Source organism: Phragmites australis, chromosome 8 (genome assembly GCF_958298935.1).
Source record: "Phragmites australis chromosome 8, lpPhrAust1.1, whole genome shotgun sequence".
Taxonomy (NCBI): Eukaryota; Viridiplantae; Streptophyta; class Magnoliopsida; order Poales; family Poaceae; genus Phragmites; species Phragmites australis.
In genome coordinates, this window is record NC_084928.1 from 31,167,255 (window position 1) to 31,239,343 (window position 72,089).

Below are 72,089 nucleotides of genomic sequence, written 5' to 3' on the forward strand. Positions count from 1 at the left end.
GGGAGTATATTGATCTTCTACAACTATAGAAGTAGGTGGTGAGTCTTTGTTTTGATATTCTAGTGTTTCAAATTATCCTGCAGTAACTAAATTTTCAACCTTCTTATTTGTTGCATCTTTCTTAAAAATGTTCTATTCATTCCAAACTATGATGGTATAAGATATCAGTTCCATTTATTTGTTGTTCGGATGTCAATACCACCATTCCCAAGACACAGAATGGCCATTATTTTACTTAGCAAAATTATTTATAAGATTAACTATATTGAAATGACTTTTAATTAGTGAAAAAATATTGATACAGTTCCAAATGATAAATCTAAATAATTATGTATATAAATGGATAATGTTTTAAAAGATCAACTGCATGCCTTAACGTTTTAAGATGACATTTATTCTTAGACTTGGTATTATTCAATATGGCAATACCCAAATGATACGAGACGTGGTAAACTAGAAAAAAAAGATGGAGCAGATACGTTCATTTTTCACAATTTACAAATATGGAAGTACATGAAAATTATTGTGTGTTTCGTGATCGTTAGCCCCTTATGCACTCTATGCCAAACTCTTATATGCAGTCTATGCCGAAGTGCCAAACCAAAATGAATATGAACATTACATGTCACGTATAATTTGAACCCATTTTTTATTACATGGACAGTACACGTATAACATGGTACGTACCCAAATCTGAAACACGGTTCACTACCTGTGTATTTGAACTCTGTGCCGGCCATATGTATAGTTTTTTTATCGTTCTTGAAGTCACGGTACTCCTTCTGTATTTTTTTAAGGATGTATTAGGATTTAAAAGAGTCAAACTTAATACGTTTTGATAAACAATTAGTCAAATTATATGTATATTTAGTGTACAAAAGTTGAACCAATATATTTGTATTCCACAGATCTTTTAATTATACAATATTGATTTTGCAGCAATTGATAATATATTGTAAGAGAAATTAATGGTCAAAATATACTAAAGACTTTTTTAAATCATAATACACTCTATGAAAAGAAATGAAGGGAGTACTTTTTAATCATTGCATGAAGCAGAATAAGACAAAAAATATTTGAAAACTAAACCAATGACAAAAACTGAGAGAGAGAGAGAGAGAGAGAGAGAGAGAGAGAGAGAGAGAGAGAGAGAGAGAGAGAGAGAGAGAGACCATACTTGTGGTGACATCCATTGCATCTATATATAGAGTTATAAGACAATATGAACGGGAGATAGAGAATCGTAAGAGATACAATGTGAATACGAAATGGAATGCTAAGGGATAGTGTGAACAAGGGATAATGCTTATCCCCTAAGTAATCTAGATTATGTCCTAAGCATACACATTATCATCCCCACAATCGTAGCGGGAGAATCGCGGACGCTCGGACTGGAGTGGAAGCTGACGGGTACTCTATAGTAGATGGTAGCCCTTGTTGCCAATGATGAGGTAGCCGAGGATGAGGTAGTTGTAGCCATATCCGTGTAAAGGTTGTCAATGTCGAGGTAGCCATGGTTGTTGCCGTGGAGATAGTAAATGTGGTCGGGGTAGCCGATGTCAAGGTATCCACACAGGGAGCTGTGGGAGCAAAGGTGTGCCAAGAAGAAGATGGTGATGCAATTGGGCAGTCATCGAGGAAGAGACCGATGTTGATGACAATGCAATCAAAGCCGTCGTAGATGAGGTGTCATCCGATGGTGCCAAAACCGAGTGCGCAATGGGGAAGAAAGGGCACATCGGTTTTGCTAGAACTGGGTGCACCAAGAAAAGGGACCAACACAAGTAGTCTGCCAGTGTCTAGAGGGGTGTAGAAGCAGTAGCAAAGGACTCAACGATGGTGGCGGTGCATGGCAACTGCCGCAGAGTAGACAAAAGGGGGAGGAGAACACATTGCATGGGAGCATGCAAATAAAAAGTAGAATGAGGCACCAACGACATAGTTGTGTTGGACTAGACAAAAAGCACGGGACGGAGACTAGAGAGGTAGTGGCTATGCTCGGAGTAAGCTAAGGAGGACCCCGTTCAGCATGGACGAAGACCATTTGTGTGCAACAACATGGGTGGTGGTTATGTGGCGGTGATGCTGCAACAAGCAGAGGGTGATGCAATAGCTTCCCATGCTTGCTTGGGAGGGGTAGAGCCAAGAGAAGGGATGCTAGTGTGGAGTGGGGTTGCACAGCCCCCGGGATCATCTCCCAGGGGTGGCATAGCGGAAGCTTTTGTGGACGAGGAGGCCCAAGAACGACAGCAATCTGATACCACGAAAATGAATAGAGAGAGAGAGGGAGGGAGAGAGAGAGAGATTTGGTGAAGCTCGACACACTTATGGTGCCATCCATTGCATCTATATGTCATTGTAATATCCTTAGAGAGACAGAGAGAGAGAGCCGGTTGTGAGACCGACCCGGCCTCGAGGTTGTGCCTCATAAAGGGCAGGTGGGTCGGCCGGCTAACCCTAGCCATTGCCCACTGCCACCACCGCCGTCGCTTGCCTGCACCGCCGTCCACCCGAGCCGTCATCCGCTGCTCACTTGTTTCGCCACATGTGATGCCACCACCGCTTATAGCATGGCCACGCGCCAACCCCAGCCTCGGCTGCTACTGCTGTGCGGCAAGGAGGAAGCAGCATCAAGGAGCAAGGTCAAAACAGAAAAGAAAGAAGCAAGGGAGACAAAAAAGGAAGAAAGAAAAGGAAAAGAAAAAGGAAAGAGGAGAAAAAGAAAGGAAGAAAAGGAGAAAAGGAGAAAAGAGGAGGAAGGGGGGTTTTCGGGGATTTTGTCAATTTCGTCACCAAATCGTGATCCTCACATTAAGGGTAATTCCTACGTAATCCCTAGTTGTTCATAGATAGAATTTGATGGTCGGAATCGTTGCCAAAGTTTGAGAGATGGTTATGGACGATCTGTTTTTGAGTTAAGAATTACATGTGAGTAAACAACACCCATGAACAATTGTGTCTATGCATGTTGCATACAATTAGAAATTAAATGTGTAATTAAAATGTTGGTCAATTAAACGTTTTCTTGGTTGATTTGGTTGTGTGTATCGGGTCTAGAGTTGTATCGAGTTATGAAGTTGTATCGGATCCAAGGCTTGGGCTGTGATGTTCACTTTCCACTTATAAATATAATGCCTGTGAAAAATGTGAGATTTTGTTTGTCCAGGAAAGCAGTAGTTACAGGGAAAGCTCTGCTAAAATTTCTAATAATTTTCAGATTTAGTGGGATTTTAGATGAGGGGTGATAGCATCCGGGTTTGTAGAAATCTGAGGTGTTTCAGTTACATGACAATGTGAACGAGAGATAAAATCATAAGAGATACGATGTGAATAGGAAATGGAATGCTAAGGCATAGTATGAACAAGGGATAGAATGCTGGGAGACAATATATGTTTATCTCTGACGTAATCGAGACTTAGTCCTAAGAGCATGTACAATAGGGTGTTTAGAGAAGGTGCTTATGAAAAAAATTGGGTTTTTCTAACTGCAGTAGCACATGTGCTTAGACAGAAGGCGAGGTGCTTACTTAAGCATCGCTACTTATATTAGTGTTAACAAGATAGTTAACTATATTTAAACACTTGTAGTCTTTGTTAGCATTGAAAACTATAATTTTTATATAGGTGTTTAACATTCTCTTTCCTTAAACACCTAGTTACAAGGTGCTTAGCATTGTTCATGCCCTAAGCATACAAGTGTGAACAAAAGCAATGACTTAACAAAATATCTAGTCAACTTACAAATATGCAACCCCTCTCTCCCTATAATATGTGAACCGATCGAGCAGGAAAGAACCTATGCAGCAGTTATGGAGCCACTGCTTCCCTTTGTACTCTACCTGGCTCCCATCCTTCTCATATTACTAGAGCAGCCTCGTTTGTTCATGAGCGCTGCTGCCCAAACCAACAAGCTCACTGTTGGATCCAGCATAACACCCATTGGTCCCACTCGATACTTGACCAGCTCCTCAGGCATCTTTGCATTTGGCTTCTGCAACGTTGATCCTAGTCTCCATCCAACCCAGCTCCTCCTCGCCATATGGTTCGATTTCGGTGCATCTGATTGCACGAACAAGACGGTGGTGTGGTTCGCGAGAGATCCGGCCTCGAACCAAGCGGTGATTGCCACGAAGCAATCTGTTCTTAGCCTTGATCACAGCAACCGGCTATCCCTCGTTGAGGGCCAGACGACGCTATGGAGTCCTGGCCAACATCTCGGATCCACTCTCGTGCTGCTTGACTCCGGAAGCCTCCAGCTCCTTGCTGTCGGAGTTGGAGGCGGTGGTGTATCGTGGCAAAGCTTTGATTATCCAACCCACACTCTCCTCCCAGGCCAAAACATGACCAATACCTCCAGAACATATCTTCTGTCGAAGAACACAGACACAGACTTCTCCCCTGGGCGTTTCACTCTGATAGTTCAAGATGATGACAATATCGTCTTGTACATGAGGGACCCAGACCACACCAGTTCCCCTGCCGGTAATACAGGTGATCCCTACTGGGATTCCGGGACCTGGCATAGTGGCAAGGTTCCAACTATTGTCTTCGACAACTCCGGGAACCTCTTCTACAATGACAGCATGAACGGTTACAAGAATCTGACAACCAAGCGGCCGTCCAACTCCGCCGAGAGTTACTACCATTACGCCGCACTGGATCCAGACGGCACCATCCGTGTCTATGCCCACCAGAAGAACAACACGGATAGCACCGCGTGGGATGTTGTCAGTGTGTTCCCAGGTGATGGTTGTAGCAGGAAGACCAAATACGGTATACAAGCCATGTGTGGCCCAAATGCGTACTGCAAGGTATCCTCCTTGAAAGAGCAGCGCCTAAACTGTGAGTGCCCAGATGGCTATGTGTTCGTGGATGAACAACATAAATACAGAGGCTGCTGGCCAAACTTTGTTCCCCACAGCTGCGATGGGAAAGACCACTCCGGGGAATTCACGACAGTGAAGATGGATAACACTGCCTGGAGTAATCAATCAGCATACAATAAGTATCCCACAACTGCATTACAGCAATGCAATACCTCCTGCTTGAACAACTGCTTCTGCGTAGCCGTATTGATCGACGGAAGTAGTTGCATGGAGGTGGAGAAGCTCACAGACGGGAAGCAGGGAAGCGGCACCGAAATGACAGCACTGATCAAAGTAGCAGCAATCAGCTCTTCTGTTGCGGTCCAAGGTCCAACGTCACCGAGAAGCATATGGCTTTACATAATCATTGGTATTTTGGCAATTTCATTTGTGGCCTCTATCACCTATTCCCTTTGGCAATGCTACGCCAGTAAGAAGGCCGCAAGGAGGAGGTTATCAGTGGGACTCAGAACTTTCACTCACAAGGAGCTTTACCGAGCAACCAATGGCTTTAAAGAGCTGCTGGGCAAAGGCGGCTTTGGCGAAGTATGGAAAGGGGAAGTGAGTTCTCTACATCCACCTCATGTCGCAGTGAAGAAACTCATCAAATTGAACGAGCACAATGAAAGGGATTTCGAAAATGAGGTACAATCTCTCGGTCGGATCCACCACAAGAACCTGGTCCGTATGATTGGATACTGCAAAGAAGGGGTGCACCGGATGCTGGTGTTTGAGTACATGCAAGGAGGCACCCTTGCCGATTTCATCTTCCGATTGGATAGGCCATGCTGGAGCTGCCTCGCTGAGGCTGCAATAGGCATTGCCAAAGGGCTGGAGTACCTACACGAAGGGTGCAAATCCCAAATTATCCACTGCGACATCAAGCCCGAGAACATATTATTCGATGACAAGCATACTCCAAGGATAACAGATTTTGGGATCGCAAAGCTCCTTGGAGACCAAAAGACGCAGCACACGGTCACCACGATTGCAGGTACGAGGCCATATGTCGCACCCGAATGGTTCGATGGTGGGGGTAAGGTGGACAACAAGGTGGACGTGTACAGCTTCGGTGTCGTTCTACTGGAGATGATATGCTGCAAGAGGGCTGCAGGACAGCAGCTGGATAACGTCCAGGGTCACGGCACAGTACCTGCCCTGAGAGCCTGGGCAGAGCGCTTGATCAGGAGTGGGAGGGCCGAGCTGTTGATGCAAGGAGAGAGCGAGGCGCTGGTGGACATGGAGAGCGTGGAGAGGTTCGCGCGCGTGGCGATCTGGTGCCTACAAAAGGACCCATCAACCAGGCCGACGATGCGCAAGGTGGTGCAGATGCTAGAAGGCGCCGTGGAAATCAACCCTCTCCCTGACCCTCCAAGGCCTCCGAGCTTCTCTGCAATACTCCCTACCGGCAGTGAGACCAATCACTCCAGCAGCACGGCTAATGCCCTCCAGATCGAATGATCCTACGCTCTGCTCAGCTAAGTAAACCACGTTTTGCAAATTGATAATATTTACAGTGAAATTGTCAGTTACTGTGTACTTGGATGTAAATTTACTTCTTGTTTTCATGGGACATTCATGGAGCTAGTGTAATTGAGTCTAGCAGTTGTCTTTGTTGCGTGTTTGCTTAATCCTGTTGTATTGTATTCCGGGGGGTGGCAGTCCCGGAGTTTCAGTGTGACTATATTTGTGTCTAGGTGTTGTCATGTAATAATGCTTGTGATACTAGACTATGGATATTATTGGATAATGACTCAAAACGAATTTCTAGTCTAATACCACTACATAAGGCACCTATAAATATAAGTCACCCCTTGTAACTATATACCATCAATAATAAAATGTCTTCCGTGATTTTTTACCTTCTCATTGGAGGGGTTTAACATGTTATCGAAGATTAGTTCTTGACAATAAATCCATAATTGAACTGGGGTACCTTCGAGATCAGGGATCGAGCAGGAAATAAGACGCGCGATGTATATAGGTTCGGACCCCCGAAGAGGAGTAATACCCTATGTCATGTGGGATGATATTGTATATAGATTGTCCCGAGTACAAGCAAGATGGCTAAACATATTACAATGGAGTAGATCGGATCTAAACTAATCTAGGGTTGAAGTTGTCGAGTATCTCCAAAACTAAGGTCTTGGTGCTTACGTCGAGTTGTGTAGGCGTGGTTTGTTATGAGTTGTCCTTGGAGGTCAGGGTCCTCACCTTATAAAGAGGTTCTGGTGCCGCCTTAATCCCGACCGTAGTCAATAGGGAGTCCTTCATCTTGTTGATCAAGGTAAGACAGTCGAATCCAGCTTAGATACCAGTCATGCTCAAGTCGGTAACCCGATCGAGACCTTCCTAGTATAGACTTTCATGATCTACGGGTATACCGGGCTCCACAAATTCGGATCCAAAATATTCGGAGGTGTCCATCAGGTATATGGTGTACCCTATTCATGTATAGTATACTCCTTATGTGCATATATCCTATAGTTAGATATTCGACAGTAGCCCCCTAACTCTATTCAACAGGTAGGATTTCCACAAGCGTCTACTCGAGTACTGCCAAGTCTAAGCCTAGTTGAGCAAGGTAGATCAAGCTTGCAGTCGAAAGAATCAAGCAAAGGATTTCCTGTTCCGAGTATCAAGTGGAAACGCTATTGGGTCGAGCGCCCTACCGTTGTCCGCACTCGAAGCTAAAGAAAGGCTTGAAAACTCAACTTCTTGACATCCGTCTCTAAGTAGAGTTAAAAAGAATTCTTCAAAATTTAAACCATTGGGTATAGACACATTTAATGCACTCGAATGGGTGTGCAAAAAATTTGCACGATGCCATCATCCCATCTTTCACGCTGAATGAGGCGTCATAGTAACAAGAGTAGTTACCAAAGAAAATGTTAAGTACCAGGCTTTATATTCGTACGAACCTGGATTGTAGCTATTCTTCATCCTCTCACCACAGTCTCATGCTTCAAGCTTTCACCTTTTTTTTGCCCAAGCACGCGTCACCGCATAGCAATCTTGCTCCATGACTTCTAGCCCTTCTGCGAACACCATTGCTCCTTCCTCTCCTGAGAAAGAAACCAATTTGAAGGCCACTGACACCTCCTCTGAGCAGTTGGATGAGATGAGGTTTTTGACTGATGTTTGGGCGATCTTGACAATGCAAGAATCGAAGCTTCAAGAACTTGAGGGTGAAGGAATCGTTCCTCCTCCCGAGCTGGCCAACTAGAGGCCAGCGTCTGGTGAGGAATTCCCATCCTGCCAGTTCAATCATGAACTCGTGGTGTTTGAATCATTTTTTTGTTGCGGTTTCAATGTTCCCCCTTCTAGATTTCTTCTCAACATTCTTGACCATTACCAAATCGAGCTCCACCACCTAAATCCGAACTCAATAACCATGCTTAGCGTATTTGTATGTGTGCGAAGCCTTTCTCGGTATCGCACCGAGCTTAAGCTTGTTCCAGTATTTCTATCATCTGGAAAGTAATACTAAAAATAAATGTGTTGGAGGTTATGGTTTCCAACTGCGTAACGGAATGAAGAATTCCTATACTCCGGTTGTGCTAATCTCCTCCTGGCAAAAAGATTGGAAGAAGAACTGGTTTTATGTCTCCAACCCTGACCCGGTCACCTCTCCCTTAGTCTATAAGGGCCTTCAACCTCACCCAAATCCATCCTAGTCGAAGAAGCACCGCGAGCTTAACCACACTGCATACTACGTCAAGAAGATTGACGAACTTAGATAGAGTGGTTTGACTGGGTGGCATCTGGCCAAAGACTTCATTAGTCGAAGGTCGAGTTCCCTAAAAGCGCGGGATCACTTCGCGTGGGACTATACCGGAGACAATGATATCTCCCGGGATGCGGCCGGATGTAAGATTTAATTAGAATTTTACTGCTTATGTAACTGCAGTCGAACTCTTTTGAGTGACTCCTTCTTTCCTTTAGCCCTGTTCCTGTAGGACACTGCTGCTCGATTGAGAAAATTATTCGCTGAAGAGGTGCCACCATGCACTATTCAGCCCAACTCCCTCAAGAATCATCGACCATCGGTGAGAATTTGCTCGAATTGAGAAAATAGCATTGTTTGCTTCTTTCGATCTGATCTGTCTTTGTGACTTCAGGTTCCAGCCTTCCGCCAAGAGGATAGCGTCCCCATGACCGGAGTTCCTGTTCCTAAGGATTCCTCCCGCTTCGGCGCTAATGACAAGGCTAAGGGAAAAACACCAACTGATCAAGAGGCTGAAGGGTCTCTTCTATCCAAGAGATCGACTTTACTCTATGATCCGCAGCCCCTCAAGCGAACGTGGATAAAAAAATCTACTGGTTTTGAAATCGAGTCCTTAGATGATCATTTATTTGACTGCTATCCTGGTTATCGAACATATCCCAACTGACACCGGGTCTGTATGGGGGCCTTATTATAGGGATCGACTGTTGCATCCCCACAAACACCTCCTCGAGAAACCACCGCGCATGATGACTCGGTAAGAGAGGTAACTCATAGCAAATTAGCCTATTTACATTGGTCAATTCTCTGAGGATTAACTCGATAAGTTTAGAATGATGACGAGCCATTGTGGGCTAATTTTCTGCGGGTAATGGCTTCCTTAACTTCTTCAGACTCCCAAGTCATCCCTTCAACACAACCAGCCCCAGCTGCTGGTATGATGAAGAAGAAAGTCACCATCAAGAGGCAGAAGTCAACATTATTTCACGTATCCCAATCGCCAAAAGGTTTTGCTCGAACAATTATCTTGTCTTGTAGCCTTCCTTTTCCTTCCTCACACTGTTAATCGTAGATCGTTCTCCCTGAAGAAGCTAAAAGAACAGACGATGAGCGATCCAACCGACCAGCTAATTCAGTCCTCTCCAGTGACGTTGCCTTCACTTCCTCAAGTAGAGAAAACTCCTGCAGACGCACCTGATACAAGCCTACAAACCAACAAAGCTGAGACCCCAACTAATGATCCTTGGACAAAAATAGAGGATCTCTTCAAGACTGTAGGTGTCAAGATTGCCGCCGCTCAAGACGCTATGGCTATCGAGCAGGACACCATTGCAGCCGCATGAGACGCTATGGCCGCCGAGCGGGACACCGCAGTCATCGCGCTCCAAAAGCTAAAGGATCAGACTTTAGACCGCATGAGCCAATTCGACCTCCATAAGTGCCGAGACAATGCTTGGGCTCCTCAAAAGCTACAACCCCAACCTCGACATATCAGTAGTGACAAGGGATTCGATTGTTCAGCAGAGGAGACATCAAATGTCATCCAAAGTGTCAATCCTCTGATCCCTACCTTCGTTGAGTCCCTAGAGCTCAGCCTGCCTGATGAAGAAAGTGAGGGCAGTCTTTCTGGCTAATTGTTCACAGTGATTGACTCGAAACACTTGAAACTTATCTGTAAACATTACTATTATTTTGCTTATCCAGTATGCTCTTACCATTATTCCCTTGTTGATGAAATAGAGTTAGCATAAGTAGATGCAAAAACCGAATAGCACATGCTAAAACCATCCTCGAAACCTACTTATCAAATATTCGCCGATACCTAAAAGCTCAATTAAAAATTTTATTAAATGCATTAGACCTCGAGTGACCACTCAAAGTATCCTCAATAACAAGAAAAAGACTAGTATAAAACTAGAAAGAGAAGAAATAACACGATGATTTTTGCAAACTTTTAGCCGACTCGCGTATTTGACCTGTGGACGAACATGAACTCGATGGAGAACACATATGAGACCGACTAGAACTACAGAACCATTTTGGCCGTTAGCATGGGATGTCTGACAATCTCTTGTGCTGTTATGCTTTATGAGGTATAGTTGTTCGTCATCGACCCAACACATGACTCTATTGGTTCTATCCAATGCAGTTGACGCAAAGCCAGATAAACTTTTGCAAAAAATGTGTATTTACAGAACATGGTATTACTATGTAGCCCCCGACTCTCTGGTCGAGAAGAAGATTTCTTGATCGGAGAGTAAGAAAGAACATACATGTACCATCGAAAGTATATGATGTAGCCCCCGACTCTCTACTCGATGACTGGATTGAGTGGAGAGTAAATCCGCAGCATTAAAAGTACACGATGTAGCCCCCGACTCTCTGCTTGATGTGATAATCAAGATAGAGAGTAGAGCTGTAGCATCACAAAATACCCGATGTGGCCTCTGACTCTTCGCTCGATAATTGAATTCGAGTAAAAAGTAGAGCATCAGTGCTAACATAAAAAAATGTAGCTCCGAGCTCTCTGGTTAGCGTGATACTTAATCAGAGAGTGAAGCATAAGCATCAAAATTATGCGATGTAGCCGCCGACTCTCTGCTCGATGACTGGATCAAGTGGAGAGTAGAGCGTAAACATCAACTCATTATGCTCAAAGGCGTAAACCTTCGAGTGTATGGCAGTGATTATGTTCTAGTCATCTAGTGAATTCGAACAATCAGGTAGGTGAAAATTAAAACCCACTCCCGTTCATGCTCGTTTTCACCGCAACCTCTGATTTAACGTGTCATAATGACACGACATCCTTCTGCACAGAGATTGGACACGCCATAATGCCTTTGTGATGTTTCGGCTTCCGCCCAACGTGTCAGCCTTGAATTACCGTGCACCCGAGGCGGCCTTGGAAATTCAACCGTCGTTATCGGATCTTGACGACTCCAAACCTTTCCGTTCGACCCGTTTCCATGACTATAAATAGGGGGAACCCGAAGCCGTTCATTTCCCAATCTACTTTCGCTCTTCCCTGCACATTACTCAGTATCATTTATACAACTTGAAACCATGGCCTCCACTCCACCGTCGTCTCCCGAGCAATATCCAGAAATCGAAGAAGTGGGATCTCTCACCCCAAAGCCTCTCACCATTGTTCTGCCAGAAGTCATCATGGTTTCCTCCGATGAGGAGGAATCGAGTGAGAGGCATGGGAGGAGAGGGAACAAAAAGTCCGTCGGAGGTCCTCGACCCTTCACCTGGCACCTCCGGCGCTTTCTCGACGCCGACGCCACGGAGCGAACAGCGCAGGAGTCAGTGACGTGGACTGCATAAGGAGGAGATGAAGATGATGGTGATCTTGACGAGATCATCGACCAGGTCGTCCCCCGAGGTCTTCGATTTGAATGTTGAATTCTAACCCACATACACTGTATAGGCACTAAAACATGAATTCTAAACCTAATTTATCCACTCCACAAACACGATTCGAAGGCCATCTCATCCATTCTCCTCCTACCATCTCCATTTCATCAAGGGCAAGAGAGGCGTTGCAATACTCGATTTGCAGCCCCTAAACTCGAATTCATCCATCCTAAAACGTACATTCCCACTAAAGAAACCTAGGAGAACTCACCTAAGGTTCTTGTTGTATTCGGAGACCTTCGGGTGGAGAAGAAATTGATGGAAGAAGCTCGGAGAAGGGATGAACTACCTGCTGAAATTGCAGAAAAGAGAGGTGACGAATTTGATTTGCAAAACCTCCAAACCTTCATGCATGTGAGCAAGGATTAGATGGATGGAAAGCTAGAGAGGTGGGGAACATCATGGAGTGACATTCATACCTTACTTCTTGCTCCTTGAGTGTGATTTTGGGTGGGGAATGAGAGAGGGAGAGGGGAGAGAGCAGCAGCCTTGCTGCCGTTCGGTTTGGAGGGGGAGTGAGGGCGTGGGAGGGTGAGAGAGTGAGGGAGAGGGACTGCTGTGGTGGCAGCCGAGTGGGAGAACAGAGGAGGGGTGAGGCCAGCCCAAGGTGGGTCCCATGAGCTAGAGAGAGAAGCTAATTTCAGCTGCGCAACTATTATAAAAACAAGCGCAGAGATTATAACTTCTAAGCGAGACTTAAACTAATGAAAATCCTCGCGTCGGTTATGTTTAAAACACCAAGCCATTATCAAACCACCAAACGAGATAACAAGAAAATCATAATGCTTAACATTTAAACAAGATGCTTATGATGCTAAATTATGCTTAATGACGTGACTACAAAATTTGGGATGTGACAGGACCCTTGCGCTTGTCACCAGGTTTGTTCTTCTTCCCCCTATTCTTTGAGGACTCGGGCTTGTCCTTGCTAGACTGAGGATTTTTGGTGTGTGTCTGGGATTTAGCACGCTTTGTGTACTTGTCGGCCAGCTCAAGAGTTCTTTCACCATATTGATCTTCCGAGTAGCAAGCTTCTCGGCCAGATCTTTGTCCTTGACGCCTCGCTTGAAGGTGATGATGACTGAGCTGTCGGAGATGTTCGGGATCGTATTGCACCTATCACTGAACCTATGAATGAAGTTCTGAAGAGACTCGCCCTTACCTTGGTTCAGCTAATGGATATCTTCTTTCGTTCCTGGGCGCTCGAACGTTCCATGAAAGTTGGCCATGAACTAAGCCTTCAGCTCAGCCCACAATCAGATTGAGTTGGGCAGCAAGTTCAGCAGCTAGGACCTTGTAGGTCCATCAAGGGTGGTTAGTAGGTAATTGGCCATTACCCTGTTGTCAGCACCGGCTGCTCGAATAACAGTGGTGTAGATCTGTAACCACTCATTGGGGTTGAGCTTCCGTCGTACTTCTGGATCGGACCCACCTTGAACTTCTCGGGCCATCGTATCGACCAGAGCTCGAGTGCGAAGGCTACATAGCCTCCATCGAATTCTTCAGGAGGAGATGGAGGGTGATTGTTACACCTATTGTTTCGAACAGGGGAGTCACGTCGACTGTCTCATCCTGGAGGTCTGTAATCGTTATAACGACGGTCGTCATCACCGCGTTCCTCACGGTGGTTATCTATCACTCTCCGTAGGTCAAGCCTATCGTGAGGGATGCGGTTCCTTCGGTCTTCCTGGTTCATGCGCCTATGGATGGGGTAGTTACAGTCTGGCACGTAGGATTGTGCTTGAGCTCGACCACCCGAGCTTCCTATTTGGGATCCCTTGAGTTGGGGATATCTGTATCCGTGACTCCTCAAATCAGCGCCTTGCTGGATGGGGTGCCTAGAGGCATTGTGGTTATTCACTAGAGCCGCCTGGATCTGAGTCGCATTAAGCAGAGTCTTGAGCTAATTGACCATCAGGGTTAGGGCATTCATCAGATCCAACTCAGGGAAGGACCTTAGAATCATATGAGCACCTTGGACGTTAGCTTCTGGGGTACTGAAAACAACGCTGCCTAGACTTGGATGTGGTCGAGATGATGTGGCTCCGCGTTCTCTATGTTGAGGGAGTTCATTCCTTGATCTTGGAATAATTGCGGGTGGGGGCACCACCTGAATAGCATGCCTTCCCAGGCCAAGTCGACGTCGAATATCAGGGTTCCCCTGATTTTCCTTCGCCCGTCGATGATGGGCGCTATCGGGGGCCTGCAGAGCCCCAGCTATTGCTGCTAGGTTCTCGGGGATTTTTTCACCATCATTCATCACAGTGTTTGAATCCTCCAAGTTTTGCTCGATGGATGTACCATCAGCTCTGGCCATAAACACAAATCAATATGTTCGGTTGTTCTGGTCATTGATGGAGCTGTCGCCACCGCTATCCTGACTCCCACCTTTGCTATCGGTGTCCATGAACTAAAGAACATTAGGCTCCTTGGGATCCCACTCGAGGTGTCCCATCTTGCGGTATGTGTCCAATGGGCTGGACTCAATGATACCGGTATGGATCAGTTCACCTTGATCGTCCCAGCGGTATACCATCGTTCCGAAGGTGATCTCTAAACCAGCAGGAGGTGATGTGAAGATGACCGCCGCCGACTTGAAGTGGTCGTAGAAGCTGGTGTCGAAGAATCCAACACGAATGTGCACTTGAGACATGATCGATCCTGAAAAATAGATGAAGCCCCTTACCTGGCGTGCCAACTATCAAAGACTAGTTCTTGACAATATGTCCGTAATTGAACTGGGGTACCTTCGAGATCAGGAATCGAGCAGAAACAAGACACGCGATGTATACAGGTTCGGGCCCCCGAAGAGGAGTAATACCCTACGTCTTGTGTGGATGATGCTGTATATAGATTGTCTCGAGTACAAGAAAGGTGGCTAAACCTGTTACAATAGAGTAGATCGGATCTAAACTAATCTAGGGTTGAAGTCGTCGAGTATCTCCAAAACTAAGGTCTTGGTGCTTGCGTCGAGTTATGTAGACGTGGATCTGTTATGAGTTGTCCTTTGAGGTAAAGGTCCCCGCCTTATAAAGGGATCCTGGCATCGCCTTAGTCCCAGCCGTAGTCGATAGAGAGTCCTTCATCTTGTCGGTCAAAACAAGTCAGTCAAATCCAGCTTAGATACCAGTTGTGTTCAAGTTGGTTAACCCGATCAAGACCTTCCTAGTATAGACTTTCGTGATCTCTGGATATACTGGGCTTTACAAATTTGGATCCGCAATATCCAGAGGTGTCCATCAGGTATATGGTGTACCCTATTCATATATAGTATACTTCTTATGCGTATATATCCTATAATTAGATATTTAACACATGAAAAATGGTATTAGAGCCATCCATTCCTCTACACGATCGATCGATTCCCTACCGCTTACACCACACACCAGGGTTCAACGTTGTGCGTGCTCCTAACTGGGATCGCACGACCTGGCCTCATCTGTCACGTCACATCGCGCTTCTTCCCGGGACCGCATCGCCCGATCCATCGCACGCGCCATCTCCCAATCATTGGTGGCCTGCCGTCGTCATAAGTTCATCACAAAGGTGCAACTATGCCTGCCAGACAGGTCTCTTGTGAGGCTCTGCACCTCTCGCTCCTGGGACGCCGAGATCTCATCACCTCGCAGCATTACCGTCCACTGTGTTGCCTCCGCACGTTCTTCCAGGGGCGAAGCCCAGTGGACCATACAGGGTGCGGATGCACCCAGGCCAAATCAAAAAATTAGTTGTAATCATCAAAATTTCACCGTACACGCACCCCCTTGGCCCAAATTGGTGCACCCGTAGCCAAATTGGTGCGCTTGCTTCGGCCCAGCTCCTGTTCGACGAAACGGTGAGCCCCCAACTCCAAGGCCTTCTCTCCCGACGCCCGACTTTGTCGCCCACTCGCCCTAGGCCCTAGCTGCCGCGGCGCCTCCACGAGCCCACCGGCGAGCCGTGCTCCTGCTCGGCTGCTCCGCGCCTCCGCCGGCCATCGACTCGCCGTGTGACTACGTGAGTGGCGAGTATGTGACGCAGGGACCCGTGCTCCAGCAGTCCTACTCGAGCAGCTCAGTTGCTCGCCTAGTCGCCTACAGCCTGCTCTGCACGATCGCACCTCCGCCTGTCTGCCGGCCGTCAGGCCTGCAGTTTGCTCCCGTGTCTCATTCTGCTCCCGCACCCGCGACTCCCACGAGGCTACAAGCCTACCGGTGAGCCCACCCGTGTCTTTGCTTTCGTTTTTCCTTCACTTGCTTTCAGTTGACCAATGATACAACTCAGAATTCAGAAAGCTCTTTGACATTGGAAAACATAGACCAAAACTGAACAGCTTATGTGTTACTTTACAAATTGAATTATCTCTTTACTTAAAAAATGTTGTTAGGGTTAGAATTGGGGATTTCTTGATATTTATGATAGTGTGTAAGTGTAAGTAACTAATATTTAAATAATTTACAAATGATAGGTAATTTCATGGAACAGTTTTATAAAAGGAAAGCACCAGAGTCAGATAGTGCCAACAATGCAAGGAATTTATGTCCAAATGATATCAATCGGGAAGAGGAGATTAAATATGATCCAGGCTTGAGGAAATTAATTGATGATTACCATCCTAATCAAAGAGAGAGGGTGAGAAGAAAGTACTTGGAGAAAGGGTCATCCCAACCTCGTACATGCAATTTTCCATTCTCACATATAGGAGAAAGCCCAAGAAGATTTATTCCAAAATGGTTCGATGAGTTTGGAAGTTGGATTGAATACAGTGAATCCAAAGATAGGGCATATTGTTTTTGTTGCTTCTTGTTTAGAGATAAGAAGGATGCCGGATATGAAGCATTTGTTGTTAATGGTTGGAATAGTTATCATAGGAAAGAAAGGCTAAAACTGCATGTAGGTGGTGTTGGTAGCTTACACAATAAAGCGACTATGAAATGTGATGATCTGTTACAACAAAAACAGCACATTGATGTTGCATTCCAAATTCAAAGTGAAGCCGGTAAGAAGGCATATTTAATTCGGCTAAATGGATCCATTGATGTTGCTAGGATATTGTTAAAGAAGGATTGCTTTTTCAGGGCCATGATGAATCGGATGAGTCCCACAACAAAGGGAACTTTAGGGAATTTCGTGATTACACAGCGAAGCAAAATCTTTCTTTATGCAAGGTTACACGTAAAAATGCATCAGCTAACAGTCTTTTGGTAGCTCCTGAAATCCAAAGGGACATTGTTAAATGTTTTGCAAAGGAAGTGCTACATTCTATTCTAGAAGGAATTGGGTATGATGATTTTTGCTTGCTAGTTGATGAGTCTAGAGATATTTCTTGCAAAGAACAAATGGTTGTAGTTTTGAGATATGTTGATAAATGTGGAATTGTGAAAGAGAGATTTGTTGATCTTGTTCATGTGAGAGAAATAACTTCTACCTACCTCAAGTCTTCCATTGATGCTCTATTTGCAAAGCTCAAGCTAAGCTTAAATCAAGTTAGGGGCCAAGGCTATGATGGTGCTAGAAATATGAGAGGCGAGTTTAATGGATTGCAATTATTGATCATGAGAGAAAGTCCTACAGCTTATTATGTTTATTATTTTGCTCACCAACTCCAATTAGTCCTTGTGGCCGTTATGAGAAAGCATAAAGGCGTTAGCGATTTCTTTACTATGATTTCTAACTTGTTGACTGTTGTGGGTGGATCATCTAAGAGAAGATACTTGATTAGAGATATCAATTATGAACATGTGAGTAAGGCCTTAGGATGTGGATAACTTGAAACTCGGATAGGATTAAATCAAGAATAATGTCTTCAAAGACTCGAAGATACTCGTTGGAGTTCCTATTATAAAACTCTCAAAAATTTAGTTGACATGTTTCCTATAATAGTCAAAGTGCTGAACATTATGAAAAAAGATGATCAAGGATTGAAAACATAGAGATCAAGCATCGAAGCACACGACCTGCCACAGGGCGCGAAGCCACAAAAGATCCATATCAAATCTGCTGTGCCACGCTGACGTCAGCACATATTAGACTGACAGTTTGCGTAGCTGAATTTTTTTAATTGAAAATTGCTACATGCACACATATCAGCGTACTAGGAATTTCATGGTCCTTTCTTTTGGTTGAAAATTGATACACGCACCCACAGCGTACCAGTATTTTTTTCCTTTAGAAACTACCATATTTTTATCTGTATTTTTCCTCACTATATCATCCACTAAATTCTACATTGAGAAGTTCGATGACAAGATCAGTTTTCCCATATGGTAGGTTCAAATAAAAGCTGTTCTCACACATGCAGACATACTAAAGGCATTGCTTGCTAAACTGACGGATGTGTCAAATGACAAATTAGAGGAATTAGATGAAAAAGCAATTTACGTCGTACAACTCTGTTTGTCTACAGACATTTTGCATAGTCATTAATGAGACAACTGTCATCTCATTGTTGGCGAAGTTGGAAACGTTATACATGAAGAAAAGTGTTTGTTGGTGCAAGAAAATATATCTTCCACGAATAAAGTACGGTGAGAGCCAACTCACTAGAGTGGGTCAAGCTTGGAGAAGAACTAGAGAGAAAAACAATGCCTAGAGTGATGAAAAATTTGTCGCCCCTATTACCATGTGTCTAAGGTCAGTATTTATATTGCCTTTCAAAATGTAAGTGTACAAGCATACCCCTAAAAGAGTAGAGATACAAGTTATCACTATACAACCGAGACCTAAGACCAGCTAAGTAAATTGCTCGGACCCAGGTAAATCTTCAACTTACTCTGATGACATCATCTAATTGGGGCAAGTGGGTGCAGTGCTTGGTCGGTCGTCGACTGTGGCGTCAGCCCTATCCAGTGTGTCAGATTGGCCACCAATTAGACCGACATTAAATGCTGATCACTTCGTGGCAGGCAGATGGCAACCGGTAGGCTCCTTTTCTTGCTGATCTTTCTGGAGGGGCCAATCGGTTCCCTAAGGCTCCGGGAGTCAACGACCTCCAGGGGCCTGGGTCTCCGTAGAGATTCCGAAGCCCGCTGGCTCCGAAGGAGCTCTGAAGTTGAGTGGCCCTTGGACTCAGGCTGGCGGAGCCTAGGGCGTCGGGGGTCCTTGATGGTGACCCCCAACAGCAGCCCCTTGCGAGGGTGGCTACGGAGCGACCATCCCCACGGTTTTTTGGAGCAGGGCCTCCGGCAATCCTTGGCTCCGCTACAGTGTGGCCCATGGTCCTCTGATTGATTTGAGTTGTTGCAAATGGCCAGCCCAATGGTCAAGCCAAACGCCTAATGTCACCGTTACTAAGTCGTAGTGGGAAACACGATGCCTCTGCGTTAAATGCAGCCTGTGGTTAGTAGTACAATTATACCTTACTAAGTTGTAGTGGGAAACACGATGCCTCTGTGTTGGAGGGTCATGGAGAGCGGTTCTGTTTCCCCATGATAGTGGGAGGAGGGACGGGACAGGACGGGACGTACGCCTGCGCCCCGAGGGGGCAATAATTCCTCCCCGTGTCAATAAAGCAAGAGTCTTGGTCGAATGACATCCTTATTTGGCACTCTTGCTCTTATTCTCCATTGGTCTCTTGCCCACGCCCACCGGCCCCAGCACTCCCAGCCTCCATCGCCGGTGAACCCTCCTTACCGTATCCCAAGGACATCATGGCTCGCTCTGGCAGTCGTGGCAGAGTTGGCTCCATTTCGAGGGGCCGAACGGCCTCCGGGAACCCTGCCACCACATTGGTGACCTAAGCCACAACCGCCCATTAGGTAGAATCAGCTTTCGCCGCAGGCGCTGCGGGTGAGCCGTCAGCGGGCGGGGCCACTGATGGCGGCAAAAAAAAATAATTCTTCCTACACAATTATGTCGAATCGGCAATAATAACCCCCTTCACTGCCGGTCCCCGGCCGTCAGTGATATTCGGGGACTATCACTGGCCATTGTCCATTGCCGGCACCAAAACCGGTAGTGAAGGTGGTTTTGGAGCTAGCAATGAAGTCATTTTTTGTAGTAGTGATTTTTGATAATGTTAAATCAAATTTGTAGTCCAATGAGAAATTTGATATTGATTCTCATTCTAAAGTTAAAATTGAGGGTTTAATTGTTAGAGCTAGATCCTCAAATAAAAGCAATTCTTCTATATCTAAATCAAGAGACCATAAATCTAAAAACTTTTGTCGTTATTGCAGAAAAATAAATCATAATATTTCTCAATGTTTCAAGTTGAAAAACAAGACAGAAAGGAGTAATAAGACTCAAAATGAAAAATCCGTTGAGACTAGTTTTATTGCAAACGAATCTGATGATGAGGTTCTAATCAACACTACTAATTTGAGGAATCAAACTGCATGAATTATTGATTCAACTTGCACTTTTCATATATGTCCATATAAAGAGTGGTTTTCTACTTATAATCATGTTGGTAATGGTGAAGTTGTGGTTAGTGATGAGTCTCCACTTGAAATTATTAGAATTGGTTCTGTTCAAATCAAAACCCATGATTGCACTGTTAGGAATCTTACAAATATATGTCATGTTCCCATAATGAAAAGAAATATTATTTCTTAAGGCACAATAGAATCTTTGGGATATAAATATGTTGGTGAAAATAGTATTCTTAAGATTACAAAAGACAACCTTGTTGTGATGGAAGCCAATAGAACCTTGTCTTGATCACTTGCAGTGATATACAATTACACGTATTGCAGTTGTTTCTACTATTGCATCGAATCCTCACATCATCAAACTTTGGTATATACATTTGGATCATATGAGTGAAAAAGATATGCATCTCGTATGCAAGAAATGTCTTTTAAATAATATTGGCAAACCTGATTTTTGTGACTGTTATATTTTTGGCAAACAAAAGTGTCAGTTTTAGTACTGTAACTCATCAGACTAAAAAAATTCTTGATTATATTCATTCTGATCCTAGGAGAAAGTATAAGTTTCTTTCTCTTAGTGGATATGAGTTAATGATAACATTCATTGATGATTTTTCTTGCAAAATTTTGGATTTATTTCTTGAAACGTAAGAATGAAGCCTTTTTAGTATTCCAGAAGTAAAAAAGCTTTAGTGAAAAATCAAGAAACTTAGAATCGATAATGGATTGGAATTTTGTAGCGATGAGTTTGATAAATTTTGTGATAATAATGGAATTCCAAGATATTTGACTATTCCAGGAATTACTCAGCAAAATAGTGTGGCATATGAATCGCACTCTTCTGGAAAGAGCCTGCCATGCTTTCAAATACATGTCTATGGCATAAGTGTGCTTTGTAAGCTAAGATTGTTTCTACAACTTATTATTTGATTAATCGCTCTCCAAACTATATCATTAATTTTCAGATTCTAGAAGAAATTTGGTGAGTTAAACCAATTGATTATTCCAATTTGAGAATTTTTTGTTGTCCTGCTATGCTCATGTTAGCACTAGAAAATTAGAGCCTACAGCAAGGAAATACATGCTTGTCGAATATGGTTTAGATGTCAAAGGATATCATTTATGGTGTTCTAACTCTCATAAATCAATCATTAGTCATGATATTATTTTTCATGAAGATTATTTACTCTCATCGAGTAGTAATAATATGGGTAGTACATCCACAATTGAATCTAAAATTTCTGAAGCTGTTACAAGGAACGCAAAATTTGAGATAGTTTTACATACCATTTGTAAAAATTCTTCAGTTAATCCTACTCCACAGCTAATTTGTAGTTTAGCATATTCTAATAACAATGATCATTGTAATTAGAAGAGATAGAACAAGAAGAAATATTCAGTTGCCTGCTAGATATTGTGACACTGCTAATAGGGCATGTTATGCTCTTTTTACTACACAAGATATTCGTAATATTGTAGAATCCTCTTCTTATTCAAAAGCTATCTCATGTAAAAAATAATCTATGTAGTTGATAGCTATGAATGAAGAAATTGAGAGCCTTATAAAAATCATACATGAGATTTGGTTGAGCTTCCGAAAAGTTAAAAAAAAACCTTTAAAGTACAAATGGATTTATAAGAAGCAGCATGGTATCTCTGAAATTGAACCTGCAAGATGGAAAGTTTGTTTAGTGGTATTTTCTCCTATTATATCTCACTCTTTTATTCGGGTGATGCTTGTTTTTATTGCTTTTTTTGATTTGGAATTAGAGCAATTTGATGTTAAAACTACTTTCTTACATGAAAACTTAGAAGAGGGGATTTTTTATGACACAACCAAAAGGTTTTACTACTCCTGGAAAGAGCATTTAGTTTGTCATTTAAAAAAATTCTTTATGGTCTTAAACAAGCTCCTAGGCAGTGGTATAAAAGGTTTGATTCCTTTATGATTACACAACAATATTCTCGCAACAATCATGATAATTGTGTTTACTTCAAACAATTTTCCAATGGATCTTTTGTTTATTTGCTGCTCTATGTTAATGATATACTCATTACCTCTTATGATAAGTGCTTGATTGATCAGTTAATTGATCAATTTAGTTATGAATTTGAGATGAAAGATTTTAGTCCTGCAAAGAAAGTTCTTAGGATGAAAATTCAGTGTGATCGCAAGGTTGATAAATTATTTCTATCTTAGAAGAGTTACATTGGGGAGATACTTGATAGATTTAATCACAGTAATTGCAAGCCTACTTCTACACCTTTTGCGTCACACTTTAAGTTATCTTCAAGTCAATGTCCTACTAATGAAGAAGAGAAAAGCTACATGTCATGTTTTCCTTACTCCAATACAGTTGGAAAGCTCGTGTATATTATGATTTGCACTACACCAAATTTAGCTCATGCAGTTAGTGTGGTTATGAAGCGCCCCGGATTATCTCCGGTGCTTAAAACCATTATTATACCAGTTTTTGAATCAGTCGCTGGTAAATAAAATTCTTACAACAGATGTTATCACAGTCAAACAACATGAGGGCAGTGAATAAACTCCACCAGCCTAATAAAACATCGAGCACTAAGCAACAGTGCATAAACAATAAAGTCCACGACATCAGAGTACACAGCAGAGACAGCATGAGGGACATGCCACTCCACTAGCAACTTGGGTCCGGACGCAACCAAGCCTACTCGTCCACTTCGATGAAGTCCAGGTCATCCTCTAAACGCATAAGCAAGGGTGAGTACAAAAGTACTCAGCAAACCTCAACCCTTGCCCTACGGCGGGGGGTATAAATATATGCATATGGATAGATAAGGAATAAGCTGTAAGGTTATCTTTGCGGAAAGGCTAACTTTACTCATGCAAGGTTTATTTTTCATAAGCAATTTTTATGAAAACATTATATCATCATCATTATATGAAGGGGGTTTTCGGCCGTGATGGAAAGTCACCAGGGCCCAGGTTTTATTGTCGCCAGACACCCCATCCACGGCAACCCATGGCACCCGTCCGGACCTAACATACCCAAAAACGGGCACACCTTGCCCACTCACACACCAAGGAAATGCACACATCCCACGCTACTTGCTGTGACCGAACCGCAGTACGTCCATGATCGTGGACACGGCTATTAGAATAGTTTTAACCTCTGCAAAGTGGTACATTTTACCCACAAGCTGTTATGGCAGTGCGACTCAACAAAGCCATTACACACCACAGCATCATCTCTCTAGCTGCCTACGAGAGCTAATCAGGGGTTCATGACCTTTAACTAGGCCTCCAACCGAGTCGCTAAGCTCGCACCTGCTCCATTGTTTCCCGTTGCACACCTGCCCCCATACGATAGTTGACTAGTGGGGGGGTTTAGGCTAAGTCCTGTCCATACAGGGTCGAGTAGTTGTACTGTAAAAACTAGGTAGGATGTCACATCAACTCGGTCCTTATGCGAGCCAAGGCAAATATCTCCACACAGAGCCTGCCACACAGACGGTACTCATTGCAAAGCCTGCCACACAGGAAGCACTCCACACGAAGCCTGCCACACAGGCAGAACTTCAACTCCAAAGGTGTTCCCAACGGAACCCTTATTTGCCCCAGCTCTAACCCATACTCAGTTATCATCATTATTATCCGACAAGGTTTTCCCCATCCCACAACTCACGCAGCACCAAGCACCAAGTTTTACACATTTCGAAAAGCTAAGTATGATCAAGCATGTAGTAACAGTAAAGATTACCATCCTAAGCATATTAGTATCAAGATAATCATCTAAGCATAATTGAATTAGCCAAGATGAAAGTCCTAGAGTTACCAAGATAATATTCAAGATATTCACAAAAGGCTGGCTACTCAACAGTAGGTCATAACTAGATCAACAATTTAAATTATGTCAACTAGTAATATACCATGCAATCAAACGGTGGAAGACAGCTGCTACGGGTCCTGGTGATAAAACTAGATTCAGTATGATCAAAGGGAAATGGATTGAAACTTGTCTTCGTTGAAGTCTTCGAAAGGGTCTTGCTCGAACTCCTGCGTTCCCGACTCCTCCTCCTCCTCGACGAACTCTTCGGTCTCTAAACGCGGCACACAACAAAGCAAACACACAATAAATTCAAATAAAAATATAAATAAATTTTAAATAAATAAGAAACTGCTATGAAAAGATAGATTTTTAATTTAGATAAATATCGGTGGAAGAATCGTCGAAATCAGAGTAGAAACGGAGGAAATGTGGGCTTTGGAAGTTTATCGACAGATTAAATCGAGAAAAAGAAAAGGGGAGAATAATCCTAGAATATTCTCTGGAAAATCCGGTTTTCAGGAAAAGGAGAAAGGGTACTGTGCATATGGGCAGGTTCTGAGAAGGCGGCTTCGACTGGGCTTAGGTTACTGGGCCGGTTTCTGGGTTGAGACTGCCCATTCGGCTCGAGGGGGGGTGATAACGGTGGGCGGCGATGACGTTAACAACCAGGCCCACCCATCAGGATTACACAGAGAGAGATGACGGTGGTGGCTCAGCTGACGATGCGAGGCGGTAGGATCGCTAGGGTGATGCGGGATGGCGGCACCGAGGGAATCCGCGGCAGGGTCTCGCCGGAAAGCTTGCCATCGGCGGCTTCCGGTGTCGGTTTGGGATGAGGATTGGCTCTAGGGGATCCTCACAACATGATGAAGGTCATGGCGGCTCGGTGCTGATGACAGTCGACACGAGAATCGCACGAGGGTGTGATTTGGCTCCGGTGGCCATGGCAGCTCGGTGCTGGCTTGGGAAAGGGGCGGAGGTGCAGGACAAAGGGGCTGGGGATGTCGAGTGGGGCTCGGTGAAGCTCATCGTGAGGTCAATTTGGTCGGAGGCGGCTCTGGTTAGCGGATTGGTGGTGAGCTCAGACGGTGGCAGAAGTGAGGTAGGGGAGAGAGGAGCATCTTCAGCTCTGATGGGGTGCGGTAGAATGCGGCGGAGCTCAGGCGCGGGCTTTTATAGGCGAAGGAGGGCGGACATCACCGGTATAGAGATGGGGCGACAAGGACGGCAAGGTATGGCGTGGATCAGGCGGTGTGAATGCGGGGTACCGGCGTTAATGACCACAGTGGCTTCGTACGCGGGCGTGCAGGTATCGCAAAAGTGGGTGAGAGACAGAGAGAGGGCGACATGGCGGTGGTTGGAGGTGACCGGCAGTCGGCCTTACCCTACACGATAGTTGCCAGTGTAGCACGCGACGACTGGCAGAGAGGGGAGGGTCAGAGGAGACTGGTGGTGAGGGCGGCACGTTGCGCGGCACGTCGCGCGACAGGAGGTGGCAGAGGCGTGGGGCTTGGCTGGTACGGCTACCGTGCGTGAGATCTTGCACGTGTGAGCGCTGGCACAACGCGAGCGCGAAGAAGGAGAAGGAGCGGGAGGCTGGGCTGGGCTGGCATGCGCAAAGGGAAAGAGGAAGGGAGAGGGAGAGAGATGAGCTGGGCCGGGAAAATGGGCCGGCCGGAAGGAAAGAAAAGAAAAGGAAAACAGGCTGGACTAAGAGGAAAGGAGAGATTGAGCCCATGGAGAAGGAAAAAGATTTTAGGCTTTTGGAAAATGATTTGAGAATATATTTGAGGTAATTTTGAATTAAATTTTGAAAAGGTTTGAAATTTGAGTTTTGGCTAAAACTGGGATGTTACAAACCTACCCCACTTAGAAAGAATCTCACCCTCGAGATTCGGGAACTTCCTTGAACAGAAAGGGGAACCCTTTTCTCAAAGCATCTTCTTGTTCCCACATAGCTTCCGCTTTAGTATGCCTGCTCCACTGCACACATCATAAACAAACTATCAATCCTCTGGTCTGACGGGAGATAACATCCAAAATCTTCACTGGAACTTCTTGATACCGAAGATCATCCTGTAGGTCCAATGCTTCCACAGAAACATGCTCTTCTAGCACTCTCAAGCACTTCTTCAGTTGGGAGACATGAAAGACATTGTGAACATCTACCAACTCTTGTGGTAACTGTATCCTGTATGCTACTGCACCAACTTTTCTTTAAACCTCGTAAGGTCCAATATACCGAGGAGCCAACTTCCCACGGACTCGGAACCTCCGTGTTCCCTGTATCAGTGAAACCTTAAGATACACATACTCTCCAACTTTGAAGTCAAGATCTCTTCTTCTTTTGTCTACATAGCTTTTCTGATGGGATTGAGCTGCCTTTAACTTCTATCTTATTTCTGCAATATGGTCTTTTGCTTCTTTGATGAGGGCAGGTCCAAGCAAGGTACGTTCTTCAACTTCTGACCACATTAAAGGTGTTCTGCACTTTCTGCCATAAAGAGCTTCTAAAGGAGGCATTTGCAGGCTGGCTTGATAACTGTTGCTGTATGAGAATTCTGCATATGCTAGGCTTGCCTCCCAATCCTTTCCATAGGTTAGGGTACAAGCTCTCAACTTGTCTTCAAGGATCTGATTAACTCTTTCAGTTTGACCATATGTTTGAGGGTGATAAGCAGTGCTGAAGTCCAGCTTAGTTCCCAAGGCTGTATGCAGACTCTTCCAAAATCTTGAAGTAAACTGGGTACCTCTATCAGAGACGATTCTACTAGGGACTCCATGTAGCTTCACTATATTGTCGATGTACAGCTGAGCTAACTTATCTCCACCATAATTGGTTCTTACTGGTATGAAGTGAGCCACCTTGGTGAGGCGGTCCACTATTACCCATACCGAGTTATTTCCCTTCTTTGTCTTCGGGAACCCGACTATAAAGTTCATGCCTACTTCGTCCCATTTCCACACAGGGATAGGTAAGGGTTGAAGTAAACCGGGAGGTTTCTGGTGCTCTGCCTTAACTCTCTAGCAGGTGTCGCACTGGGCAACAAACTTGACTATATCTACCTTCATTCCATTCCACCAGTACTTCCTTTTCAGGTCCATGTATATCTTTGTGGCACCTGGATGGATAGAGTATGCTGAGTTATGAGTTTCATCCAGGATTACTTCCCGGAAATTCCCTTCTTGAGGAACACAAAGCCTATCTTTAGGCCATACGACTCCTTTTTCATCAACTCTGAAGTTTGGGGCCTTGTCTTCACCGGTGTGCTTACGGATCCTCATCAATTCTAGATCATTGTGCTGGGCTTGCTCGACTTGCTTATCTAGAGTTGGTTGTACACTCAAGTTATGAAGGTAAGCTTGAGCTACTATCTGCAGGTTTAGCCTTTGCATCTCTAATTGTAGTGAGGCACTCTGGGCCTCTAAGTGATGGCAATAAGCTTTTCGGCTTAAGGCATCTGCCACAACATTTGCTTTGCCTGGATGATAAAGGATTTCCAAGTCATAATCCTTAATCAACTCCAACCATCTTCTTTGCCTTAAGTTCAAGTCTAGTTGGGTGAAGATATACTTTAGACTCTTGTGATCAGCATAAATTTCACACTTGTTTCCAATTAGATAGTGTCTCCAAATCTTGAGGGTATGCACAAATGCTACTAACTTCAGGTCATAGGTCGGGTACTTCTGCTCATGGGGCTTTAGCTGTCGTGAGGCATATGCTACTACCCTGCCATCTTGCATTAAAACACCACCAAGACCTCGCCTTGATGCATCACAATAAACCACAAAGTCCCGGTGGATGTTAGGTAAGACAAGCACTGGGGTTGTTGTCAGCTTTCTTTCAACCCTTGGAAACTCTTCTCACATGACGGTGTCCATTCAAACTTCTTTTCTTTCTTGAGTAGCTCGATCATAGGTCTTGCCATCTTGGAGAACCGTTCCATGAATCGGCGGTAATAACTCGCCAATCCAAGAAAGCTTCTGATCTCGGACACATTGGTCGGTTGCGGCCGGTTGGCGATTGTTTCAACCTTCTCAAGATCCACTGCTACTCCTTCTGCTGTCAGGATATGACCAAGGAAGGTAACTTTTTCTAGCCAAAACTCACATTTACTGAATTTGGCATACAACTTATGGGCTCTGAGCTTTTCCAGAATTACTCTCAGATGCTACTCATGCTATTGGGCACTTTTAGAATAGATCAATATGCTCTTGGGCTTTGACCTTTTCTAATTCTTTCATGAACACCTTATTCATGAGGTTCATGAAGTATGCATGTGTATTGGTTAAACCAAAGGACATCACTGTGAACTCATATTGTCCATATCTGGTCACAAAAGCTGTTTTTGGGACATCTTCTACTCTTATCTTCAACTGATGGTAACTTGATCTTAGGTCGATCTTGGAGAAAAACTTGGCTCCTTTCAAATGATCGAAGAGGTTATAAATCATGGGCAAAGGATACTTGTTCTTGATGGTGACTTCATTCAGAGACTGTAATCCACACACATCCTCATGCTTCCATCTTTCTTCTTGACAAAGAGAACTGGTGATCCCCAGGGTGATGAACTGGGTCTAATGTGTCCCTTCTGCTGAAGTTCCCTCAACTATTCCTTCAGCTCGGCTAGCTCTTTGGCTGCCATATGATAGGGTCTCTTAGCTATGGGGGTTGTTCCAGGAATGAGTTCAATGATAAACTCAATATCCCGATCTGGTGGCATACCAGGTAACTCATCCGGAAAAATATCCGGGTATTCCTCTACTACAGGTACCACCTCAAGGGCCTTAGCCTCCAAGCTGTACACTATGGGGGCTGGCTTACACCCAAGTGCATGGCAAGTTACTTGTGTCCCTTCATGATTGGTCAGGGTCACTGTCCTAGCTGCACAGGCTATGGTGCCATTATGTTGAGTTAACCAGTCCATTCCAAGGATTACATCTATCCCCTTGGACTTAAGCACCACTAGGTCTGCTAGGAATACTACCCCACTTAAAGTGATCCTTACCCGAGAGCATCCCAGCTGACACTTAATGTCTGCTCCGGGCGATCTAGTTACTAGGGGGTTTTTAAGCAATACCATAGGTATATCATGCTTTTTCACAAAACTTGATGATATGAATGAGTGCGATGCTCCAGAATCAAACAGTATTGTTGCAAGAAATGGTTCAACTAAAAACTCACCAAGCACACCAGGCCGCACGTGGATGTGGTTGACGCGCACTCTTCCAAAGGACGGTTGCGACATTGCTGGTTGGTTGGGAGCGTGAGAGGCTCCACAGTTGGCTCCAGACATTGCGGGTCGGGGTCCATTCACAGTGTTGGAATGAACAGACGCTGCTCGCTTGGCTTTGCGGGGGCAGTTGGCGATGAAATGTCTGGTGTCACCATAGTTGAAGCATGCCTTGCTGGTGTTGATCACTTAACTACCACTGTTCTGTTGAGTTCTAATGTTGCTCTGGATGCGGTAGGAAGGATTGGGCTGATGTGAAGAAGAGGCTGGAGTCTTGTACTGCATAGTGGTCTGAGCCTTCTGCTCGGAGTAAGCAGGACACTTGAACCTCTGGAATCTATCCTGTTGCTGAGCCTTGTGAGCTGCAAACTTGCGCTTCTTATCCTTGTATAGTTCTGTTCTGGCTTCTTCCAGCAGAATAGTCATGTTCATCAGAGTGTTTAAGTCTGGATAGATATGAGGAGTCAGTTGTGCCTTCAAGTTGCTTTCTAGCCCTTTCTTGAACCTGTTTTGCTTCTTGTTGTCGATGGAGACTTCTTCTGGTGCATAGCGTGATAGTTCAACAAATTTGCGGATATACTCATTCACGGACATGTTGCCCTGTCTTAGCCTCCTAAACTCATCCGCCTTGAGTTCCATAGTTCCTTCCGGAACATGGTACCGGCGGAACTCTTCAACAAACTCTTCCCATGTGATATTTGCGGCATTTTCTGCAGCCTCACAGTAATTTTCCCAACATGCCAAGGCTGTACCAGCTAGCTGATGGGATGCTAAGAGAACTATGTCTCTTCCAATACAGTTGATAGCATCTAGCTTCCTTTGTATGTTTCTCAGACAGTCATTAGCATCCATAGGATTATCTGATCCTTCAAAGATAGGTGGCTTGATCCTGATAAACTCAGCCATCTTGTTGAAGAGTCCTTGCGCTTGGTGTTGGGGTTGCTGGATTCCTTGAGCTAGAGCTTCTAACAGACAAGTCTGTTGAGCCATAACTGCCACCAAGTCATTGATAGGAGGATCTGGCGGTCCTTGACCATTCTCACTTCCTCCTTGGTTTTCTGCATCGCTTTCACCATGATTCTCCTCTTCTGCCCTGCGGTTCTCATGACGCTGCTAGATCCTAGCAGACTTCTTAGGTGCCATCTTCTAAGCATAAGTTGAGAGAAGATATTAAGGTTGTTTTGTTTTAAAACTCTTTTTAAAGAAGGATCACAAGGGCTTCAAGCCTTGCTAGCACACAAGGGAAAACACACTCAAGGGCAAACAAGCACACATCAAGCTCGATTACTAAGGGAGGGAAAGGTTACAACACTAGCGGAAACTACATGGACTACTGCATGATACAAGGGGGGTGTACATAAGCATGCTAAAACTAAGATCGGACCATGATTCTTCATTACCTTTCTTCTGGAACTCTTGGGGAGAGGGTCTTCTGGCAGGGTGAGGGGAGTGTACTCTTCGTCTTCTTCTCCGCTGGGGGATTTCTAAGTCAGAGGGAGAGCTTCTTCTTCTTCTTCTGTGGCTTCATGAGGTGAGGGCGGCGATGGTGCGGGAACATCCTCCGAGAACTTCCTCTTGAGACCTCCCATGGAGTAGATAGGAATTCCTTCAAGTACTAGGCGCCCTTCCAAGCCAGGGAGATGTAGGATCCTTCGGTTGGCACGACCAGTGAGGTAGGCTTCGCTAATCAGCCTGTTGTGGCGTTCTTCTGCTGCCCTTGCCGCTTCTTTGGTTGCCACGATGCGGCTCTCGGCTTCTGCAGTTTGGGCCTTGGCTTCTACGAGTTGAACACGCAGGGACCTCCTACGCATTTCTACTTCTTCAGCTCGGTGGATGCACTTCCTTATCTCATCTGCCTGCTAATCATATAGCTCATCTAGGGCCATCAGGTAGCGAGTCATGGCTACCACAGTTGGATCACTTTCACGCATCCCCAGGCCTTCCAAGTCTTCATCCATGTCATCTAAGTAGGCCGAATATTCTCCACCGAGGGAAAGAACCTTAGGGATGTGCGGCCAATGGTCTTCTCGTACATCTGGCAGAAGTGACGCAGGGCCTTGCAGGCGATAACTTGATAAGTGTTTGCGAACCTAAACCCTGTGGTGGACACACACCATGGCCTCTTGTCGGGGTAGGCGTCGCTTGCTCCGACGTGGATGGTGACTTCACAGCGCTCGGTGTCATACTCTTCATACTCTCTGCCGATATACTCTGGGTGCTCCATGATTCCCAGCCTGGTCATGGTAGCATACAGCCCCTTTGGGAAACCGGGAGTGACCAAGCAGTAATCAGTTACCCAACCTTGATCTTCCATCTGCAGAGAGGAGGACATCGCTTATCAAAAGGGTTTCTCAATGGAAGGGGGAAGGACCAAGAAGCTTTTGTAACATAGTTTTTAAGAATTAACACGTCCAGGTCTATGGTCTCATCCTACAGCCAAGTATGGCTCTAATACCACCTGAAGCACCTCCGGTAATCCTCGATGCTTAAAATCATTATTATACCAGACCCTGGATCAGTCGCTGGTAAATAAAAGTCTTACAAAAGATGCTATCATAGTCATACAACACGAGGGGCGGTGAATAAACTCCACCAGCCTAATAAAACATATAGCACTAAGCAACAGTGCATAAACAATAAAGTCCACAACATCATAGTACACAACAGAGACAGCATGAGGAACCGTAACTCCACAGGCAACTCGAGTGCGGACGCGACCAAGCCTACTCGTCTGCCCCACCGTCTGCTTCAGTGAAGTCTGGGTCGTCCTCTGAAAGCATAAGCAAGGGTGAGTACAAAAGTACTCAACAAGTCTCAACCCTTGCCTATGGCAGGGGTATAAATACATGCATATGGATAGACAAGGAATAAGTTGTAAGGTTATCTTTGCGGAAAGGCTAATTTTAATCATGCAAGGTTCATTTTTCATAAGGCAATTTTTATGAAAACATTATATCAGCATCATTATATGAAGGGGGTTTTTGGCCGTGATGGAAAGTCACCAGGGCCCAGGTTTTATTGCTGCTGGACACCCCATCCACGGCAACCCACGGCACACAGCCAGACCTAACTTTCCCAAAAACAGGCACACCTTGCCCACTCACACACCAAGGAAACACACACATCCAATGCTAGTTGCTGTGACCGAACCGTAGTTCGTCCATAACCGTGTGCATGGCTATTTGAATAGTTTTAACCTCTGCAGAGTGGTACATTTTACCCACAAACTGAGTTTGGCAACATACCACCGTCATGGCAACGCGACTCAACAAAGCCATTACCCACCACAACATCATCTCACTAGCCGCCTACGGGAGCTAGCCAGGGGTTCATGACCTTTAACTAGACCTCCAACCGGGTCGCCATGCCTGCACCTGCTCCATGGTTTCCCGTTGCACACCTGCCCCTAGATGATAGTTGACTAGCTAGTGGGGTTTAGGCTAAATCCTGCCCATACAAGGTCGAGTGACTGTATTGTAAAGACTAGGTAGGATTTCATATCAACTCGGTTCTTATACAAGCCAAGGCAAATATCTCTACACTGAGCTTGCCACACAAGCAGCACTCCTCACGAAGCCTACCACACAGGCAGCACTCCACATGAAGCCTATCACACAGGCAGCACTTCGATTCTCAAGGCGTTCCCAACGGAACCCTGATTTGCCCTAGCTCTAACCCAAACTCAGTTATCATCATTATTATCCGGCAAGGTTTTCCCCATCCCACAACTCACGTAGCACCAAGTTTTACACAATTCGAAAAGCTAAGTATGATTAAGCATGTAGTAAGAATAAAGATTACCATCCTAAGCATACTAGTATCAAGATAATTGTGTAAGCATAATTAAATTAGCCGAGATGAAAGTCCTAGGGTTACCAAGATAATATTCAGGATATTCACAAAAGGCTGGCTACTCTACAGTAGGTCATAACTAGATCAACAGTTTAAATTATGCCAACTAGTAATATACCATGCAATCAAACGGTGGAAAATGGCTCCTACAGGTCGTGGTGATAAAACTGGATTCAGTATGATCAAAGGGAAACGGATTGAGATTTGCCTTCCTTGAAGTCTTCGAAAGGGTCCTGCTCGAACTCCTGCGTTCCCGGCTCCTCCTCCTCGACGACCTTTCTGGTCTCTAAACATGGCACACAACAAAGTAAACACACAATAAATTCAAATAAAAATATAAATAAATTTGAAATAAATAGGAACCTACTATGAAAAGATATATTTTTAATTTAGATGAATATCGGTGGAAGATTCATCGAAATTGGAGTTGAAACGGAGGAAATATGGGCTTTGGAAGTGCTCCAGCGGCCATGGCGACGGTGGAGGTGCTCCGGCGGTCATGGCGGCTCGGTGCTGGATCAGGAGAGCAGCGGAGGTGTGGGATAGAGGGGTTGGGGAGGTCGAGTGGGGCTCGATGAAGCTCGCCATGAGGTCAATTTGACCGGTGGCGGCTCTGGTTAACGGATCGACAGTGAGCTCAGACGGTGGCAAAAGTGAGGTAGGGGAGAGAGAGGAGCACCTTCAGCTCCAATGGGCTACGGTAGAACGTGGTGGAGCTCAGGCACGGGCTTTTATAGGCGGAGGAGGGCGGACATCACTGGTGTAGAGATGGGGCGGCGAGGACAGCGAGGTATGGCGTGGCTCAGGTGGTGTGAATGCGGGTTGCAGGCGTTAATGGCCACAGTGGCTTCGTATGTGCGCGTGCAGGTACCGCAAGAGCGGGTGAGAGAGACGGAGAGAGGGTGACACAGTGGTGGTTGGAGGTGACCGGCGGTTGGCCTTACCCTGCACGGTAGTCGCCGGTGTAGCACCCGACGACTGGCAGAGAGGGGAGGGTCAGAGGAGACCGGCGGTGAGGGCGGCACGTCCCGCGGCAGAAGGTGGCAGACGCGTGGGGCTCGGCCAGTACAGTTGCCGCGCGTGAGCTTGGGCACGGGAGAGCGTTGGCGCGGCGTGGGCGTGAGGAAGGAGAAGGAGCGGTAGGCCGGGCTAGGCTAGCGCACACGAAGGGAAAAAGGAAGGGAGAGGGAGAGAGACAAGCTGGGTCAGGAAAACAGGCCAGCCGGAAGGAGAGAAAAGAAAAGGAAAACGGGCTGGACTGAGAGGAAAGGATAGATTGAGCCCAAGGAGAAGGAAAAAGATTTTAGGCTTTTGGAAAATGATTTGAGAATATATTTGTGATAGTTTTAAATAAAATTTTGTAAAGGTTTGAAGTTTGAGTTTTGGCTAAAAACTGGGATGTTACAAAGCATATTTATGTATAATCCTAACAAAGAACATTATAATGTTGTTAAGTGGATTCTTCGTTATTTGAAAGGTACTTCTAATTTTGGTTTGATGTTTGATAAGAATAAGGTGAAGACAAATAATGTTATTAGGTTTCTTGATTCTGATTATGTTGGTGATCTTGATAGACGAAGATCTATTTATGGATATATTTTCCCTCTATGTGGACTAGCTGTCAATTTGAAAACTTCTCTTCAGTCTGTTATTACTCTTTCTACTATTGAATCAAAATATATTTCAGCTATTGATGGTGTCAACAAAGCTATTTGGTTGCAATGTCTAGTTTCTGAACTTGGTATTACACAGGATATTAATATTGTTCATTGTGATAGCCAGAGTGCTATTTGTTTGACCAAGAATGGTATGTTATATGCCAAGATCAAGCACATTGATGTCAAACGCCACTTTATTCGTGATATTGTTGCCGAAAGGCAAGTTATTGTGGCAAAGATACATACTTTTGATAATCTTGCAGATATGTGTATCAAGTCACTCTCTAATACTAAGTTCAAACATTGTCTCGACTTAGTTGGTATTCATTGTGCTTAATAGCTCTTCAGGGTTTCAGAGACAATTTCATCATGGACATCTTTGTTTGGATTTTGAGTCAAGGGGAGGTTTATTGGATAATGACTCGATAATCAAGGAGTACGAGGTTCTAGTCGAATAGGACTGCATAAAATGCATATAAATATAGGCCACCCCTTGGACTTGTAATTATGTAGCTTCAATAATAATATTTGTCTCTCATGGTTTTTTACCTCCTCATTGAAAGGTTTTTCCAAGTAAAAATCCGCATCTCGTGTCCCTATTTCCTAACAGATATTTATGTTCCTAAGAAATCTCTTCTATCATCCATGGAAGCTCATTTGAGCTTGATAAATTTGGATTAAATTTCAAAATCCTTTTATCGAAACAGCAACTTGATGCAGTTCTGTTACTTTAATACCACTTAAAAGAAGTCATGTACCTGTACAGGTATGAGCAGGCCCCAACAAACTAGGTTAAGTCCACTCCATTATACCAGCAACCTGAGAGAAATGGATGGGTGAAAGGCAAATTTCATAAATGAAGGCGTTAAAAGTGAGACATGTAACAATATTAATTCAGCATCATCGATGTATACGAATCTTTAGCAAACCACAGATGGTGAGAAAATCACATCTTCAGCACCAAAAAGATACATGTCGACTACATCTTCATCAACCTTACACAGTTTCATCCAATACTTCAAAAAGAAAATGAAAAGAAAACCATCCCTCCGGAAATTTACCACTTTAGCAAAAGCGTGAATGATAGTGAAAGCTATTAAAACGTTAATCACTGACATGCAATCTGAAATCTATTCCGCTAAACTTTGATGTGCACTACCTGCACAGGAATTATGGCTCCTCCAATGTATCAGGTTCTCTTGCCAGGGTCAATATTTTGAGATAAATGTTGCTCAACACCAATGGAGTCTGTAGGATGGTTGCACTTCTTCCGATAAATAGAGTTACTGCTGCTCAAATCATATGCCAAACTGCACTAGAGCTTTTCATTGACCATTCTGATAAAGCATTGCTCCATGCTGGCAGCCCATAGCCACACCAGTGCCTTAGAAGTTTTAGTGCCATTGAAACCCCACCGAATCAGTCCACCACCTTTTGCAGCTCCCAAACCACAAAATAGGACATCAATCTCTTTTCTAATTCGGGATGCCATGTCCAGACTTTCTGACACTTCCAGTGACATGAAAAATATAGCTCCATACAACGAGGATCAACTTGAGCCGTGTGAGCTTTCCAATGGCTTGGCATCATGTCTCTAGCCAACACATCCACCATGCTTCCACTGCAAGCAGGTGGTGGCCACGGTTCTAGATAAATCCATCACATAAACTGTACGATTCTTCCATTGTCATCAGCATTATTCAGTCCTTCACTTTTTTCCGAATGGCAGCACATACGGCGAGCTTTTTCACTCTTTCGCAGCACCAGGAAACACAGAATCACACACAGAAACTACCAGCATCATGCCTCCACTACTCTGATGTTCTAGTCTACTAGGCCACGGTTTGAACTCAACTTGTCCAACCAATGAGTTTACTCCCCCACAACATAGTTGCGCCTGCTCGTGGCGGAGGCCAGGGTGGCAGAAAAGACATTGTATGCTCGCCCTTCATGCACTTCCATCTATCAAAAAACTTTGTGATCACCAAAGCACACAAGCACACAAGTAGATATTGTCTGAGAGCACCGAGACCTCCATGGATGTAGCTGCAACGGCCCATGGTGACGGCCTCACCGTGTGAACCGACGAGCTAGGCATGAAGTAGCACTGGTATCCCTTCACCCGAGGCACGGGTTTATGAGGTTGGTGAGCTCAACGAAGTCATTACTCACTAGTAGTCATGACGTCGCCATCGGCATCGATGACATGCTGCAGTTCAATTCGCATTTCATCGAACACCTAGTGAGCACTGAGTAACCAGGATTGATGATGTCAAACAGCTGCAGCGAAGAGACCGAACAGGGCATCTAGGCATTGGGACGACCTCGGGCACGCCCGTCGCGGACAGAGACACGGCCACGACATGGGTGTTGTCGGTGTCGGAGCTCGGTTTTGCTGTGTCGATGTCGCTGGTGGGAGCGTCGTCGCTGGGCGGGGCCGATGCGGGCCGGCCGCACGCGCGTGCACGGAGGTCGGGCATACCGAACCGCGCGGGCGCAGGACGTTGGCGTTGGGCCACTGCAGCGCCAGCGCGGCCGCGCGCAGCTTAGCCTGAGAGCACCGCCGCGCCGCGCTCCTAGGCTGAACAACGCAAAGCGTAGTGCCAGATATTGTGATCGAAGCGATTCCATTTGCTTACTTGTTAGCACACGGTAGAGGGGAAAGGAAGAACAGCAGAGGATCGAGGCTAGAGAGGAGGTTGGGTTAGCCGATCCGCACAGATATGGCGACGGCGAGTTCTTCATGCAGAGGAGAAAAGGAGTCAGGTAGTTGACCTGTCCAAATGGTCCTGACGGGCCGACCCAGCACGGACCGACTAGGTATGGCTCAGTTAAAGTATGGTTTATCAGGTCTGGTTAGGTTAATGGACTGTGCCATATCTACTTGCATGCTTGAGGTGTGGCTCATAGCACGGCTCGTGAATAACCGTGGCGTGTCGGGCTAGCTCGGGCACGGTGGCATGGCAGCCTGTGGGGCCAGTGGAGCACGACAGCACAGGCCGTTAACGTGCCGATCTGAAGACACATGGTAGGTGATAAAATTATGAAAATTAGACCATATGATTCTGACCGTCTCTAGTGTTTTATATAAATTTTTATAGAATTTTTAGAGAACTCTTAGATCACTAGAAAAATTCAAGAATATAAAGACGAAAACGAACTTTTGTGTACAACTAACAAATGCTAGCTAGCTTCCTTCTTCCTCCTTCCGACCAGACACGCACCAAGCTGGCTTGCCATTGCTATTTCCTCTGTCCAGCGTCATTAACTCCTCTCTCTTAGCTCTCCCACGCTCCCTCCACGCCGTCCTTGTCCACTGTCAAGAATCTGGCCCCTTCCCCAGCCTTATCTCTTAAGCCGGCCCTCCTACTCGCTCTCTCTTCTTCCATTATTCCCCACTGAGAAGCACAACACCAAGCCATATTTAATGTCATCTAGCCACCCAGGGGTCCGAAGGAGAACCACCCCGATCTTCTCCGCCATTTCCTCATCGCCGAGTCCGCAAGCCTGGTGAGCACATACGCCGTCCTCTTCATCCATGCCTGGCCGGGCCAACCGTGCCTCGCCGTGCCCGTGCCAGTCCGTCTCCACTGGGCCGAGCCGTGCTGGCACGACGTGCCACGGCCTCGGCCCAAGCACAGCACGTCGCCATGTGCCGTGCCTAGGTCATGCCTACAATGACAGGCCTCGGGCCGGCCCAGTACGCACGGCTCAGTTGGCTAGCTTTATCAAGTAGTATCTTACAGCCTGTTCTCCTCAGGAGCCAACCACGTGCTCAGATAGACTTGGACACCTGCTCACTCTTCACACTCATGGAATAACCCCACGCACACATTACACAGCCATTCAGGCCCATTCACTCTCACATTGGCCCGCCTAGACCATTCTTGGCGTGGACGCTCAGCTTCATCAACAGCGCCGTCTTGTGTTGTCAAGTGAGCAACAGACGTGCTGACACTCCCCTGGTCTTGACGGGTTGCTTGTTCCCAAGCAAGAGCATGAGGGAAAGCCTGATGAAGTGACTCAGTGTCCTCCCATGAAGCATGCTCGACGGGTCTTGAAGTCCATTTGATCAATGACTGCGCCACTATCTTGTCTTCTCGACGGATTATGCGTCAAGAACTGCTTCCAGCACCTGTAGCTACACATCAGTGTTAGGTAACAAAGATGATACTTGATGGTTGCCAGCGACCTTGAGTTGTGACACATGAAAAATTGAGTGGATTGAACTGGAAGCTAGCAGCTCCAATTTGTAAGCCACAGACCCGATTTTGGCCAACACTCGAAAAGGTCCATAGTATTTAAAAGAAAGCATCTGACAAGATTAATTAGCCAGTGAAGATTGTATGTAAGGTTGAATCTTGAGGAAGACGAGGTCATTCACTTCAAATGATCTTTCACATCTATTCATGTCAGCTTGCTTTTTCATTCTGTCTTTAGCTCCGATCAAGAGTTGATGGATAACAGTTTGCATGATCTTTCTGTCAGATAACCATTGATCCAGTTTAGGTACATGTAAAAATACGGTCTCTATCAGATATAATAGCACAAGGCATGCCACGTAACTTGTAAACATTGTTTATCAATGACTGTGCAACAGTGGTTGCTGTAAAAGGATGAAGTAAAGGAATGAAATGTCCATACTTTGAGAACTTGTCCACTACCACAAAAATACAATTGGTTGCACCTGATCTGACCAAACCTTCAATGAAATGAATGGATATTGTTTATCATGCACTAGATGGAACTGGAAGAGGTTCTAATAGACCAGTATATCTAGATCTATCAGATTTTGCTCTTTGACATATGATGCAAGATTGCACAAAAGAATGTGTTGCTGTTTTCATACCTTTCCATGCAAACATTTGTTTCAGTTTTCTGTATGTAACCGGAAACCCATAATGCCCCCCCCCCCCCAATAGCAGAGCTATGTACAGCTGCCAAAAGTTGCTGCTGCAATTGATGGTTAGCGCCAATCCATATTCTGTTTTTGTACCTCAACAAACCATCCTTATATGAAAAGTGAGGGACAACAGATTCATCAATAGACAAGGATGCTATAAGTTCTTGAGCTTTGGGGTCCTTTTGATAACCTCCAATGACACTGTGAAGCCATGTAGGAGTTTGAGCAGAAATATGCATCAACTGATTAGGAGGATTAGGATGCCTGGACAAGGCATCTGCAACACTATTTTCACTGCCTTTCTTACACACAATTCTGTATTGGAGGCCAACCAATTTAGTGAATACTTTATGCTGCCAATGTGTATGAAGTCTTTGATCTGTGAGATGTGTTAAGCTCTTTTGATCAGTATCTATAGTAAATTCAGCTAACTGAAGGTAGGATCTCTATTGCTCTACTGCAACAGGTATGGCTAAATATTTCTTTTCATAATTAGATAAACCGCCAGTCTTTGAACCAAGAGATTTGCTAATAAAAGCCACTGGATGACCTACCTGCAATAATACAGCTCACACTCCCCTATCACTTGCATCAGTCTCAATCTGAAAAGATTTACTGAAATCTAGTAGGGCTAATACATGTGCATGTATCAATGCTTGCTAGAGGGTGAGAAATGTTGTTTGATGAATAGATGTCCACTGAAATATGGCATTTTTCTTAAGCAGCTCAGTTAGAGGTTTACTAATAAGAGCAAGATGCTTGACAAATTTTCAATAATAACCTGCCAACCCTTAAAAGCTTCTGAGCTGTTTAGCATTGCAAGGTGGAATCCAATTCTTGATGGCCTCAATTTTGGAAGGATGTGTTGTAACCCCTTGTTCAGAAATAACATGTCCTAAATAGGCTATACTCCTATGAGGAAAGGAACACTTGGATAGTTTAACTTTCCACTGATCATTGGCCAATAACTAGAATACTTGTCTAAGGTGTTGTAGGTGATCCTCAAGTGTTTTGCTGTAAATGAGGATGTCGTCAAAAAAGACCAACACACACTTTCTGAGCAGTGGTGCTAGTGTAGTGCTCATGGTCCCTTGGAAGGTATTAGGTGCTCCAGATAGCCCAAATGCCATGACTCTAAATTCAAAATGGCCTGAGTGTGTTTGAAAAGTTGTTTTGTACTCTTCACCAGGAGCCAACCTGATTTGGTGATATCCAGCCCTCAGATCAAGCTTAGAGAACCAACTAGCTAATGCAAGTTCATCAAGTAACTCATCTATCACTGGAATTAGGATTTTTTTTCCTTTGACAGTGAGGGCATTTAGATGTCTATAGTCTACACAAAAATTTCATGAGCCATCTTTTTTCTTGACTAGTAAGACATGACAAGAGAATGCACTAGTACTAAGTTGTATGATGCCAGACTTAAGCATTTTAGAAACTTGTTTTTCAATTTCATCTTTCAATGCAGGTGCATATCTATATGGTCTCATATGAACTGGTCTTGCTCCAGGTATCAATGGTATATGATGGTCACAATCTCTAGGAGGAGGTAAAGCACTGATGTCCGCAAAGACTGAAGAAAATTCAGATAAAAGAGGTTGTATCGTAGTTGGCATAGTAGTGTTGCTGGTAGGGACTTGGTCAGCTGTGATATGAAAAAGTTCAATTAATGTACACTCTAGCATGTATGGTAGTATCCCTTGCAGAACAATTGATGATCCTTTGTAAGGAATAGACATCCATTTCTGTCCCCAATGGACTTTCATTGGTGAAAATTCTTGTAGCCAGTCCATACTAACAATCAGATCATATGACTTTAGAGGCAATATTTTGAGTGTAGAGTGAAAATGATATCCCTGGATATACCAGTCAGTATGCTGCAATTCAGATGTGCATTCAGGTATACTTCCATTTGCAACATGTACTTGCATTGGCTTATCAGCAGTAGACACTCCAATGAGAGATGAGGCCACAGATGTGCTGAGAAAGGAATATGAACTGTCAGAATAAACCAGTATAAGGAGTTCAATGTTCAAATTGTACATTTCAGTTTCATTGTGCGAGGAGCATCTGTACCAGAGAAGGCTGCATCAGAAATAAGCATGACTTGAGAATCTGCATAAGCTTATTGCTATTGTCCTTCTGAATATGCATCTGCATCATCTGGAAATAGCTCTAGAATGTATTGTAAGGCATGTCACTGAACAGCGGGAGGGCATCGGTGCTCTCTATTCCACTTCTCACCACACTTGTGACAGACCTTTGGCTTTGCGATAGGCACGAAGATTGGCCATCTTCTCTTCCACTGACAATGATTTTGTTGGATCAACCAGTCTTTTGTCTTCTAAGATGCCCCCTGGTTTATTTGATGGATCTCGGAGGTAGAGGTAATGGGTGAGGGCCTTTTGTAAATGCTTTGGCAGCAGAAAACTCAGACTTGCGATATTCACGCTTGCGCACATTGTCTGCCACTTCTTCCTACAGAGAAGTGAGCACATAAGTAGTATCAAGGTCGTGTGGACGTTGTACTATGAGGGAAAATTGATTTTAGGAATTTTGCTGTGGAATTGCTGATGACCCGTGTGAGGCGCAAAAGAGGAATGACTATCCATGCGGCCTCCTGATGTGATTCATCCATGAAATACTTAGAATGAGGTAATTCGGGTGTACCCTTGACCGGGAGATGAGAAAGGGTGGTAACACACCCAAACCCACGCTCCCGTTGGTGTGCATCACAGTGGTGCCCACTTGGGCCGATAGCCTTGAACTCGGCAGGTGTTGTCGCCACAACCGCCTCCAAAGGTGCGAGCAGCCCCGACGAAGGGGAGTCGTGCTCTAGCAGCATCCGATCGAGATGCTTGCGGATCACTCCAATCTCCTGCTTCAGATCATTGACGGCAGCTTCCATCTGAGGCTTCCAGAGACAGATGGACACCAGATGTTCGCCCAATTGCTTGATGCGATCTTCATGCTTCAAATCGGACTCTGACAGCTGCTTCTCAAGCGCTTGCTTCATGTTCTTCGTCTCATCGAGAAGAAGCTTCATGTTGGAATCCATGGCACCAAGCTTCCGTTGAAACCTTGTGAAATGATTGTGGGACTCCAACGCAGAACGAGATCGGTTTCTCTGATACCAAGTTGTTAGCACACGGTAGAGGGGAAAGGAAGAACAGCAGAGAATAGATGCTAGAGAGGAGGTTGGGTTAGCCGATCCGCCCAAACATGGTGATGGCGAGTTCTTCTTGCAAAGGAGGAAAGGAGTCAGGTAATATCTTACAGCTTGTTTGTTCTCCTCAGGAGCCAACCACGTGCTCAAATAGACTGGAACACCCGCTCACAGGCTAAGTCCAGGCACACGTTACACAACCATTCAGACCCACTCATTCTCACATTGGCCGCCTGGCCGTTCTTGGCGTGGATGCTCAGCTTCGTCAACGGCACCGTCTTGTGTTGTCGGGTGAGCAACAGGCATGCTGACATTACTGTACGGACTCAAGCCATCGAGAGATAACATATGGAGTACCTATGAAAGTTGCAGTCCTCTAAAAGATCCAATATGCTGTACACATATACACGTACGTACCTGATGGCAAAGCTCATACAGCAGAAAGCCATTAACATGTCCAGTTTTACAATCAAACCGGTTTACGTCATTAAGAAAAATAAATAAATATTCGGATTGCTTTAAGAATTTGCCCACTGGAGCTGCAGCTGCCTGTCCGGAAACAGATTCAGTTTATCAATCCAGAACCGTCCCTGGCAGCTCCACCTCTTGCACCGTGTTCCCAAAGAGTCAATCCTTCCTGTTGGTGCTGGACATTCCCACACCACCTGTGATGGTTCCACCACCGATCGCTGTTCGTCTCTTTGGATAACACTTTTGTCTCTTGACCGCCATACAGCTCCAGAACATCTTACGGGCACCGGCAAAACAGGCGGTCCGATCTTTCCGCTTCTTCACTACAGGATGTGGAGAATTTCATCTTGCACGCACTCTTCCTCTTCAGGTTAACCATAGTTCTGATCTTGCTCTTGGTCACCAGCCACGCGCAAAGATCTCTTGCATAGTATGAGAGCACCTGTTCCAGATGTAATCGACAGTCTTAAGAATTATTTGCATCATAACACAGCATATACACACTGACTTCAGTGGCAGTTCCTTCACAAAAGCATTTTCTTCACTAAAATGGTTCGACTCACCTAGTTTTAAATGGAATAGGAATAACTAAACATCAAGCATTTCAATGACTCGTTTTATTAAACTAAGTGTGCATAATAGTGGAGTGAAAACAACACAGTCAACGACTAAATATGGTCTAAAAAGAGGTTACTTGCCTCACTCAGAATAATATAAATCGGTGTCTTGAGCGAAGCTGACGCCGTTGGCGCTCTCTGAAACATCGGAATCTACATGTAAAATACAAATAAACATAAATAAATGGACATAAACATCCGTGCCTATATGTAGTATCAAATAAATACAAATTAATAAATTAAAAAAATATCACTGGAATGGGCTTTTGGAAGATGAAATTCAGAAGTGGAAAAAAAGGAAAGGGGGAGGATTACTGTTCGTTGATACATGAGATGGGAGAGAGAAATGGGTGCAGGATGGAAAGAGGAAGGGAAGGGGATGGGCTACAAGAAAGATTCGGCCCAAGAAGAAAAGAGGAGTTGCACTGATTTGCGAATTCAAATAATTCCAGGATAAAGAATTACTTTTAGAAAACACCAAATCAACTCCAACAATTCTAGAAAAAATCATATAAATCAAATGAACCATGTTGAATTGAAAACAATTACTTCAGGCCCTTGGAGTTTGTACACTTCCTAAGTCAAGTGCTTCTGTTTTTCTAGGAATTCGGGAAAAGGTTTTTCTAATTTTTCTTAGAGAATCTGATATGCTTGAAAAGTAATAAAATTCACAGAAAAAGCTGTTAAATTGCTACATTGAAATTTGCCTGCAAGATACAAAGATACAGACACACACCAAAAAAAAAAAGACATCCACGCCCAAATCAACCAGAAGTTTGCAAGAATGATGGTGTATTAGGATACGCCACAGAAAGTGAAAATAAACACAACTCCTATCGAAGGTCTACACAGTGCACCACTATTGAAGGAAGTAAGCTTAAGGGAAAATAAGATGGCTATTCTCCACAGGAAACATACTGAATTCAGAGTTACCACAGAAGCAAGGCTGGGGGAGGGGGGGGGGGGGGAGGGCTTACTCCATTTCCATTGTAAGTGCCATTGTTCAGAAGATATGTCGGTACAGCACATGTATCCCGGAAGCGCAGCAACCTTGTTCCAGTCAGGACCTTCCTTCCGCTGAAATTGCTCCCCCAACGCTGGATGGCATCCATTCAAGAAGAAAGCTTTAAGTGATACAGGAAAACCACTCCTTGGCAGTGACCTCAGCCTAGGGCAACGATTTATGACCAGAATCCTGAGTGAATAAAGGGAATCCATTTCAGGCAGCAATACAAAGTCAGAGCATTCCACAACCTCCAGCTTGGTAAGGGAAACAAGGCCACGCAACTCTCCCAGTGATGATAGTGCATCGCAAAATGCTATGACCAGTTCTTTCAATGCTGTCTGGTGGCCAGCCATGGACAAACGCATCACTTGAGGGCAACGACTCAGATGCAATTTCTGAAGAGACGGCATGTCACTTACAGCTGGTACATATTCCAAGTCATTACATTGATCTATCTTCATTTCTTCCAGGGAAACCAATGCTTCTGCTCCCTCGAAAGATGTGATCCAATCACATCCATGAATCTCCAACTGTTTCAGCATTCTTAACTGGCGCAGGCTTAACGGTAGACAGGGCATCTCAAGTGTGTCACATTCTATCAGGTGTAGAGTATCAAGTGACGAGAACTTGGACAAAGATGATGGTTGAAGGTAGCACCGCTGTAACTCAAGGCGTCCAAGTGATGATGGAAGCATAGTACACCCATTCTCATCCCACAAAGTAGCAACTACTGAGAGAGTATTGGCCAGATCTATACCATATATTTTCAACTTTTTGAGAGATTTCAGATTGCCAAACACTGTCTTGGACATGCTTTCCGGTACCACACAGTTAACAAAGATCTCCATATTTTCAACAAATTCTAGGTGATGAGCATGCAAGACATGAAAGAAGCTTGAAACCAAGCAACAAAATGATCTGGATAGTACAACGCTATCCATATAAGCCTTAACTTGAATCCTCTCCTTGTCTAATATAGCTATATGTTCAAGTGTACGAGGATAGGTGGGATATGCTCTTAACTCTGGACAGCCAGCGACTGAAAGGTGTCTCAGATTATGAAACACTTGATCATTGTCTACAAGACACCATTCCAACTTCGGTAAGAGTTCCAGCAGCAAACTCTCTAAAGAAGGAAATCCAGCATAGCCAAAGAACTCTCGACCAAGTGTTTTTAGCTTTTCCATTCTCCGTACTTCAAGAGTTTTGAGTAACGGCAGATTCCCTAAAGGTGGAAGTACCTCCAATCTTCCACAATCACGTAAGCAAATCAATTGCACTCTACTCAGCCAACAAGATTCCAGCCAAGAAGGAGACCTAGCACCAGGATATCCACTTATAGTTAGCTCCTCAAGATCAGGGTGTGGTTTTAGGGCATCAAGCACCTCAAAACCCCGCTTGGTAGAACTAGCACACTTAGATGATCCCCATTGTAGCTCCAACTTGGTTATGTGCTCCTTAAGGTGTAGATGGGCCTTAGAAGCTTCCACTTTGTTTTTCACTTTGTCCAGAGACATAATGGTGAGCTGTCCTCGGAGCTTCTTGAGGTCTTTCAGACCAACTAAACTTCCTTCCTCCTCGTCAACATGGAATTCTCCAGCACACTCAACAGACGGAAGTATGTGTGTGCTGGATAACATAAGCACATATGCCTTCTCTACATGAACATGGGTCAAATTAATAAGTTTATTGATGCTTTCTGGAAGATGGAAATGGCCTGCAACATTCTTTACTCTCCCCTTTAAAGGGTTACCATATTCCCTCAAGGAACAACATGAATGATATTGCACAAACAAGGCCTGCAAATGATACATAGTCATCTCTTGTGGCAGCGGGTAATAAGTCCGGCTTATTCCTAGGTACCGCAGGTGAATCAGCCGATTGACAGCATCAGGTAATTTTTCAAAACAGCAACCACTTATGTCAAGCACCCGCACACTCTTGAGCTTGCGAAGTATATCATGATTCAGACAGACCTTGGAGCAAAACCAAGACTTGCTCAGAACTATCAGTGAACGCAATTTCGTTAAATCACAATTCACAAGATTTCCCAGGTTTTCACTATAAACAGACAGATGCCTTGTGTAGAGAGGTATCTCCTCCATATCCTCTCGCCCAAACCTAAAGCACTCACCCTCAGAAACATTAAGTGCAAGGTCACACATTATATCATGCATAACATAGAATGTTTGGTTGCCATGCCTAAGCATTTGGAAAAATGATCTAGTTAGCAAATCATTGAAGTAACTTCTTCCACGATCCTCCAAAGACGTCTTTGCACTTCCTCCGATGTCGACAAAACCCTGAGCTATCCACATATGTATCAACCTATTCGGATCAATGTGATAACCTTTGGGGAATAAACTGCAATAAGCAAAGCAACGCTTGAGGTGTTCAGGTAAACCATCATAGCTTAAGCGCGATATCTTCGAAATGTCATTTTGATCGAAGGTATTGTTCTGAAGAACTTCGTTCCATTCTGCAACTCTGCTCTTGCTTTTTAAATGCCCTCCTATCACTTTTATGGCTAGAGGCAAACCATGAAGACCCTGAACAATTTGGCTTCCAATTCTTCGTAGTTCTGGATGAATATCGTCCGACATATCAGCACATTTTGAGAAGAGCGACCAGCTTTTATCTTGTCCAAGGCCCTGTAAGAAGAAAGGATTTCTGGAATCCAGCATTTTTGCTACTAATTCCATCCGGGTTGTCACTAGTATTTTGCTTCCTTCTTGTGCATTTTCCATGGGAGCCATCAATTCACTCCACCTCTGTTTGTTATTATGTTCCCCAAAATTCTCATCGTACCACACGTCATCCAACACTAAAAGAAATCTCTTGCCAGATATTCTCCTTTTAAGTTCTTCTTGGAGCATATTGAAATTGAAATTGGTCAATTCAATGTTCTTACCACCAGTTGTGTGTGCTATGATCTCTTTAAGAAGATTAATCTTGTCGAAGTTATATGAAACACAAACCCACATCTTTAGATCAAAAGTCTCTGTTATTCTCTTATCATTGTAGATGCGTTGAGCTACTGTAGTCTTGCCAATTCCTCCGCCACCAACAATAGTATGCAAGGCTATTCTATTATCATTGTAGATTAGTTTAGCTACTGCAGCCTTGTCAGTGCCTCCAACACCAGCAACATGATGCACCTCCGTAATTAATGATAAACCATTATCTGGCGAAGGTACATCGCTTTGCTTAAGCAACCAACTGACCAATTCGTCAAACTCCTTTTCTCGTCCTAAAATGGTATCTTCATTCGGAAATGATCCGGTGGCTCTTGCTGGAACACATTCATGAGACTGACTAGAGTCAGTGATCTCGAGTCCCATAACGCTCACAAACTTCACAGCACAATCTTTAACTCTGGTCATGCTTTCAATAACCTTCTGTAATTTCGATCTTAATTTATCAACACCAATTAATCGCTTACCAAGAGAAAGTGACGAGGAGGCTATGCGCCTAACCATGCCTTGATGCTCATTTTTTCCTCTTAGAAGCATATAGTCAAACTCATCTAACACATCTTCTGCATCACAAACTGCTTCTTTCATTTGGCGCAGCAATACCATCTGATCTCTATCCACTACTTTTCGCCTTTCAGCTACACCAACCACCGGGAGTATCTCCACTAAAGTAACCGTCAAATTCTTGAGGTCATTCTCCACCTCAGACTTCCAGCTGTACTGACTTGATATATAGGATTGCACCAGTGAAACCATACTGTTAATAATAGGTGAAACAACCCATCCTACAGCAGTGGTTGTCGATACAATAGCCATGTAATCAAGTAAAATTCCTGCACAATATCATAGTTAAATATTTGTAGTGACAGAGGCCATTAGTGCCAGAGCTCAAATGGTGAGCAAACAAATAAATAACTTGTGTTTCAGAAATTTGTTTGCAAGAGCAAGAGTACGGGGCTATCTTCCATATGCACATCCCAAGTTCTAATGTTTCCTCAAGGAGCGATAGACTCAGATTTTCAAGCCACCGTTACTGATCAAGCAACCAGTTTGCAATTACTTCTCTCTGTGAGTAATGCAACAAAAGGGTTTTTTTATGTGAGCAAACAATAGACATAGGCAAAGAACTATGTTTCCTATTTGTTATAGCCTCATGTAGGAATTTCAATTGTTCTGATTAGTGCGTTGCATTCCAGCAGACTAGCGTTCTATCAAACCTGAATAATTCTTTAATGCAATGATACATAGTTCTCCAACGTATTCTAGAAAAAAAAAATCAGTTAGATGCTTCAAAGAAAAACCACCTTTCTTTATTTGATTTAAGTAAGATGGTTCTCCCCGCAAAAAAAAAAAAAAAAAAGTAAGATGGTTCTCATGCCCTATTTCACAAAGTGGGTAAAAGTCCTCCTTTGAGTATCCACAAACCTTACAGGTGATTTCAACTTCTGACAATACATAGTTAGGCAAATACAAGCAAAGTTAAAGATTTTTCACTGGGCCTCTCTAGTTACCAATCTGTACATTAGCCTAACTTTTTGTATAAATTTGTAAACCAACTGTAATGGATCAACACCTCTGATGTCTGATCTCTTAACTTTGTGTTCAGTTGTTCCAAATATGCATTGCACATGCGACGTTGCAACTTCATAAAGGCATCTAGAGAGGAAATCTTTATAAAAAAGGCCACAAAATCTAGTGTTACGAATTTTGGATAAACGTCCTATTAGTAACTTTCAACTTCGAAAAGGCGGATTGTGCTTCATGGTGCTCCGAGAAAACGATTATAAATTTAGGACTCCAAGAATTGAAAGAAAAAAGGGTATACGTTAGTATGTCGCTCATAAAACCAAGAAAAGGGGAATAAAACACAGAGCTCTTCAAAACTTGGTCGAACTAACTGTAAGAACTAATCGTCCCCTAAGTAGGAGAACTTAGACGCAATTTCACATTTTAGCAATGAATTCCTCGATATTCAATGAACATCGATTCAATGTTGCAGCTCAATTAGAACATAGGGTCAACGGTGAAAGAGTACTTACCAACTGCGAGCCAATTGATCTGCTCGGTGAGATCAGAAGTTCAGGACTCCAGTATCCTGCCAGAAGACACTCTCGAGCTATCTTCTTGATGACCACATGCAAAGCTGCATTTGAGAGACTAGGACGAGAGATGGCGCAATCAAAAGGAAATGGAGCAAAGCCGCAAATATGGGCGCACACCAGACTTGACTTCGAACAGGGAAAGCGCCCTGTGGACGGTGATGTCTCGTGGCTCCGCTCCATACAAAAATCCAAGGGAAAGGCTCCGAGCTGAGCAGATAAAAATTTGGAAGAAAGGACGCGGGGATCGGGAGTGAAGGGCTAGGGTGGGGCGGCCGTTACTGGCCGTGTAACACCCCGGGACCCATTTGCTCGGACGCACACCAGACTTGACTTCGAACCGGGAAAGCGCCCTGTGGAGGGTGAGGTCTCGTGGCTCCGCTCCATACAAAAATCCAAGGGAAAGGCTCCGAGCGGAGGAGATAAAAATTTGGAAGAAAGGACGCGGGGATCGGGGGTGAAGGGTTAGGGTGGGGCGGCCGGTAAGGCCGTGGAACACCCCGGGACCCATTTGCTCGGAATGCTACTAAAAACACAATTTACAGAACTGCTAAACCTTTAAAAAAAATTGACAACACCTCCCATACAACTGGAGTACAACTGACCACTCATCGTATAAAGAGCTATATATAACATCACAGTAGTAGTAATGAATATCTAGCAAAAGGAACATGATCTCTAACAGTAATGAATATCCTAGCAAGTGGAACACGATCCCTAACAGTAATGAACATCCTAGAAAAAAGAACACGATCACTAGCAGTAATAAATATCCTAGCAAGAGGAACTTGATCATCATCGAAGCCACAAAGATCAAACATACAATAAAAGCATCTAAAGAACACAAAAAAGATATCACGACAAATAAACAAAAAGATGAAAGTGATTGTACAAATGACATGCAGCTACCTATCCCGTATGATCGCCATCACCTCACAGCGCACATAGAAAGATAGCAAGGGTGAGATTAAAAATCTCAATAAGTGATTTGCTTTAACAAGCTATTAAGCTACAGTTGGTTAAATATTCATCTTTAATAACGATAATAAGCTGAACAAGTTAACCATATATGAAAAACATAATTAAGTTCATTCCAAATGGTATTAAAGATTTCTTTGCAATAAAAGAACGATGTTGAAATGAATAAAGTAAAGACATCTATATGAATGTATATGTATACACATAACATGCTCTTTCTCACTCTTACCCCTCCACAGCCAACGTATGATGATGTATCGGTACAGTCGCGGCCATAAGACGGCGACAAAACTTCCAATACAAGATGCTATGCTTATGATATGCTTCATACATAGCCAATAACACAACTTATACTAGGATAAAGGACCACTGCAAAACGACGTATCTCGCCTCCTTCACTTTTTAATTCAAGATTCAAATAAACTTCGGAAAAGCAAATACTAAAACAACAAGATCAAGCATAATCAAATGATATAATTTCCAGCATAGGTATATATATCATGCTTCATATATAAGAAATATAAATAACTGCAACGAAGAAGACTTATCCCACTCCACTTACCTCATGATCAGTGAAAACATCCTATCTCTAGAAGGCGAAGAGTAACTAACACTTTCACATTTTATTTAATAAATTATTAGTGAGTGCGGCAATTAAAAGATGGAGATGACCAAATAACAAGTTAAAGCGTAGCTATCCACTGCATTCACTTACCTTCATCGATGACGAAGGCGGGAACTAACTGCGTCTCTAAGTGGCACCACCTAAACAAGTGCATAAATTAGCACTAAAACACCGTAACAATCAAAAACAAAATGAGACACGCTCCTACGCACAAAAACCCCGTAAACACGACAACCAAGGTCTACGGAAAGACATCTACCAATTAGCTTGCAAGACGCCAAATGAGAACTTCCTCTAAGGATATTGAAGACCGGTAAACAAAGCACCACGCAAACTAACTTTTGACGGACGACGTCATCATTTTATCAAATTGCTCAAAAACCACTCATCCAAATTGAACAAGACTAGCACCATCAGAAAGGCAACAACTAGACCTACAACTTTCACTTTTAGCTTATGGTTGCATTCGACATCGATTAAACCTCAATTTCCAATTTAAGTACTTGCACGCACTAGATCGACCAACACACTAACCCAACGATGGAAAAGATCAATCCCCACTAACCACAAGCATCTAAGAACTATGAAGATGTTACCTTTGGAGCGAGATCATGAATCAATGATGAAAACCGACAAACTCATGAAAAACCCCATTCTTCTTCTTCCTCCTTCCCTTCCCTTTCCTCTTCCCCCTCCCCCTCCTCCTCCTCCTCCTCCTCCTTCTTCGTTTTCTTTCTTTCCTGCTTGGTTGGCCGACACCAGCCTTCAATTGGCGCCCCCTCCTCCCTGCTCCCTTCTTCATGCTCCTCACCTCTCGCCCCTCCTAAAGCTGGTCGATCGGTAGTGTGTAAGGATCGATGATGTCCTAAGAAGAGGAGTGAATTATGATACTTAAAACTATTTGTATCTAAAAACTTTACAGAATAAACCTATATCAATTTCTATCTAAATGTTCTCTAGGTTCATTTACTTTACCTACTCTACCATTCAAAAGGTTTGCAATCTATAGTTAATCCTAGTAAACTACTCTATGAAGGTAAATATGCAAGAATAGATTGCAAAAAGTAAATGTGAAAACATAAACAATGTAGAGAGAGTAAACTCTGCATAATGGATTTTTATCCCATGGTATCGATGGTATAAACGACACTCCTAATCCATGTTAGAGCTACACCAAAGATATGCTCCCGGCTACCAAGGCTCTTCCGGTCACGGCTCTTGAGCCACCAAGCCACAAAGATAAGGCTCACACTAAGCCTCTATTCCAATCACTTACCGACGTCTTCACTTCGGAGCTTAAGCCATTAAGGTAAGAGTCTCAGCGTCCCTGTACAAGAGTCTTACCGTCACTTCACACCAAGTCGGAGGGTCAACAAGCTTGAGTCACCAAAGCCTAAGGTACCCGCGTACCACATGGTACAATATAGGATCACTTCTTGATCTACTATCTAGGCAGCAACACTTAGCAACAACTCTCTCTAGGCTTATTAGTATTAATCACTCACTAATCATATAATTAATTGCCTTGGTTGATCACTTTAAGAACTTTAGTGGCTTGGATGTCTTCTCAGGTGTCTATAAGCTTTTCTAGACTCTAGCACACTCAAATGATTAAGTGGGGGTATTTATAGCCTCAACCCCGTAAACTAGCTATTGCTCCAACGGCTCAAACAGACTGTGAATAATGGATGATCTGACATCAATAGCAGCACAAGCACCGGACCATCCAATGTGTACAGCAATAGAAAACTAGCCGTTAGAACCCCACTCCAACTCATTGCGAACACCGAATATTCCGGTGTAATCTTCAACTCCATCACCGGTGTATAGACTTGAGCCTAACCGAGCCACTTCTTACTGTTCACTGTCCGGTGTGTGTAATCTTCAGAACAACATACCATCTGATGTGTTCCCATGCCAAACTAGACATTGTGATTTTCTCCTGGAACATGCTCTGATGTGTATGTTCTTTCTGAGTACCAAACCATCCAGTGTGAACAAATCTTCTGCACCAGAATATTCCTCCTGGAAAATACTCCGGTGAGGCTATCTCAGTGATAACCAAACTATCTGGTGAGTTCATCCTTCTTTTTCTGAGAACTGCATTTCCCCTGTAAAACACTCCGGTGCGTTCACTTCTCCTTAGCACCGGACCATCCGGTGTGTAGAACTGTAGAACATTTTCTGAGACAAAATGCTCCGGTGCGCACACTTGCTGAGCACCGGACCATCTAGTGTACTCTTCTCCCTTTTCTCCTCTGAGCTGAAAAATACTCCGGCATGTATAATAGTCAGAGCACCGGACCATCCGATGAGGTCATTTTTCCTCTGAACTCGTCCAATTCAACCATTCTTGAGTTCGGCATCGGTAGCTTCTTCATGTATTGCATCTATGAGACCTACTAAGGCATATACTTGATAAGCATGTTAGTCACATTGACTATGTTATCATTAATCACCAAAATCACATTACATGTTCTAAAAGGGCTATATTGACTACAATCTCCCTATTTTTTGTGATTAATGACAACGCAACCAAAGAAATAAGCAAATATTAAAATATACCAATTGAAAGCCAAATGTAAATGGCACAAGACCTTACCTACTTGCTTTGATGCATGGTAAGAACAACAAATGATATCAATTATAAGGGAAAAACCATATCTTTGTCATACCCTGTTCTTACCTTCACTTTGTCCCCTTTTGTTGTGGCTATCATGGAGACAATTTTCCCCTTATTGGCACTATCTCCCTTGATAGATCCATGCAAGAGCTCCTTCAATTTGTCCTTAGGCATTTTGCTTTCTTACTCGTTCTTCCCCTAGGCACGCTATCTTACTTTGGTCGTTAAAATTCTCCCTATTTGTAAACAATTTCAAAAAAGCTACAAACACATGTTGACTTCAAGGAAAAATGCTAGAGCAAATGGGAGCGAGCTTCATAAATCATGATCCAATAAGATGATACCACTTGTAGAAATGAGTATAGATCATAATTCATGAAACTCATATAATATGGTCTAAAGTCCCCTTATATTTGTGCATATGATTAGACCCACTTATAGGTATGTGACAATACTTGCATACTAAAAATATATCAAGATAGGAAGTTTAAGTCATATTATATATGTAGGTAGTTTAAATGTACAGATTATTTGACAATAATACTAATTGAAGCCTTTAAGCATTGCATATCTTTATGGACTTATATATTACTCCATGAGATTATAAAACATACTACTTGCAACACATGCTAGTCTCAAAATCATAACTCATAGGGTATGCTCCTCCTAAATGTGCGCATAAAAGTGTCGAAAACTTGTGAGAGACGTGAACTTGTCATTAATGACAATGCGGAATTTATCTTATATATTGGACTCATGGCACATAAAGTATACCACTTGAAGAAAATATATCACGTATAAAACCTACAACTAATAAACCATATAGGTTGCTCATGGGTTAGAGAGAAACACAAGTAACCTACCATATGAAAAATCTATATTAGGCATTGCAAGGAAATGAAATATGCACATGCAATCCTAGACAAGGTAAATATACTAATGCAAAATACAATGCATGAACAAAAATCTAGCTGCCATTACCTCTTTTACCTTTGGGTGTGAAATTTGAGTATATGATGATCAAAGTTTTCATTAATGCGCTCAATCTCGTACACTTGACTTCTTTGATTGAACCTTCATTTCATCTTGTGAGTCAAGTCTCTAAATTCCCCGAGCCGACCCGTGAACTTCAAATCTTCTTTGGAATCCAGACCGATTGGGGCCCTTTTAGGTTGGTGACGATTTTCTTAAGCACCCAAATGGGTTGATTCCACATCCAATCCTTTCTCCCAACCATGTGTGCAACCACTTTACCATTGTTCTTCTTCTTGACCTTGTAGTGGTTGTTCTTGATTTTGATCTTGTAGTTGGGCTTGGTGTAAAAGTTGAAGGTCTTGTTTGAGAAGTTTATCGTCTTTTTCTTCTCCTTGGTCTCCTTCTTGACTTCCTTGCATGTGAATGACTTGTGGTCTTTTTTATGACACTTGAAATATGTCACGGTGAACTCCTCCACAAGCTTGTACACCATGTTATCACGGTTATCTTGAGAAGGTTGGACATGATTTTTACCCTTCAATCTTGCTAAGTCCTTCTTGAGCTTATCCACTTCTTATTTGAACTCATCATTCTCTTGAGCAATGAGATCATTACATGATTCTACAATAATATTATTAACACATGTCTCATACCAAATGGGTGATCTAGATAGATCAATCAAATCATTACACGAAGTGGATGCATCTACCTTATGATTAAAATCAAATAAAAAGGTAGATTTCTTCAAAGAGACTTAGGTTTAGATTCAATACCCTCAAGTTTTGCCTTAAACTCTTCATGCTCCTTGTTTAGCAATTAGAGTTTGCTGAATAATATTTATAATTAGAAACAAAGGAAGCATGAATGTTATTAAGGGTATTGAATTTCTTAAGTTCTTTAGCTTGTTTCTTTAAGACCATTTGTTGCTCATTGATCAATTCAAGAAGTTCTTCTTTAGAGGGTGAATCCTCATCAGATTCCTCATCACTTACATTGTTTTCCGTACCTTTGGCTATAAGACACTTGTGTTATGACGAATTGCGTGATGATGACCTTGAGAAAGAGCTTTTCTTGGAGGAGTGGATAGTGAAGCTCTCATCACTTGAGCTTGAATAATCATCTTCACTCACCCATCTTTCTATATTTGCAAATACTTTGCCTCTTCCCCTTGTCTCCCTCTTTTTCTTGATCTCATTCTCCTTCTTGATATGATCAATTGTATTGACTAAGTTTTTTATGGAGATTGGATGATCAATCTTAGCGTTTATCTTCTTGAGGTCCTTCTCCAATCTTGAGATGAGTTTAGCGATCTTAGGATTCATTTCTTCGTCACTTGAGGTACCCCAGTGCTGACTGGTTGGGGGCTACCCCATTCTTATCATCGTCGCCGTGCTTGTACTTGCGCTCTCTGAGCTCTTGGTCGATGATGCCTCGCATGACCTTGCATTCGGTCAGGTCGTTGGGCGTCCGTACAGTGGATCGAGTAGTAACCCAGACCCTTTTTTCCATCTTTCTTTTCGAAGCGCCAGCGTGTTAGGACGTGTCGGTGAATCAGGAACCGGGGGTCCCCGAATCCCGAGGCCAGGCCAGCAATCCGCCATGTGGCGCCATCCCGCAAGGCAAAAAAGATTAAGTCCCGGGAGAGGGCACTCGGGGCCACAGTCAGTGGTTCCCGAGTACCTAGGTTCCTCGAAGACCTGCGAAGTCTAAGTGCCAGGAAGGAAGTGCCTGGGGAGATATACGGTGACCCTTGAGCACTTGAGTCCCCCGACGACCAGGCAAGCTAAGTGCCGGGAGAAGTGTGCCTAGGGCCGCGAGCGTTGGCCCCTTGGGCACCCAAGTATCCTAAGGACCCACTGAAGGAAGTTCCGGTAGAGAGTATTCAGGGTTGCGTGCAGCGGCCCCCGAGCACTCGGTACCCTGATGGTCCGTAAAAGCATGCCCAGGAGAGAATGCTTGGGGAGGTGAACAGCAACCTCCAAGCACTTGGTCCCCGAGGACTAAGAAAGGGCATTCTCGGGAGAGAGTGCTCAGGGATGCGAACAGTGACCCCCCGAGCACTTGGTTCCCCGACGACCCAGAAAGCCCCTCCGACAGTGGCCCCCCACAGGGGCCCACTGATGAGGTGTCGGCCAGTCAAAGGCCTGAAGCCGCATTTAAGGGCGCGCGTGGCCTGTCACCTCCAACTGCTTCCGCCACGCTCGGTGTCAGTTCCTGCCACATTCTGGCAAAAGGGTGTGGGGTCATTAAATGCACAGGTCCCATCCCGTGCCATCCGGCCCGTCTCGGAATAACATCGTGAGGGCCGAGACGTTCCATCTGCCGCGCTGCCGGCCCGTCTCGGAAAATACTCCGGTGAGGCTATCTCAGTGATAACCAAACTATCTGGTGAGTTCATCCTTCTTCTTTTGAGAACTGCACTTCTCCTGTAAAACACTCCGGTGTGTTCACTTCTCTCTAGCACCGGACCATCCGGTGTGTAGAATTGCAGAACATGTGAGGAACCGTCCAAATAGTATTCTAATTAATCATCAGGAGGATCATTATTCATAATCACAACCTCGATGATTAGCCAGAATACCATTCCGGTAGTCCCGGCACGTGTTTTGTGCCCAGGATCGGAACACATGCCTTCCAACTCAAATATCACAACACAATTGAATACCCAACACAATTAAACTGGATTACAATTATTAAACATGCAACTGCTTCCACAATTTACAACAAAAGAGGAACAACGACAACTATGCAGTGGAAGGAAAACCTATACAACAAAAGAGTATGGAGCCGTATGCCCTTAGGCTCCATACCAAAAGCGCCGGAGTTCGGAGTAGAAGGTGCTACTCCTGCCCGCCACCCTGATTGGCAGGCACAAAGTAGCCGAACATCGCCTCTTCCTCGCCAACCTGTGAACCTGAAAGCAACTTAAGGGCAGCACCCCTTAGTACGAAGGTACTAGCAAGTCTTACACAGTATGAGTATATATATTCTCAACTCCAAAGATCATGCATTTAAAGCTGTAGCAAGGATTAAGACATGTTTAAGTTCATTAAGCGGTAAGCAACCTAGACTCTAGGTGTAAGCAACTGACTTAACCAACCACCGACTCAAACCCTGCCAACCAACTGATCAGAACAGATATATGAACAACAAGTGTATAAAAGCAAACCATTCCCACCAAACCACCAACCACATACCGACCAAACCACCCCAATCCAACCATGCCACAACCCACATCGAAACTCTACGACCAAAACATGGTCGCTCGGTGGAGATAAGTGATAGCGATGCTCATGACCGAGAGCGCGGCAGTTCGAACTAATTATACACCCTGCAGGGGGATACTCCTGGACCCACACGACACAGGGACCATACGGCTTGTGCCACCCGCTAAGATGCACACAAGGGGGTACCCGTGACAACCTTTCCCAACCAGGCCCAACCATGTGGATCAACCATAGCTCGGCACGGCGGTATTAGAACTACTCCCCGAGCAAACTAATACCGCTAAAAGCCCGGACTCAAACCGGACTCACACCGTCTATGACGAGGCCCACATGACCACGTCTGCGAAGGTAATCGGCTCGCCTACCATTATATCAGCATGTGGTGAGTAAGGTAAGTGCTAAAGCCGACTACACCGACGATCGGTGCTTAACCGGTGCAAGCGGTCTACGGTGTCCGGGTTCCCTCCCCGAACTGCCTGAGGACTCCTCGTGAGCAGATGACACCCCTAACACCGCACACACCTCGTCTCAACTCACCACTCACCAAACCGACACATCATCAACATAACCACAAATGTGAACAGGTAATAAGTCCTAGGCTCGCGACAACGGTGGACGCCGTCGTCGACTTCTACCGGAAAGCCTAAGTACCACCAAGCATAGCGAACTATAATTAGAACTCGACGACACCACTAGGCTCCAAGGAATGACACATGACACGTGACCGAAATGGGAGAATGCATCGGCATAGGTTCTACCCAACTCGGTACCCGACACATGCAAAGTATACATAAGCGTAGATAACATATTAGATTTTCAATTGACATAGTGCAATATGAACGATGCTTGCCTTGCTGCCCTGGATCAGAAAGGTGGGGCGCCTCACGATCGCCCACGGCCTCCGGGATCGACGGATCGGCGTTCACTATAGAGAGCAACGCGTGCAATGTAATGAGCATGTATGAAATGCGACCATGTAAGAAAAATATGCTCCACAATACATGAGAACATTATTCCAAGATCGTACTATCCAAACCAGAATTTTCCAAGTGGTCTCATAATTTTTGAACATGGTACTGATTATCTGTGATTTAACTAAGTTGAAACACATTTAATCAATAATTAAATTCTCAGAACGTATTTAATAAGTTTCAACATTTTTAACATGTAGTTCATGTTCCTACGAAGCCAACGCAACTGGTCTCATGAAGTTTGGAGTTCGTACGAATTAACTACGAATTTTACAAGCTACCAGCTATCAGGAAAGCCTGATAAACCGTGCTCGGGGTGCCCGGGATGAACAGTATCCATGGGTACTCGGGTACTCGGGTACCCGGAGTGCTGGGGGTGGACAGTACACAGAGTGCTCGGGTACCCGGGTGCTCGGGTGAACAGGTACCCATTGGTGAACAGTACTCGGGATGAACAGTACCCGGGTGCTCGGGCAAACAGTAACCGGGGTGCTCGGGTGGACTACTCGGGGTGCTCGGTTGAACAGTACCTGATGTGCTCGGTGAACAGTACCTGGGGGTGCTCGGGGTGAACCGTTCTCGGTGAACAGTACCCAGGGTGCTCGGGGTGAACAGTGTTCGGAGTGCTCGGGTGAACAGTGTTCGGCGCTACAGTAAAATAAGCCTCGTGCAGCTCCAGAACAGCAGCCATTTACGAAGGGAAAAACTGGACTAAACTAACCTGGGAGTCTCTCTAAATCAAAAGCAAAAATGCCTAGAAGAGTGTACAGGGTCTAGACTTTGCTCAACCGCCTAGCAACATGATTCCTAACTCAAATCTACCTAAATCCTCATTTGTTCCCAGACTGAAGAACTTTAAGAACTTTGCAACCCTAGTTCCAGATTCAAGATCTATCCAACCAAAATGAGCATACTTGCCATGGGAGCCTAGCAGACTCACCCAATGTCCTTTGCTGAGGTTGGTGACCGCCAGTTGAAGGAGGAAACGACGGAAAATGGCTTGGAGAAGAGAGGAAAAACTGCTGCTTCCTTGCTTCTCCCAAAGAACACCAAACAAGTTCAGAACCAGCTCGAATTCCTTCAGGGAAACTGAAAATGAATTGGATGGACGAGTAGTCCTTGAGCTGGTGGTCACGCGAGTACCACATACGTACCTTGATCTTGCTCCCAGAGGTAGGGATCCAAAGGGGGAAAAGGGAGCCTAAGAGAGAGAGTGAGAGACAGTCAACTCTAACTTGCTTCCTCAAAAAGCCTTATATGGTGGAGTGGGTGAGGAGTACGTATGAGCAAGTTTGAGGGGGAGAGAGAGCTGTTGCCCACTTATAGAGAGATATTTTCCACACAAATGAGCCCCATTTACCTAGAGGAAAAATCCAGACTTGCTTCTAGCTCCTTTATTTCTCTTAGTTTCCTTCTCCCACCTCATTGATCCAAAGTGAGGTGCTCCAGTGACCCAAACTGGAACATGAAGCTGAAATTGCATGCTTTTGGATTAAAACACACAATTACGGATTTCGGAACGTGACAGAACATCTTCTAAGACAAAATGTTCTGGTGTGCACACTTGCTAAAAAATACTCTGACGTTTACAACAGTCATAACACTGGGCCATCCGATGAGGCCATTTTTCCTCTAAACATGTCTAATTCAACCATTATTGAGTTCGGTTTCAGTGGCTTCTTTATGTATTGCATCTATGAGATATACTAAGGTATATACTTGATAAACATATTAGTCCTATTGACTATGTTATCATTAATCACCAAAATCACATTACATGTCCTAAAAGGGATATGTTCGCTACACAGTGGCACAGCACAACACGGGCAATAGCGCGCTGGCCAATGGTGGTGGCACGGCACAACACGAACATCTACGACGCGGCATGACACAGGTGACGGCGCGTTGCAGGGGAAGGTGGCGAGCGATGGTCGGCGGTGGCATCGGGGCAAAGGCGACGCACGACAGCCGGTGGTGGCTAGGATTAGGGTGGATATGGGTGGTGGTCGAGTGAGTCGGGTGAACGAGCAGAGTGCGGGTGGGATCAGGTGGGAACCGATCCCACCGAGTCTTATCCTTTTTTTTCATTTTATCCAACAATCTAAATTTATTAGGCTCATCACGGACTCACCAAGTGCCCAAACGTGACATTAGATAGCAAAACAGAATCGTCTCGATGAGATCTACACATACGCTGTCTCTGATAGTACATCCAAGCAACGGTTCAAAAGGTCAAAGCTTGTACTCCTCGCAAGTCCCACGGTCACAATTGATTTTCATTTTTTTTTTGGGTATTACAGGCCACGACTGCTTGTTGTCATTAAGGGCTGAACCATTTGCGAAAGCGAGGATGGGAAACTCTCGGTTGCCTGTCACCGCGCTCAAAGGTCACTTTTCATCGCCCACGAACCTCGTTACGAATTTGAATATACTACTTTTTGGAGAGAAAAATATTTTTTAATATTTGCAAAAATACACACCCGTTTCAAAAAAATAGTACAACCAACATATCATCGTCTGTTGGATAGGTGCCAGCAAGATGTCTCCCATCCAACGGGTGACACCTTGACGTGACAGCCCAGCATGACAGCCTGCTAACATGGCGCAGGAGAGGTCACCCAGTGGACACCTTGACATGGCAGGTCAGCATGGCAACCTGCTGACGTGGCACAGAAAATGTCGCCCCTCCAGCGGGAAACACCTTATTGTCGCCTATCCAGCGGGCTACACAAGGGCGGCATCTTCGTGTCGCCCAATCAGAGCGACATCTTGGTGTCGCCCAACCATCAGGCGACATCTTCCTAGGGTTGCTTAGTTTAGGGTTTCACCGCATTCATTTCGGTATGCGCCCAAGGTAGCATCTCTCGTGTGTTGTCATTTGGTGTTTTCAAAGTATTTAAAATACCATTGTCATTCGATGTTTATGAGATTTTTTATACATGGAATTATCGAAAAAGCAGTTGAACACGGTCATTTTAATCGGAGCTGCAACATACACGGTGGTATGTATAGTACACAATCATTCTAACCTATCCATGTACCACATCTGAACCTAACATGCCTTAGAGAATATAAACAACATATATCTAAACCTAGATCTAATGGTTACCATAATTGGTTTGTAAAAAAGCGAGGGAAAAATTATCTTCTTCCAGTAGCTTCTTTCTCCTCCCTCCTCTGTCCTCTCCTCTCCTCCTCCTCCTCCTCCACCTCCACCTACTCATGCACTCTGCTCCCTCTCCTTAGTCAGCAAAGAATGCAAATGAGGCGTGGAAGGGGAGGGGGTCAGTGCGTCGTTTATATAGGAAATAGTGCTATCTGTTCAACAGGCGACATCTTTTTCGGTGGGCCCAAGCTACTACACACAGACACTCCTGTCGCATGTTGGAAGGACGACAGCAAGATGTCGCCCATCCAACAGGTAATACCTTGACATGGCAGCTAAGTCGGCGGGGTTATTAAATTCCCACCCTTTTCCTATAGGCCTTACAAGATGTCACTCATTGGATGGACAACACCTTCCAACAAGCAACGGTAGGTTAGTTGTGCTATTTTTTTAAAACGGGTGTGTATTTTTGCAAATATAAAAAAATTCCTACGTTTTGCTACATAAATGCAACTGATACTAAATGATTTCCTACGCTTTGCTACATAAATGCAACTGATACTAAATGATTTCAATTATGTGAAATCTATCGCTATGCCTCCTAATTCGGTAGGAATGTAAATCTGAGCTCAAATCTCACTTTCTTTTAGAAGTCCATGGCTCAGCTGAGACACTCCGAATTTACCGCATGGTGCACAACACATAGAACAACGGGCAATGCAGCACGGGCGCATGGGCAGGTGGCGGCATGACTCTGGCAAGCAACGTTGAACTCCAACTCACATGTAGAAGACGTCGCGGTCTATTCTAGATGCAGAAATATAATTCTGATCCAAGCTGTTGCCAGTGATCAAGTAAGCGGATTCTACTTCTTTTGCTCCGGACTCTGCTTTTTTAAGGCTATGCTAACACATGTATGTGCATGCTTTAAACTTATGATATGCTTATTTATTTTTAATAAAAAAATATGAGCATAAAATTTTTATTCCTTTTTGGACTTGTTTACATCTAGACTTGCAACAACTATGCGTGACACACTTTAATGCATGGCAAAAAAATAGATGAATTATTGATAAAAAAAAATACATATGTTCGTTTGCCTCCTAAATGCAGGTATGGAAGCAACTTTGTGAAAAATCTAAGGATATTAGAATGGACCTGTGAGCAATTTAAAAACAGTTGGGACAATTTAGATTGGGTGTCAACAATTTTGTGAGCAAATTTAGAACCATTCAAAGGCGATATCAAATTGAACTCCTACATATTTTTAATTAAAAATAAGAACAATTTGTGTGGAACAAACCGTGAAAACTAAATCTCACAGAAAAATATTAATTGTTTAAAAATTTTAGTTACAATTTTAAACTTATACTATTCAGAATAGCAAATTGCTTCATACTCAGGAGCAATATTGCTGCAAGCAAATTTATATAATTTGGAAAAAGCAAATTGCTTCAAACTCAGCAATTCTGTATACTTTCAAGAGTAAGTTTTGCAAAAATTAAAAAAAAAATAGCAAGCAAATCGGTTGAATACTATAAGCAACTTACTACATTCACATAAGCAAATCCATATGATCTGATAAGCAAATCCTTTCATACTCACCTCTTTCGTCGCAGAGAGGTGATCAACCATCCTCCTCTACTCTTATATCGATCCATCGCCGGTGACTGCAATTGGTGGCAGAACGACCGGTACCATTCACGGCATGCTAGCACCTGACCGCTCGTGGCGTCCTGAAGAGCACCAAGCAACAATCATTGCTATGCCGGAGGCACCCTCGACGAGTGCCCGATGTCGTATGCGGACTGTCGCGTTAGCGAGATCGATTAATTAAGCAAGGGGACGTCACGCGCTCGGCGAGTGGGACTGACCGTCGCGTTCTGTAACTTCAGCAAGGTGCGTGTTTTAGAAACAAGTGTGGGTGTGGTCGGAGCTGAGCCTCCGATCGATCCATGCCCGTGTTCCGTCGGTCATCCGGTGGATTGCACGTGTTGGGTTAAACCCCGAGTCCGCGGTGCATGTAACTAGTTGGAGCTGCGTGGTTCGAAATCTCACCGTGGCGGACGGACGCGCGGTGCGAGGCGGGACTGGAGGACGCGGCACGGCTAGGCGCCGAGACAGCCAGCCACGGTGCCGGCCTTGCATCGTCCATCCTGCCGAGACGAGGCTGCGAGGCGCAGGGGACCCGCGAAATCGCCAAGTGGGCGCACGGTCTCGCCTCGTGCCGCGGCCGACGCCGAGAGATGTTGTGTTCGGCCTCGGCGTCGCTGGGCCTATTTCTTTTCGCCACGAAAACTGGGACTTCCTCGGCCTGGCCCGGTGACTCGAGGAATCCGTCTCCGGCCTCCGGGGGCGCTGCTAATTCCGGAGCAGTCGTCGCAATAGTATCCCTACATCCGGCCCATCGACACCTCATCAAACAGCTGGGCCTCAAAATGCATCATCAGCACCCCCAACACAAGCCGGCATTCACTGCGTGCTTCCCCATATGTCGATTGGTCCGACGCTTGCTTGCGGCGCATTTCGGCGGACTCATTTTAAATCGTAGCATTCACTACCGTATTGCTTGCATATCTATCTACGTTTAAATTTCCAGCATTTCTAGCTCTCAATAAAAGCTGTGAACCTCCTAAAACATGCAGGACTAGCTTTCAAGAAAACAGGCCTCCGGGCTCCGGCGAACGGATCGGCACGGCTGAGCATTACGCGCCTGCAGTCCTGGACCATGAGGCAGTACTGCTTGCTAAGCTCAGGCCGAGATCGCGTTGGATCACGGCGTATCTTGTGGCAGTCACTGGCTCACGTCCCCTCCCCTGAGGCCTGTGTAAAGACCCCAGTCCGTAGGCAGGCACCGGCACGAGGCCAGCAATCACTCCAGGTCAAGGACACAACCTAATAAAGCTCCCCAACCTTCTGCAGACTGCAGCCGTCGAATTCCTCCAAGGCTCCAACCACGCTAGCTTAGCTACCACTAGCTCCTTTTTCTGCAATTGCACGCAGGAACACTGAAGAAACAAGTGAAAATGCCAGAGAGGGAAACAAGAACTCAAATACTAGTACGCACATGTCATCACACAATCTGAGCTATTGCAATCACGATTTGGCGTTCAGACTTGGGAGTGCAGACAGAAATGATGAGCTGAATTGTGGGGTGCTGCTTTGCTAAATGGCATGGCATGTTTGAGAGGGCGCGAGTGCAAAAGACATTCCCCTGTTCTTACTTTAAGGGTGAAAACATATCACATACGAATTAGATAGTACACCTTCATCTACGTATATTTTAAAATAAATATGAATGCATATTTGAATCTTTCAATAACAATATAAATCGGATCTTCGAATCTGAATATCTATTTACTTCGGTTGTCTGTGACTATTCTACCGCTTTAATAATAAATTATATAATAATAATTTTACATAACACGAGAACGATAGTAATTTAAGCGTAGGGAACTATGTATTTTAATTGTTCGCAGATCTGACCAGTCACAACTAATACATATCGACGTTTGACAGTATATGTATCAAGAGATTATTTACCATATACAAATATCAGATGATATTGTTTTACTGCTATCCATTTTTACACCCTTTCTGCCATGTCTTGTCCGAGGCCCTCAAAAGGGCAGCCTCCGCGGCGGCTGCTGCTGGCTCCTGCCACTACTGCAAATCCCAATAAAGTGAGTGCAGAAAGGAAGGGGGCAAAAGCAGCCTCCCCTTCTACACCCCTCCGTCCACTGTGCTTTCCTCTGTCATCTTTGACTCCGCCATTCCGGTCTCTCCTCCCTCCCACCACCACAGGCCAAGGACTGCACATTTCAGCCTAAGAACAACAAGAAATACACCACCAAACGAGCCAATCAAGAGTAAAGACTCTCTCTTCCCATTGCTCGTCTTGCGTCGTCTAGGAGGGGCACTGATCACCAAAGGCCGGCAGGCAGCATGATGAGCTCCCTGCCTCTGCTCTTGCTCCTGCTGCTCTCTGCAGCCACCTTCGGTAGCGGTGTAAGGCTCGGCAATGGCGGCTACGAGGAGTGGAGGCTGGGCACGGCTACCTACATCAAGGAGTTCCAACCGCACCCGCTTAACGATGGTATGTGCGCGTTTCAGCTTCGTAAAACTGTAGCATCAGGAACATCAGCAATGTCAGTTTTTTCTCTGCCTTTACCCTTTCTTTCTGCATTTTCTGTGGATGGGGATGTGAATGCAACTTTTTTAAGAGATGGGGAAGGTGAATGTCGTCTGCAAGCATGAATGGATTAGTAAGCAGATGGTGTAGTGTTAGACAGATCCGGCATAGTGGGCAGGCAAGTGGTGCTAACTGCTAAGAACTAGTCGCAATAGGAAGCAGAAGGGAAGATTCAGGGATGAAACTTCTTCACTTTCCTTTCTTCAGATAGATTGAGGGATTCTTGGAACTGAACATTCCAAGCATGTTCAGTAGATGATAGAAGCATTGTGTTGATTTGTGGAAGGTACTGCAGGAAAAAAAAAAGGGAGGGTTGATGATAGTGCACTAATGCTGTCCTTAACAGCCGAAAGAAAAGGGGTTATGTAGTACATTTTCGGTGCTAAATGGGCTTTAAGTTTTGCAACCTTCTCCTTTTGAGAAAGTTGTTGAGGCACATTGAATGAATGCTTTTGACAAATTCTAATTATGAGAGGCAAGCTGGTATTATTAGTTCAATAATATGAGTTTTATTTGCTGTTACCTTGTACTGTTTACATTCAAGTCGTGGAGGGTAGTTGCATACAGTATTGCTCCATGGAACACGACTGTAGAAACAACATATTGGCAGAGCAATTCCTTGCAAGTGTACTTTTAGCTCCTCAAAGAATGGCTTTTGGTGTCCAAAATGTAGTAATTTCGCTAAAATTTCATGTTAAACAGTGCGATTTTCGTAGACATAAGAAATTTTTTTTCCCTGTGTTCTAAGTGGGGCTTGAAATCCTGGATTCAAGGATATCCATCTTTTACATCAATTTCTCTAATGCTGATTATTTCTTTGCTACTTGAGAAGAGAAAACACGCTGCTTATTTTTCTGTTTGATGCAATGGTTCTTATAGGTGGTGGTGCGTGCGGGTACGGCGACCTGGACATCTTCAGGTACGGGCGGTACACGGCGGGGCTGAGCGCGGCGCTGTTCGGGCGTGGCAGCGCCTGCGGCGGCTGCTACGAGCTCCGGTGCGTCAACCACATCCGCTGGTGCCTGCGCGGCAGCCCGACGGTGGTCGTCACGGCGGCGGACTACTGCCCCGCCAACATGGGCATCGCCGACGACGCCGGCGGCTGGTGCAACTTCCCCAGGGAGCACCTCGAGCTGTCGGAGGCCGCATTCCTCCGGGTCGCCAAGGCCAAGGCCGACATCGTGCCGGTGCAGTTCCGAAGGTACTATAATTTATCAGTTACATGCCTGATCTTGAACTGCTCGCTGTTTTTTTTTTCAAAATTTTAAAAATAAAGAAATATGAGAAAAACGAACAAATTACGAGAAAGCATTGAATTGTTCGCTGCTCATTGGGTCTTGGCTAATTATTTCTACTCCAACTGACCCTGAATATGCAAAGCCATGGAACATGGCACGCTATCATTCTTGAGCTGTGCATTCAGTGTATTTTTTTAGCTTACTCCTATACTAGGGATGGCAGTTGGCCCTGTCACGTCGAGTTCTCGCGGTTTTCGGACCCGACAGGGTCGGGTTTGGGTGAAAAAATAGCCCCGCGGGGTTATCGGGTCGGGACCCGGACCCGAGCTAGGTTCGGGTCTGGGTCTAATTTTCCACCCGCGGGGCCACCTGCCCACCCAAAATCCCAAGATATGCCAGTCACAGAGCCACTTCGCCCACTCGTTCATTGTCCACTCGTCCCTCTCCCTCATCTCTCATTCTCCCCCTCGGTTCCTCCGGCTTTCACTCCCTCATCTCTTCTCGTTCCCCCAAGTCATGACCCTCACTCCCCGTTCCTCCCTGTCCTCCGGCCCATCGGCGTCAGCGTGCCACCGGTCGTCAGTGCCCGCTCCCGCCCCCTCCCGTCTCCACCTCCCCGCCTCCCCCACCATCTCCCCCCTCCTCGGCTCCCCACCGTCGTCTGTCCCACCCTTCATCGACGCAAGGTCGACGAGCAGCATGCCAAATCTGTGAGCCCCGAGCACGGATCCGCCCCCTCCGAGCCACGAGGAGCCAAGGGGTAGGTCGCACAACGCTCCATCGACCAAATCCTGTTGTCTCCTGTCGGATTTCGCACATTGGAGGGATGGATTTGTCGGCGGCAGGCGCGGGGAGGGCCGTTGCGAGCGCCTGCGGGGCGACGAGACGGCGCACGGGGTGGCCGTAAACTGCTCGGTGCGGTGGCGGCAAAGTGTGCGGTTACGGGCCGGCAGAACGGCGTGACAGCATGTGGGCCCAGGGCGCGATGAGTGGTTGTGGGTCCGTAGGATGGGGCGCGGCGGAGCGTGGGCAGGTGTTGACGGCTTTAGGTGACAACAAGCGCAGAGGAGGGAGGAAGCCGGAGCACAGGGCATTGGCGGCGAGTGGCGCACTAGAGGGTGGTGGCGGCCATAACGACATGCATAGGTAAGATCATTTATGTGCTTATATGATAATGAAAACGAGCGGTGCTCCATGTTTGATGAAAGTTCTATATTGATTGTGATCCCGAGCAAAGGTCGGTTCTGTTGCAAATTTGCGATTGATTCGACGGCATATGCATCGAGGCACTAGGGTAGCCGAGGTGAGCATAAGCTCATCGAGACAGGCGAGGGCGGGCGTGCTGCGTGCTAGGGAGGGAGAGGTGGGGGCCAGGGTTGCTTGGGTCCCCGCCGGGGCCAGGGGCGGAAACCGTTTTGGACCCGATATCTATTTTGGGGCCGGGTCGGGTTTGCAAAATCGGGTTTTAGGTCGGGTGTGGGTAGGCCAAGCCTGACGGGGATAGACCCGTTGCCACCCCTAGGCTGTACTGCCTTTTGCGAAAGCCCATAATGATGTTTGATGATTAGAAATGGATAAGTAGAAAGCAACATGCTTTCGAATGCACAGAGAAAAAGAACAGCTTTAATCAGTGCTCTTTTTAAAATCTGACTTGTGTTGTTAATTATGAGAACTTCCCGCGGTTTCAGACAAATGATATGAGTATGTCCCTTCTGATGCAAGAGTAGACAGCAAGTATCCTTTATAGTATAAATTTTTTGAATGATGTTTATAGTATAATATTAAATAATTACGTTATCCTGTCATTGGCACCTACTCATCACTTTCAAAAGAGGCCATTCCACTTTGATCACCACCATGAACAAACGAAGCATTTCTGTGTGAGATATGATGTAGCTGAGCCTAGCTTGGTTGGTGGGACATGTTTGTTTAGACACCTCCACTACCCAGATTTGAGGCCTCTTTCAGCTCGAATTTGGGTGGCTTTTTCTTCTTATGTGCAATGCCACTTAGCTCTTGCTAGGTTGGTCGAGTTTTTTTATCATGTGGATAAGCTATTTGGTGAATGGTGATGCAGGGTGAGCTGTGACAGAGCGGGCGGCATACGGTTCACCATCACCGGCAGTGCCCACTTCCTCCAGGTGCTGATCACCAACGTGGCCGCGGATGGCGAGGTCGCCGCCGTGAAGGTGAAGGGGTCGAGGACCGGGTGGATACCGATGGGGAGGAACTGGGGCCAGAACTGGCAGTGCGACGCCGACCTCCGTGGCCAGCCGCTGTCTTTCGAGGTCACCGGTGGCAGGGGGAGGACGGTCACGGCGTACAGCGTCGCGCCGGCGGACTGGATGTTCGCGCAGACGTTCGAGGGCAAGCAGCTCGTCGAATAGAATGCAACGCACAGACCAGCAGGTTCAGTTGCTTGTAAGTAGAATTATACGGGTTGATTTTTTGTTATGTTCCATGTTGTGAGTTGTGCACCAAGAACATGAGACGTATTTTGCTATTCTCGTCAGTAGCAACAGCAAAAAAAAATATATACAAGAATACCTCAGGCGTCTCACGAAGTTTCGGTCCAGCGAGGTATTCCTATCAGCTATTCCCGCGATGGCTCTCCCAATTACCCCGATATGTGGGATAGAAGTTGCAAAAACTTTTTTAGGAGCTTTCAGAAAATTTGGCGATTACAATATATACTTTAACTTGACATATAAGAATAATATCAATAGATTCGTTATCGTAATTACATGGAAACCAGTGGGTTGGAGTCACTTCTTGGTGGGTTGGAGTGGTGGAGGTGAACTGAGATCGTCAGGGGATCCTAATTCGGTGAAAGTAAGACTCCACACATCAGGTTCAAAACCTGGTGTTCAAATTTGTGCATTCGTCCTCTAAATGTCAATTGAATCAGAGCGGGGGAATCTTAATATCACTGTTGTCGGACATGTCATGCGGTGTACGTAAGGCCTGCAGCCTCACGCACCGTATGAGAAAGTTCTATGGTCATACCTGCCTTGTCTCCAAGCATCCGATCCAACATTGTATTAATCGTATTTAGTTATTTTTTTTATAATTTTTAATTCCGAATTTAATAATTTATTAATCGCATTTAATAATTTAATAAATAGCCAACATCGATATATCCCACCATGATCATATCTTGATTTCTCTAATAGAATAAACCAAGATCTTTTGTACCATTGAGATATATAAGGATTTGTCTTACGCTAATCACATGCCTTTTTGTTGGGGCAACACTATGTCTAGTCAGCAAGTTGATTGCAAATGCAATGTCAAGTCTAGTGCAATTTGTAAGGTACATAAGTGCTCTAATGATATTAATATATGGAACTTCAGGTCTAAGTGTATCTTCATCATTATCTCTATGTCTGAATGGATCTTTATTCATGTCAAGGGATCGAACGACCATAGGTTTTTTTTATGGATATGATTTATCCATATTAAATTTCTGTAATATTTTCTCAATATATATAGAATGGTGTATCAGCACTCCTGAGGGAAAGTGCTCAAGTTGTAAACCTAAACAAAAATTTGGTTTTTGAAAGGACAATAATGTCTCATAGAGGGTGGGTGAATAGGCGTTTCAACAAAACTTCGATAACTTTTACTATTTGACCTAAACTTACAGCGGAAATAAACTAACAAATTTTTCATAATTAAAAAACCTAAATATGCCAGGCTCAACTAGTGTACAATTACCCTAAATAAGTGTGAAGTTTAGAATCCTATAGTATGATAAAGATTATTCAAATCTAGTAAGATATGCAAGAAAATTCTAATATAAAGTTCAAAAATTACTGTTCATCAGAACTTCCGATTAGAAAAAAACAAATTCGAATATCACGAAATTAACTCAATGAACATACAAATAAGCATACAAGCATGGATATCAAAGTAATGCACAAGAGTAAGGAAATACAGAGATAAATGATTTGTTATAGAAGTTCGTATATCCACATATATTTTATGTCTCTGCCGAGGAAGCT

At 44.6% G+C, this 72,089-nt stretch overlaps 3 protein-coding genes across 3 annotated transcripts; 2 read left to right on the top strand and 1 right to left on the bottom strand.

The window, feature by feature from the left end:
- The first annotated feature begins 3,809 nt into the window (after nucleotides 1–3,809).
- On the top strand, nucleotides 3,810–6,326 carry LOC133927734 (G-type lectin S-receptor-like serine/threonine-protein kinase LECRK4). Its single transcript, XM_062374144.1, has one exon. It carries the CDS (start codon nucleotides 3,810–3,812, stop codon nucleotides 6,324–6,326), a length of 2,517 nt encoding a protein of 838 aa, XP_062230128.1.
- A 36,992-nt stretch (nucleotides 6,327–43,318) lies between these two features.
- LOC133927735 (putative disease resistance protein At3g14460) lies at nucleotides 43,319–56,860 on the bottom strand. The gene is made up of 5 exons (XM_062374145.1): nucleotides 56,694–56,860; nucleotides 51,844–51,893; nucleotides 45,048–48,884; nucleotides 44,152–44,223; nucleotides 43,319–43,895 (listed from the first exon to the last, which is right to left on the bottom strand). The coding sequence occupies exons 1-4, from the start codon at nucleotides 56,858–56,860 to the stop codon at nucleotides 44,153–44,155; spliced, it is 4,125 nt and encodes a 1,374-aa protein (XP_062230129.1). The 3' UTR covers nucleotides 43,319–43,895; nucleotide 44,152.
- A 9,460-nt stretch (nucleotides 56,861–66,320) lies between these two features.
- LOC133925958 (expansin-A16-like) lies at nucleotides 66,321–70,649 on the top strand. Its single transcript, XM_062371693.1, has 3 exons — nucleotides 66,321–66,751; nucleotides 67,727–68,048; nucleotides 70,163–70,649. The coding sequence occupies exons 1-3, from the start codon at nucleotides 66,601–66,603 to the stop codon at nucleotides 70,470–70,472; spliced, it is 783 nt and encodes a 260-aa protein (XP_062227677.1). The 5' UTR covers nucleotides 66,321–66,600; the 3' UTR covers nucleotides 70,473–70,649.
- The last annotated feature ends 1,440 nt before the right edge of the window (nucleotides 70,650–72,089 follow it).

Excerpts from the sequence above, each read along its gene's own strand:
- LOC133927734 (XM_062374144.1), top strand. The coding sequence starts at position 3,810 with ATGGAGCCACTGCTTCCCTTTGTACTCTACCTGGCTCCCATCCTTCTC.
- LOC133927735 (XM_062374145.1), bottom strand. The coding sequence starts at position 56,860 with ATGGAAAAAAGGGTCTGGGTTACTACTCGATCCACTGTACGGACGCCC. Across the intron at positions 51,894-56,693 it reads CCCAACCAGTCAGCACTGGG|GTGGTGCCACTTAGAGACGC; the intron begins GTACCTCAAGTG and ends GCACTTGTTTAG. Across the intron at positions 44,224-45,047 it reads GCACTTACAATGGAAATGGA|ATTCCGATGTTTCAGAGAGC; the intron begins GTAAGCCCTCCC and ends TTTTACATGTAG.
- LOC133925958 (XM_062371693.1), top strand. The coding sequence starts at position 66,601 with ATGATGAGCTCCCTGCCTCTGCTCTTGCTCCTGCTGCTCTCTGCAGCC. Across the intron at positions 66,752-67,726 it reads ACCGCACCCGCTTAACGATG|GTGGTGGTGCGTGCGGGTAC; the intron begins GTATGTGCGCGT and ends TGGTTCTTATAG. Across the intron at positions 68,049-70,162 it reads GTGCCGGTGCAGTTCCGAAG|GGTGAGCTGTGACAGAGCGG; the intron begins GTACTATAATTT and ends ATGGTGATGCAG.